The sequence below is a fragment of the Eublepharis macularius genome, chromosome 13 (assembly GCF_028583425.1).
Source record: "Eublepharis macularius isolate TG4126 chromosome 13, MPM_Emac_v1.0, whole genome shotgun sequence".
NCBI classification, from domain to species: domain Eukaryota; kingdom Metazoa; phylum Chordata; class Lepidosauria; order Squamata; family Eublepharidae; genus Eublepharis; species Eublepharis macularius.
The window spans coordinates 19025242-19097330 of record NC_072802.1 but is presented as its reverse complement, the minus strand read 5'-3'; the positions used below and the strand labels follow the sequence as shown (position 1 = coordinate 19097330).

General features: G+C 45.9%; 1 protein-coding gene across 1 annotated transcript; it reads right to left on the bottom strand.

The window, feature by feature from the left end:
* Positions 1 to 17334: 17334 nt before the first annotated feature.
* LOC129341360 (transmembrane protein 182-like) lies at positions 17335 to 40989 on the bottom strand. The gene is made up of 5 exons (XM_054996512.1): positions 40764 to 40989; positions 33850 to 33973; positions 27948 to 28046; positions 24772 to 24909; positions 17335 to 20144 (listed from the first exon to the last, which is right to left on the bottom strand). The coding sequence occupies exons 1-5, from the start codon at positions 40914 to 40916 to the stop codon at positions 19915 to 19917; spliced, it is 744 nt and encodes a 247-aa protein (XP_054852487.1). The 5' UTR covers positions 40917 to 40989; the 3' UTR covers positions 17335 to 19914.
* Between the last annotated feature and the right edge of the window lie 31100 nt (positions 40990 to 72089).

The window sequence follows — 72089 nt, the reverse complement described above, 5'->3', positions numbered from 1 at the left end:
GGAAGACCCACATTCAAATCCCCAGATAGCCATGATACCCACTGGGTGCCTTTGGAATCATCACATGTGCTCTCTGTTTCTCTCAGAATCTCTGCACAAGACATCTGACACATGAAGAACACGTCGGGAGATGCAATGTTAACCGAGAGGGGTAGTTTAAAAGGACAGAGCCGGCAGCAGGGCAAAGGCTTTGCTATACACTGGAGCTGTGTGAAGGGGCTGTGAAATGCCAGAAGGGAAACTTCAGCCCATTCTAACCTCCCCAGGTCCAAGCTCAGCTCTGGAAGGCAGCTCCGCCCGTTCCATTCCTCACTGCCTCCTGGTTGCAATCCCAGTTTTAGACTGGAGAGGTCAAATTGACAGAGCCCTTGGAGAAGTAAAGATGAAATTAACAAACCCTCTGAGGAGCGATCACCACCAGCTCTGTCTTTTAAAACTATACTTCCCGGCTAACATTGCATCTCCCTACACTTGTCAAACACGCGCCGAGGCATCTCATGTAGAGAGACTACATCTCTGTCCTGCCATGGGGATTTTCACTTTTACATCTATGCTACCATGATGCTGAACAAATCAGCCGTGGTATAGGGAAAGTAATACTTTAGGCTAGGATTCTTTCTTCTGTCCACTACAAGAAATGTTAGGAATTGAAATCTATCTCAATAAAACATAAAATCTGTCTTTTCTGCAATATTTGTCTAAGACTAGGCATGACTCCACACATCCAGGTGTTGCACTAAACTTTCGCTAAACTTCCAGAAGTATAGTATCTTTCTAGCACAATTTCTGACTTGTGGTGTGATGAGTCAGAAATCGCGCTAAAAAACCGCTATACTTCTGGAAGTTTAGCGCAATGCCGGGATGCGCTGGGACATGTGGATTCAGCCAAGGTAACTCTACTAGCTAACGAAATATAACTATCTCAATAAAAAGTAGGTGACATGATCCAGCCAGGGCCATGGATGCTTGAGTCAGGTAATTAAATGATGCAGGGAGGGAGCTGTATTTCCCCTAAGACTGTGCAAAACTGTGCATGTGCAAAACAACATTGATAATCTAGACTTAAACTGACAGTGAACTGTAAGACTTTTTTAATGTACAGTGTTTATAACTGGCTGAACATTTTACTCATTGTTTATTTATATGATTGGCTGCTTATTGGTGTGAAGCAACAACTTGACTTTTGGGAAGGAGGGCGATAGGACTCCCACTGGGCTATGTGAGATCATGAATGCGTGAAACACTGCTGATATGAATATGTGAACAGTAAACCAATAATCAAGCCCAAATTGTTCATGAAACACTAAACGTTCTGCGAAAAATTGGCTCCCTGTTTATGGCCAGCCAACACACAGCGATCCAGACCGGCAGATGTTTGGACATCCCTAATTTCTGTGGGATAATGAAGAGAGCAAGGGAATTTTGATTGGGAAGCTTGAGCAACTGCTTGTGCTTGCGCTGCTAGTCTTTGGATTATAGGGATTACCTGATATGGCCATTTTTGTTTCCGTCTTGATTTCCTATGTTACCCTTGGTTTGGGTTCATGTCATTTGCGTTGCTGTCAAAGTCATTGAATTTTCTTTGTTTATTGTGCACCAGTGACATGCAATTGGTGCAAAAATGAGATTGAAAAATATGTTAATTTGATGAGGGAAATTCAAGGGAAAGAGATCTAAAAACAGGAATGTAAGAGAACACAAGAAATACCCTGCTAGATCAGACTGGTCCATCATCTAGTCCAGAACCCTCTTTCATACAGCAGCCAATCAGATGGGCCCCGATGTTTAACAAACAGGGCATCAGAAACCCTGATGTTGCTTCCTAGCATCGGTATTCAAAGATCAACTGCCACTGGTTGTGGAAGTTCTCTTTTGTTGCTATGGCTAGTAGCCACCGATGGGCCTCTGCTGTCTGAACCTGGTCTCATCTTCTCTGGAAACTACCCATGCTTGTGGCCAGGGCTTTTTTCAGCTGGAACGCAGTGGAACGGCGTTCTGGAACCTCTTGAAAATGGTCACATGGCCGGTGGCCCCGTCCCCTGATCTCCAGACAGAGGGGAGTTTAGATTGCCCTCCATGCCGCTGAGTGGCGCGGAGGGCAATCTAAACTCCCCTCTGTCTGGAAGATCAGGGGGCGGGGCCACCGGCCATGTGACCATTTTCTCCGAGGGCAACCCACTGAGTTCCACCACCTCTTTTCCCAGAAAAAAAGCCCTGCTTGTGGCTATCACTATAACCCGCAGCAATAAATTCCACTACTGAATTACTCGTTGAGTGAAGAGGGACCTTCGAGACCAACAAAATTTTCAGAGTATACGTTTTTGAGCTCCCTTCCTCAGAAATGAGTAGGGCTCGTATCTGAAGAAGGGAGCTCTGACTCTTGAAAGCTTATGCCCTACAAATCTTGCTGGTCTCTAAGATGCCCCTGGACTCCAGTCCTGCTGTTCTACTGCAGACCAACATGTTTACCTCCCTGAAGCTATCATTGAGTGACGGAGCATTTCCTTTTTGTACCTAGCTGTGTGAGTTCATTTCTCACATAGGGGAAATAAAAACAAAATAGTGATATTAGAACTGAACCTGGCAGCTTTACAGATTTGGTCTCACTCCTCGCCTTGCTTTTCCAAGTATATTTCTGCTACATCGTTCCCTTTGATTCTTTGATTTTGCAGATTCTCTGTCATAACTAACAGGCATGTCAGCTGTCAGCTAGAATGGGCAGGGAGGGGGAACAGATAAGATTACAGTGCGAGTCTAAGGGGGGGGGGAAACCCTAAAACTCAGGAGGTGCAGTTTGAAACCCACAGGAGCCACCCTGGCCTTAGTCAAACATTCTGTCTGGCAGCGAGGGGTAGGCCGGCCTGTCTGTGTGGCCCATTGTTCAGCATATAATGGAAGTGCCACTGGCTTGCAGTGTTACTGAACTACCAAGGGTTTGCTCTTTTCTTTGAAAAAGAACTTTGAGATATTCCATGAATGAAAGTCATCTTGCAAAATCCAAGCCTATGGCATTCAGCACAATACAGAACAAGCCAGCTGGGCCCAAGCGAACTCGGCTGGTTTTCCTCTTTGCTCTGAGCATACAGCAAATCTGAAGGAATTCTGATCTGTGTGTTTGGAGCCTCTTAGAGAGAGAGTAAAAGAACTGAAAGCAGAGAAAAGCAGGGTATAAATATACAAGACTTGCTGGTGTTTTTTCCTGTAAGTTTTCATATGGGATGGAACCTTTTTAAATTCTTTGGCTTGAAAACTTCTATGGGAAATGCCTTCACCTTATATGAGATCCCTAGACATGTGAAATTATTCTTTCATTCATATCCTTCTACTCTTACTCCAAGAACCAAACAGAAGGTGCATAGGAGATTTTCTCTTCCCAACAACCCCATAAGGCAAATTAGGAGGTGAGATTAGGCCTCTGTATCAATGGCTAAAAATTTTATTTTTAATGAGCATTGATGTCCTTTGCATTGGTGACCCCTGTTAAGACACTGAATATTTTTCATCTTTTTTTAAAAAAAAAAAATTCTATTTAATCATGTTTTTAATCTCCAGTTGGCATTCCCAAGAAAAAAAGAACATCCAAAGGAAGAATCTTAAACTATTTCTCCTTCGATGTTTTCCCACTTTAATTAATTTAAAATGAATGAAAGGCACTTCATGCTCTAAGATCCTGAAACCACCAGCATCAGTCCACACCGACACTTTCAATCTCTTCTTTCGCCCTAGCTCTCGCCTTTGATGTCCTTTGAAGTGCTTGTAGCATTGGCTGAGGCGCTCCACATAGCAACGCCAATGGTTTTTAAATCTATCACGAATCCTCAGGACTGGAAAAGCCGCTAGCTTCCTGGCTGCAAGAAATGCACTGTCTGTCCCAGACTTCAAGGGAGGCCATGGAGCTTTCTAAGCCATGTTGGCGGTGGATTCGTGGATAAGGCAAGGCCCCCAAATGGGAGGATTCCAGATTTCTCACCCCTGCTGTTTCGTCCTGATTCCTCTTTCAATTTTGCTTCTCCCTTGTGCAAAATGAACTCATGGTTCTTTAGTTTTTTTGCCAGTTTTCTGTTTCCATACTCAGGATTTGCCATAAAAATGTATACTTTTCCCAAAAACATTTTATGTTTAATAAAACAACACTGTATTATATTCAATGGGAAAATAAGTCAGTATGGGCTGGAATGGAGGACTGGTCAGAAAAATGGCTAAAGGGGTACCTCTCATCTTGTGCTTCGAGCCTCCCCTCAAGTAATACAATATTGGTAAGATTTTTTTAAAAATTAGATTTCCAGTATATAACACAACACAAATATAACATTTCATACTCCCAGCTACAGAAAAAAAACAAAGAGACATTGAATAACTCATAAAACACTCTCTCTCTTATTATTCCAAAATATTACAAACAATGCTTAATGCTCAATACATTTATCTGAACATTGAAAATTATTTCTCTGGGCTCCTTGAAAATATGTTAATTTAGTTAATAAGGCAGTATTCCACGCATAATGGAACCCTTTGTAGAGGTGAGTTCTAACTTTGGGGGGGGGAATTAAGTCACTTTCACATCTGTGTATATTATATCTATACCCAGGGCTTTTTTTCAGCTGGAACGTGGTGGAACGGAGTTCTGGAACCTCTTGAAAATGGTCACATGGCTGGTGGCCCCGCCCCCTGATCTCCAGACAGAGGGGAGTTTAGATTGCCCTCCGCGCCGGAGCAGCGCGGAGGGCAATCTAAACTTCCTGCTGTCTGGAGATCAGGGGGCGGGGCCACCAGCCATGTGACCATTTTCTCCGAGGGCAACCCACTGAGTTCCACCACCTCTTTTCCCAGAAAAAAGCCCTGTTTATACCAATCAATAAATCGAATTGCTTTAAGAAACAAAAGCCCTTGGCAGCCCTTGTTAGGAAACCACAAGGGTAGAGCCAGGTCAAGCCTTGGTTTCTGACAGTAAAAGTCAGGAGGAGGGGACAGGGGCCTTTCCAGGGCTGTCTTGGCCTTTGAGGAGGGACTCATCAGGCCAGACCAGACAGCAACCAGGGCGACCTGATATCACATGAGTTCTACCACTCAACCAGGACTGGCTGTTCCCTACTGTTCAACAGCAGCCACCACATGAAACCTGGTGTTATGTAGTTTTTAGAGTTTCAGACTAGGATCTGGGAGAACCAGGTTTGAATCCCTACTCTGCCATGGTGCTTACTGCGTAGTTTTGGACCAATCACACATACTCAGCCTAACGTACCGTAACCTCACAGAGTTGTTGCGAGGATAAAATGGAGGAGTAGCGAATAGGGTTGCCAGATGGCCTTCCCACCAAAACCAGACAAGGGCCCCGTCACTCACCTTTTTTTTTCTAATTCACGCACGCACAAAGCATACGTGTGCTCCCAATTCCTGCGTGATGATGTCACTTCCGGGATGTCATGCTGCCCCAGTGGCTGGGCGTGTCTGCCAGTTGCTTCACTGGCCAGACGCTCCTCTGACACTTGGGGGCGAGAGGGTTTCCCACTTCCCAGTTGCGGAGGAGGCTGGCCAGCTCAGCACTTCCCCATGTGCAAAAATACCAGACATGTATATGTTCAACATATTTACCGCATTTCTCCCAGACAGCCAGACAAAAAATTGGACTGTCCAGGGGAAAACTGGACAGCCTAGTGGAGAATGATATAGGCTACTTTGGGTTCCCACTGGGGAGAAAGGAGGGGAATGAATGTAAATAAATATCAATATAATCAAAGATGGAGAGGGGCACATAAAAGGTGGATGGGTGAGAAGGAGAGAAAGAAGTAGGGGGAAAAGAGAAAACGGGGGTTGCCAGGAGGAGGGAAAGAAGGAACCTTGGGCAGGGGGTATGGCTGAAAGTGAGGTACCCCCACACTTGAGCCCAGGCTTCCAATGTCCAACTGGGCCATGGTTTTCCCGGGCAGAGCCTGTCAAGGGGAAGGAAGGAGGGGAAACTGAAGATGGGGCAAATAAAGGTAGGTTGGCTGGTGGGTGGGAAGGAGAGAAGGAAGCAGAAAAAAGGAAAACAATATTGAGGCTTTCAGAAAAGGAAAAGAGAGGGAGGGTGAATGAGATACCTCCCGTAAGTCCCAGTGGGTCCCCCACTTATAATGTAAATTGTGTCTTCATAAAATGCTGTATAAATTAAGTATAGAACCATAAATACAATAGAATTCAAACACTCAGTGTTGTGTATTGGTTAGAGTATTGGATTAGGGACTGAGAGACCTCCCGCTCCCACCTTTTGCCCCCCGCCACCACTTACCTGGCTGCAGGGGTTTTTTTTCTGGGAAAAGAGGTGGCGGAACTCTCAGGAGGGAAATGAGGAAGAAACACACGGATTCTTTGAAATAATATTATTTTCACGCACTATTGCCAGGTATTTTCAAGAGGTGCTGGAACTCCGTTCCCCCGCGTTCCCCCTGAAAAAAAGCCCTGGCTAGCTGGCAGGGGGAGGCAGGGAATGAGTCTCCCAGGTGTACTTCCAGGGCCATCATGACAACATCATCACACTGGTGCAGGACCGCATGCGCAAGGCATGCCAGGAGCATGCCAGGAACAACAACAAAGTCAGCCCCAGACCTGGCAGCCCTTGCTGCAGCTGAAGGCTTTTATAGCAATATTAAAAATAACAAGTCATTTATATACTGTCCTTCAGGACAACTTAACACCCACTCAGAGCGGTTTACAAAGTGTGTTATTATTATCCCCACAACAACAAACACCCTGTGAGGTGGGTGGGCTGAGAGAGCTCCGAGAAGCTGTGACTGACCCAAGGTCACCCAGCCGGCTTCAAGCAGAGGAGTGGGGAATAAAACCCGGTTCTCCAAATTAGAGTCCTGCCACTCTTAACCACTACACCAAACTGGCAAGTATAGCTCCCCTTCCTGGTGGATTCCTGAGCCTGGATGTCCTTCTCAGGGTATCTTCAGGAGCAGAGTTCAAAACCCACCGAGAGCTTCATTTTTTAAGGGAGGCCTACATCTGCATTCATGGGCTTTTAAAGCTGTTTTTATGATCTGCTTCTAGGTTCGTTTGAAAAACCACTTTAGGCCTCAATGTTTATGGCTTGATTTTACAACATGCTTTAATATTAATAATTCTGATGCTGTTGTTTTCAATAATTTTATTGTGTGGTGTGTTTTTGTTTACTTGCTTGCCTTTTTCAAGGCGTTTCAAGCAGCTCACGAGAGAGGCAGTATTGACATTCTGTAAATAAAATAATAAATATTTCACAAATCAATTGATCCTGGGATCTAGAAGGCAAGCATGGAGGGTGAGTGTTGGGGTGGCCTGTGAAGTGGAGACGCCCAGATCTAGGGTTACCACAGTGGCCAGCAAGGGGGAAAGGCATGGGAATGGGCTTCCTGGGCACACTTCCAGAGCGGTGCAATGACATCACTTCCTGGGAGTGACATCATCATGCCACCCAGAGAAAACTCCCACACTTGTCAGCAGGCCCATTTGGGCCCCAAATGGGTACCATTTGAGGCCCAAATTGTCCCGCTGCAAAGCATGTGCTCGCTCCTGTGCCTGCACGATGATGTTGCCCGGAAGTGACATCACTGTGCAGGTGCAGGAGTGTGTGCACACTTTGTGCGAGCACAAGGGACATGGAGAAGGTGAGTAACAGGTACCTGCCCTCCCACTGGAAGGTTAAGGAGACCTGGCAACCCTACCTTGATCAGGTCTACACTCAGGTCAGGATTGCTTCTGTTGTTTCAGTGCTGGAGAGACCACTAGGTGGTGCTAAGTTCTCCTGGCTTCAGCACAGTTTATTTTTTTCAGTGACTTCTCCCTTCCTTTTCTCTTTCCAGGAGGCTCTATCATGCTCAAGTGGCTGTTAAGTGCTGGTAAGGGAAGGGTCCCTCTTAAATCCCAGTGCTGCAAAGCTGCCAAAAAACACGTTGCTGGAAACTGCAGTGACACACCACGGAAAATCCCTTGAGCCAGGGAAGAATTTTGCAATCCTAATTGCTGGGCTCCAAGGGCAATGCCAGTACAGCAGGCAACTGGTCTCCCAGTCTTAAGGTTTTTTGCTGCACAGCTATCTGGGAAAGCAATGAGGCTCAATAGGTGTCCAGAACAAGCCTGGCAAATGCAAATCACAGGTGGTTGTTGGGGGTTTTCCGGGCTGCATTGCTGTGGTCTTGGCATTGTAGTTCCTGACGTTTCGCCAGCAGCTGTGGCTGGCATCTTCAGAGGTGTAGCACCAAAAGACAGAGATCTCTCAGGATACAGTGAAGCCTCCCTCCATTAGCATTCCACACCCTGGGAAACTCTTACAGGACGACTCAGCTCAACCCCACGCCACCTGAGTAGATACAAATGACCTGCCAACATCTTTTCCACACTGTGACACTGAGAGATCTCTGTCTTTTGGTGCTACACCTCTGAAGATGCCAGCCACAGCTGCTGGCGAAACGTCAGGAACTACAATGCCAAGACCACGGCAATACAGCCCGGAAAACCCACAACAACCATCGGTCTCCGGCCGTGAAAGCCTTCGACAATAGCAAATCACAGGCTTTCCCCTATTTCAACGACTACCTCCAAGTTGCATTATGAATCCCATGCACAATGTATTACATGTAAATGCCCAGATCTGTTTTTCAGATCTTAGACAGTAATCAGGTTCAAGGCACCTCATATTCTTCATGCCTGTATACTGCTTGGCGTATAAATTATGCAAATGAAAAAAATGCATAAGTGTGTTTCATTAGCATGATTAATTTTGATTGCCCTATTTAGGTTTTCATAAAAAGTCAAACAAACTTTGGCAAAGACTTTGCAGGTAATGCATATAGAAATGCGACGATAGCAGAAGTAGCAGAAAGGTGGGAAGAATACCATATTTTATTCAGCTTGCCATTCCAAACACATTCACAGGGAAGGTTGCGCCATATATTTCAATGCAAATTATTTTTCAATAATTGTGTCTTAAGGTTACAGTGGAAAACAAGAACAGCACAGAATTCTCATTGATTCAAGCAACATGAACGAGCAGAAGACTGCAGTGAATTTCTTAGGGATGCTTCCAAAATTCTCATCGGAATTTCTCCCTGAATTTTAGAAGTTCCACATTACCTAGTCTCGTTTTCCAAGTGGCACTGATAAAGCCAGATATTCTCCATTGCGCCATTTATTGTTTCCAAATTTTGTTGAGAGTGGTATAGTGTTCAATGCACAGGAGCACCTATGCACGTCAGTAAAATACTGCACAAAAAGAATCTTGTAGCCATCATATGTACAACCACATCAAGATGTTTGTGTTTCTTTCTCTTTTTTTTTGTAGAGCCTGTTTGCACAATGGTGAGATAAAGTGAAGGAAGATACAAATGAATAGAAGGAAGTGAAAGGTGCAGGAAACTGGGCATGATTCAACTACAGAATTAATATTAGAAATTCTTATAATAAAACAATGCTTGGAAGAGACTGCAGCCCAGAAATTCAGAAAGAATTTTTAGAAGTCAAGCCAGGAAACCTTTCCTCCACAGAATCTTTGGAATTTACATGACTGCTTTCTAGGAGAAATAATCATAATCAGGTCATATAACAGAGAAAAAATGTTTTTTTTTAATTTGAGCAACTAAAGCATCAGCATTTTTAAAAAGTTTTAATTATATGTGAAATTTATTGGCAGGCAAATTAGCATCTAATTGCTGATTTCCCATCTGATTTACAAACTGTTAATTCCAAGGACTTTGATTGAATCTAATTTATGTATTTATTTGTATTCGATTTATACCCCGTCTTTCTCCCCAACAGGGATCCAAAACAGCTTCACATCGTTCTCCCTTCCTCTGCTTTATCCTCACAACAACCCTGTGAGGTACGTTAGCCTGAGATGTGTGACAGGCCCAAGGTCACCCAGTGAGCTTCCTTGGAAGAGCAGGGATTTGAACCTGGTTCTCCCAGATCCTTGTCCAACACTTTAACCACTTGGAACCACTTGGTTCCAAAGGTATTCAGAGGATGTATCAGGCAGTATAGATTAACTGACTTGAGGATGATTCTTTTGGATGACATATTTGTTTCAGGCTGTTTTATATACTTAACAATATTTATCAAATATGTTATTAAATTTAAAAAGAACTGGTATAGCATAGCAGGATTTGGATCCAGTGGCACTTTAGTGAGCAAGGTATAAGCTTTCAAGGGTCGGAGTTCCCTTCTTCTGACATGAGTGGGAACGGAGCTCTATTCCTACTAGTGTCTGAAGAAGGGAGCTCTGACTCTCGAAAACTTACACTCTGAAAATCTTGTTGTTCTCTAAGGTGCCACTGGACTCAAATCCTGACATTCTACTGTCTCCAATATGGCTACCCACATAAAACTATCCTCATGGTGTAGCAGAGTAGCTAAGAAATTGAGCTATGAATCAGCCAAGTCCCAAATTTCAGTCTAACCTCTGAACTCAATAAACGGCCTTTCATCGCCTCAGTGTCTCTTTTACAATAGTGGGATAATGTGCATTGAACACAGTATTGTGTAGTGCCAGCCTGGGAACAAAGTGACCTGGGCTGAAATACTCGCTCAGAGAGACATAAAGCTCGCGGGATGAATTGGACCAAGGCTTGCCATCGTAGCCCTGGAAGTTGGGACAGACAATTTAGCACAGTATCATTTAAACGAAAACTGCTGGGGCCAATCAGTTTGCCATGTTGCTTATTATTTTTAATGAGTATTGCAAACATGCTCTGACCTGGATAGCCCAGGTGAGCCTGATTTCATCAGATCTAAGAAGCTAAGCAGGGTCAGTCTTGGTTACTAATTGGATGGGAGACCTCCCATGAAGACCAGGGTTGCAGAGGCAGGCAATGGCAAACCACCTCTGTTAGTCTCTTGCCATGAAAACTCCACCAGAGATTGCTGTAAGTCAGCTATGACTTGACGGCATTCTCCACCACCATATTGCAAACATAAATAGAATTTATATTAGTTTGTCATGGCTTCAGCCAAAGAACCCCGGGAGTTGCAGTTTTGCATAGTTTGTTTCTGCTTGGGAGAAGCAAAGTGTGGAAGCCTTGCCCTGACTGAAAATGTAGTTCAACTTTCCTTCTCTTGGCTCCTGAGAGTGGAGCCTGCATTGAGCCTCTTGTCACAGCCTTATGGACTAGAAACATGCACCTTTTTTCACAAAAATGAAAGCTGAGATTTGCCAGCTACACTTGGTATTTCTTCGTGTGCAAAGCAAAACACACACAGCCCTGCCTATGCATTTGTACACTGCTTTAAGTGTTCAAACCACATTATCTTATCTTTTCAACATCGGCACCTCTCTCAGGCTGAGCCCACAGTGCTCCCACCTCCCCAGTCCATGTCAAGTGGTGCGTCTCTAGGAGAGTGGGACTTGTCAAACCAGCTCCCCACTGCTGGTCCCTGGGTGCACAACCGTGCATTTGTGAGAATTGCACAGCCTGGCTTGATGATGTCGCTTCTAGAGGTGATGTCATTGCAGTAGGGCCGAGAGCAAGTGCGTGCAAAGCATGCACACAAGAAACTTAACTAGGGCCCCCCCTCTCCCCAGGGTCCAGTTTGGGGGGGACCACCTAGCAACCCTATGCCTAGCCCCTTCTGAAAGCCTAGTCCCAAGGTGGTTTTACTAAGGCCTAAATTAGTACTATTCAAATCTACACAACCACACCTCAAAGTTCATAGCCTCTCCTACACCCAGGCTCCCTCAAGAGCACAAGACTTCTACCTTCCACCCATGTAAAGTGCAAAAACCGCCATTTATCTCTTGCTCCTAATTTAGCTCCTCCTCTGAGCCTGCCCCCTTTTACCTTATTTAGTTTTTTCACTTGTCCAATCCTCTGTCTCTTCATTTGGCTCCTCCCCTTCCTTATTTCCTAGGTCCTCTTTCCCTGCTTGTTCTGGTTTTGTAGCTGCTTTTCCCATCCATCCTTTTTACCTTCAGACTGCTGTTCTGAGAAACATTGGTGGCAGTGTCCCCCAGAAATATGACATACCGCATCTCTGAACTTTAAGCTTTCATTTTTTAAAAAATAAATGCCTAGCTCTTCTGGTTATAGAGATATAAGAGAAAATGTGCGAGCTGTTTTTGTCCTAATTGCCAGGAAGAAATGGGGGAAGAGCAGCGGCAAAAGAGCTGGAATTGAGTCCTTCAACCCCATCCCAACCCCATTCATTCTCTGCTGCTCTGATTTTAGAGCTGTGGACTGAAAGGAAGTGGAAGTAGACCAATTTAGAGATGGGCACAAACAGAAAAAAAAATGAACATGATGTTTGTTGTTCATTGCCATCCACGAACAGGGACTCATGAACAACCACGAACATGACCCAGTTCACAAACATGTTCGTGGTTGGCTGTTCGTGGCGGCCAGCAGGCTCTCCTCCAGCCACCATCCAAGTTTGGTCAAGATCCCTACCGCACCACTCCTAGAAACCTTACCTGAGCAGGCAGCAGGAAAAGTACCAATAATAAATAGTAGCTTGGCCCCAGAGCCTGGCAGCAGCCCTGGGACCTGAAGGGGTAGATCCCTACTGCACCACTCCCAGAAACCCTATCCGAGCTGGCAGCAGGAAAGGTACCAATAATAAATAATAACTTGGCCCCAGAGCCTGACAGCAGCCCTGGAACTTGAAGGGGTAGATCCCTATCCCACCACACACTAAGAAAATTCAAGTTCCAATGCACTCATCCTGTGTCTCCATCAAAATGCCAACAGCACCTGTTTCTCCCTCTCCACTGTCTGCAAAGAAAGCCAGAGCTGGGAGCCCTCCTCCTCCCCCCTGGTCTTTGCTCCCTTGTAACAAATTTGGAGCTCCACACTTGAAAGGAAGACCTGCCTATCAAGCTAAATTGGGCTTAGATTGGGGGTTTCCAGGGCAACAGCAGGAGTTCAGACAGAGTTCAGACAATCCCTGCCTAAGTTGCCAAGGGAATTGATTGCCTGTGCCAGACTGTCTGGCTTGACGAACAGCAACGAATGAGGCTTGCAACGACCACCTGTTCGTTTAGAATGGGGCCTCACCAGTCCACTTCTAAAGTACCTTCTTTAGCTGGCTGGAGCCACGGCAGCTGTTTCTACTTCCTTGTAATCCCTTCCACCTTCCCTGCCGCTTGATGGAAGCAGCTGACATTTTTAGGCTTCTACCAGGGAGGCAGTTCTAGTGGAGGCAGCCAGCCGATAGCCAGGTTCAAGGCAGCCAGCTGCTACACAAACCATTTCTTCTTCTCACTCAGTGTTGTCTACTCTTTCTGACTGACTTCAGGCCAAGAAGAGTTTGCAAAGGAAATGCAACAAGTGCTTTGTAAATGATTACACCAGTTTTTCTCTGGATGGCTTTTGCTAACAAATAGTTCATTGTTAAGGACAGAGGCGTTTCAGATTGTTTCTGCTGTTCCCTAAAAAACAAATAGGGTTGGATAAGAGTCCGAACATATCAGTGATCTACGGTTCAGTATGCAGCCTGCTTTGTTAATACCAAAGCCTCTGGTTTAGCTTTTTTGTGATTTGCAAGTCTGAGTTCACTTCTTCACCCACATTATTCTTTCCCCAAAGCTTTTCAAGTTGCCTTTACACAAATGTTCTCATTGGAAAGTATTCACACTCTCAAGTTTTTACCTTGGTCCCAGACTATGATCAAGTGGGTGTGTATTTTTTTTAAAACACTCTTGGCTTATTAGCATTTCTCGCAGACTTTTGAGTGTGTAGCAAATAAAGCAAGAAGTGTCCCAGATGTTGGCTAGGAAAAATAGAATTATTCATTGCTTACTAATGTCAAATGCTAATGGAAGAAAGGTATCCTTGAAGAGAACCTTGACTAAAATTCATTAAAGGGAGATCAAATCACGATTTTAATTATGCATGTTTGAAAAGTGTATTTATTAGACCCAATCCCGGCTTGCTTTGCACCAGCTGTGCTGAGAATCCACTGGTATGTATAAAGGATTCTGGCATGAAGGAAGCAAACTGTGAATCCCGTGGAATCAATAATCCATCTTGTCACTTACCTGTTCCTTCCTTTCTTTAGGAGAATTCAGACCTTCAAGCTTCACTTTCCCACCACGTAACTTAACGATGTCTGGAGCTTGCCCCACAAATTGGTAACTCACATATGCAGCTGATTTGGGTCAGGTGGTTCCTCCAGATGTCAGTTGCAGAAATAAGACGATGGTCAGTTCAGCTGATGAGGGGTTAATATGTGCAGCCAAAGGAGAACAAGAAAAGCAGTCTGAAGCAGTTCTTGATAGTGAGAATCAAAGGACTGCTGGCTTTTAGTTTGCAGGTAGACGACTGAATGTCCAGAACCAGTTGTTTGCCCAAGGCAGTATGAAAATTCTTCTAGCCAATCAGGAAGCCAAGCCAGAAGCCAATTAGAACAAGAGTCATACCAAAAAAGATGTGCGAAAGTTAGGAAGGTTCTAGTGTTTTTCAGATTGCATAGAACAAGAGAGTGATGAAAAGCTTCTGCCCATGTCTGGCACCTGAGGCAAGCATCACTGTGCAGCCACTGGGGTCTCAAGGCCATGAGTGGACCTATCATTGACTAGAGTTGTGGCCAGCCCTATTGCATTGGCCTACCCAGCTCAACTGGCTGCAGATGCCCAAGATCTCAGGCAAGAAAGGTCTTTCCCAGGGCTCGCAACTTTCATTTTGTTAACTGGAGGTGCCAGCAGGTAAGCCTAAGACCTCCTGCATACCACACATTTGTCCAACAACTGAACTCCAGCCTCTTTCCAAGAGTGAGGATGCTGCTGATTGAACCCAGGACCTAGTACCTTTCATGTATGTACTTGATGTTGCAATAAATAGAGAAACAAGAAGTTTAATGAATGTAGAGATTGCTGGAATGGGGTGGATAACTACTCTCTAGTGCAGTTCCCACATTATGAGCCAGTGTGGCATAGCGGTTAGAGTGTCGGACTGGGATCTGGGAGGCCCAAGAGCAAATCCCCACTTTGTCATGGAAGTTCGCTGGGTGACCTTGGGCCAGCCACACCCTCTCAGCCTAATCTAACTCACAGGGTTGTTTTGAGGGTAAAATGGAGGACAGGAGAATGATGTGAGCTGCATTGGGTCTCCACTGGGGAGAAAGGCGGGATATAAATGAATAAATAAATGTTCTGGAGAATCTGGGACCCCTTACATAGTTACCAAGGGCGGGGCTCTTAATGAGAAAATTAAAACAGGATACTGAAAGCCAGCTTGCTCAGAACCACTGACACACTCCATGCAACGTATCAACAGTAGGTTGTATCCTGCCATGCCCCTCAGCTTAATACAGACGCTTCGATGCTCTTTTTCCAAAGGAAAGCACCTTCTGTTGGAGTAGGAAGTGGTAGGATATGAGCCAGCATGATCTAAACTTCTTTTTCCCTGTCAAGCTGATGTGCTGAATGGTAGCCGGAGGAGGATCAAAACTAGAGATGGGCACGAACCACAAAAAAAACGAACCATGAGGTTCGTGGTTCGTGGGGTTTAAATGCCCCTTTCCGGCCCGTTTAGCAGCAGCAGGGAAAGGGGCATTTGACAGTTTAAAGGGCCCTTTCCTGGCTTGCAAGGGGCAGGTCCCTTTAAACAGCCCAAACCCGCGGCATCCTTCTCCTCCTCCTGCGAGGGGCAGGAAGGCTGTTTTTGGCCTCTTCCGCTGCTGCGTGGGCCTGCAAGGCAGCGGAGGAGGCCAAAAACAGCCTTCCCGCCCCTTGTGGGAGGAGGAGGAGGACGCTGCAGGCCCGCAAGGCAAGGTAAGTGTGGGGCTGGGGCTGGGGCTGGGAGGGTGGGGGCTAGGTTTGGGCAGTTTAAAGGGCCCTGCCCTTTACACTAGATCCCCCCCCTCGCTGCCTGCCAGCTGATAGTTTAAAAGGACCTGCCGCTTGCAAGCAGCAGGAAAAGTTTATATGGCCATTTCCCTGGGGAAATGGCCATTTAAACTGTCCCTTTAATATGACCCAAACGAACCACTAGACCAGTTCATGGAAGTTTGTGGAAACGAGCTTCCATGAACCACTGATTCACGAACCACAAACCGGCCTGGTTCGTGCGGCTTTTTGGGTCATAATTCGATTCGTGCCCATCTCTAACCAAAACCATCACTTTTGTTTTAAGCCACTGCTAGCTAGTTCTACAACGGATCCCCTAAGTCTCCCAGGAACATCTTTTCCCCACGGGGAGAATGCATGATTAAACTAAATGTATTCCGTTAAATGACTTGATGACATGAAACTAATTTTTTTTAAGAACAGATGGAGAAAGTTAATAAATATTTCATTCTCTAATATAAAATTCCCTTCCATATTCACAACTTCGGGGATCCTTGGCTTTTGTAGGTATTAATAAGTCTGATGGATTCTTCGTTCTGTTCTCACACTTTTGCCTGAGTGACTCGTACGAGATCATCATTTGTACATGCTTGGGTTGTTTTATGGGATCGATGAAAGGCACAGGACTGTAAATCTTGCGCTGCTCCTGGATTATCATCTTTTATTCACCATGACCCATAAGTGTCCGTCTTGACATCAAACAGATTATTAAATGACAAAAGTTATCCAACGAGAGAATTTATAAAGCAAAATTATTACTCGGGGATCTGAGGAGGTACAAGTGTAACCCTAGGGGTTATAATTAAAAGATACTTCAAATGGGGAAAAAAGGAAAATATTGTTGCATTTTAAAATGTCAGATAACATTTATCTGTGCAGGCAGGGAAAAAGATATGTCATTTCTAAAAGCTCTTATTCAAGTTAATGTTTCATCAAACAGTACTGAAGATCCAACGCTTATTCATCTAAAAAACCACTGTGTAAAGTGTGTGCCCCATTCACTTCGATGGACAGGGTGCTACAAACACACACACATAGGCATTTGTGTACAGAGCAATCTATTCAGTTGGATTGAGCGTATGGATTTTTTTTTCATAATGATAACTTCCTTGTTGTGGAAAATCTTCTGTTTTGTTGTATGCCTACTGTAATGCATTGTCCTCTTGTTTCATTCTGATTTTAAGTAGGTAACTAGAAACATTTCTCAAATCATTTCCAGAATTGGAGCATGTGCAATTTACTAGAACATTCAACTTGGCAATGTTTTCCCCACCCTCTATATTAGATGCAAACATGTGCATTGATAAAAATATAAGGGAGATATGAAATGTTAAACTGTATACAATTTATGGGGAGAAATCAATGCCAGAATAACACCTTAAACTCACACAAGGGGTTTTGAATGAGGGAGAAGCAAAACTGAAAAGGGGGGGGTCAGGTCCAAACAGGGAGGAGACATTTCAAAATGTTCCTAGACATAAGCCACCTTCTGTACAGTGTTAAAATTAGTAGGTGTTGACAGAACCGAAGCTGCACTCCAACAGGAAAACCGGCAACTTTATTACACAGGATGAACTTTTTCTAAATTGGACTGTACCAGGTTTATTTGGTTTTATTTGAAATCAGAGGGGCTCCTTCAGTTTAGGATTCAGAGATGGCATTCATGTTTGCAAACCTCCAAGCGTCATTTTGCCAAAACATACAAGTACAAAGTGCATTTTAAAAAGCAAAAAATGTTGTCTTCTTCCCAGTATAACAGGATGCTTAAAATATTTAAAAGACATGTTAACAGCCATCAACAGCCATCCTTTCATGTTAGTTACAGTAATTTTTTTTTTAAAAAATGATCTTTAATTAGCATTTACAAATAAAGCTGATAAGTACACATCACCCCGGCCAGATCTGATTGCATTTAACAAGCTACAAGGTCAACTGGGACTTCATCTTTAATGCTGAATATTTATAACTCACGTTTAATATAAATACTGATGATAGAAGCAGTTTTGGGGCAGCCATTGGGTGCAAACTATTAAAGTTAATGACAACTTCCCCTCCCCCACCCTTCCCGATCTCAACTTAAATTGTTTCTTTATACATATTGCCACGCATGCTTATGACATGTACACTTCCATCCAAAATATTATATACCTTGACCTGTAACATTTTAACGTATCCTGTTCCATTCAGGAAAGATCACAGCCTAGGTAAGATGTTTCGCTGGGTTAAAGATCCTGTTCCCATATTGTAGAGGAAGCACAACTGCTCCCAGTTATGCTGATAATCTGTCTGTCGTATTTTCATCCTGCCCTCGCTCAAAGAAACTCGGGATAGCATACATGCTTCTCCCCCTCCTCCATTTTATGCTCCCAACAGTTCTGTGAGGTGGGTTAGATAAAGAGAGAGGCCCAAGGCCTCCCAACCAGCCGTGTGGCAGAGTGGAGGTTCGAGCCCAGATGTCCCTGCTGTGCTATTCCCTGCTACATGACACTGGCTGTCAAAAACGTAACGTGCATTTGTGTGTGCAGGACCAAACTCGATTATGTTTCCTCTCTGTATTTTGAGCATGGGCCTCTGCGCAAAGATGCATCCACATGTGGTATCCACATCACACATTATAGCATGCATGTAATGGAATTGGATGCGTATCTGTCTCTCCAACATGGTAACAGGAACTTCTGCCTAAATAAGAGTCTCTCTGCATGAGACGCCTCGGTGCATGTTCATCAAGTGTAAGGAGATGCAATGTTCGCCAGGAAGAGTAGTTTAAAAAGACAGAGCCCACAGAGATCCTCCCTCAGTTTGTTAATTTCATCTTTGCCTCCCTGCAGGCTCTGTCAGTTTCACCTCTCCAGCCTAAAACTGTGTGGGATCACAACCAGAGGGCACCGAGGAATGGAAATGGGCTGGAGCTGCCTTCCAGAGCCAGGCTTGGACCTGGAGAGGTTATAACGGGCTGAAGTTTCCCTTCTGGCATTTCACAGCCCCTTCCCACAGCTCCAGTGTATAGCAAAGCCTTTGCCTTGCCACCGGCTTTGTCTTTTAAACTGCCCTTCCTGGCTAACATTGTATCTCTCAGCACATGTTATTCATGTGTCAGATGTCTCATGTAGAGAGACTCCGTGGCTGGCTTCTGTCCCCTGATTCCAGAGTTCTCTGATGCTTATACTGAGATCTAGTACATGGGGGTCCCCTTTTATTTCAACAGATGGCACCCACCCCAAGGTGAAAAGCAACACACACACACACACACGGACTATCTCTGATCCCAGCAGCCATTATGGCAGCATTCTGTTCATGCCTTGTGGAGGCTTGTGCCCTCCCCCAATATGCATGACTGGTGGGCTCCTGTAACGTGTGAACAGAAGACCACCATACTGTCTGCTGAGGTTTCTCCATTGAAATGAATGGGGGTGCTTTTTTACATGGAGGAATTCCATGCTCTCAGTGACTGAGGTGTCAGTGCATGTGGACATGTACATGTACATGTACAGCAAGCGCAAGACTTAGCAGATGATACAGAATTATAATTTCCCCCTCCCCCATTTCATTTGATTTGAATGCAAGAGGATAAACCTTCGTAACTGAATACTGCCTCCTGAAACACCTGGAGCAGTTGACAAGGATTCTGTAAGAATCACTGGGAAATCTCTGGAATTTCTGTAGATGGAGAACAGGAAGTTACAGAATTTCAAGCCTATTTTAATGATGACTGCACTCCCAACCAACAAACTGTGAAGGAGCTTGGAATCTCTAACAAGTCCAAATGTCCTTCACAAATCAGTTGATCCCAGGTTCTTTGTGGAAGACAATGGCAATGTAACAGATTTCAAACCAGGCTGGAGCATGCAGCCTCCTCACCGCCCCGCCCCCAAGAAGTCAGGGCATACTCAAAGAACTACAATTCCCAGAGTTCCTTGGCTGAGACCCAGGATAAGGTTTTTTAAAAGTATGATGAACCTGGTTTTAACTCAGTACTTAATGCTATATTTCCCACAATGGTAATTCCCCCAACTTGATGTTACAGTACTTTTTGTCATGAATTTAATGTTAGCAGGATTTTCCCCACATTTCCGGATAATACTAGTGTTCCTTTCCTCGACTGCTGGGAGAGGTCTGCCTCATTACTCCTGCTCTTTGAGAAGACTATAACCAACCAGGTAAAAGAGAAGTCCAGAAAGTAACACTAAGGGGACCCCAGCAGCTGCAAAGATAAACGACCATCCATAATAAACCTTTACAGGAACCTCTTCGTCGCATCGATCACTTCTTTCAAGAAGTATGTATTTGGCGAGATCAGCAGCAAATTCTTTCCACATCACAAACAGAAATATCAACAGGGCAAATAAAATTCCTGTGAAGGTGAGAGAGAGAATTGTGTTACGATAACTGAACATAAAACCATTTAACATGCCAGCATGATGTAGTGGTATCAGACTAGAATCTGGGACACCCAGGCTACAGAAGCTCGCTGGATGACACTCACAGCCTGCCCTAACTCTAGAGTTGCCTTACTGTCCCGGCAGGAGGCTGGGGACCTGCCAGGTTACCTTTGTTGTGTCCCCAGCATGCCCACACAATGATGTCATATCTGGTAATGTCACTTCTGGGTGACATGGTGCAGGAGCACATGTGCACTTCGCAATGGGCCGATTTGGGCCTCAAACAGGCCCAATTCTGCCTGTTTGGGGCCCAATTGGCCTGCTGCAAACCACGTCCAGGAGGCACGTTCCCATGCCCTTCTCCCCCGTCAGCCAAGTGAGTGGTGGCCGGGGGGGGGTGGAGGGTGAAAGTGGGAGAGCCCCTGCCCCCACCAGGGGAATGGGATCCCTATCTACCTCACAGGATTGTTACGAGGGCAAAACAGAGGACAGGAAAACAATTTGAGCTACTTTGAGAGAAATAAATGTGGTAAATAAACAAATGATATTTAGAGGTATACTGCCTTGGAATAAGTCATGCCCACTTTTGGTGCCGTGGCTGATCGAAAGGGCTTCCATAAGCACAGCAGACAGGAGTATTTTGTGTGTGACTGGAATTCAGGGAAGGTATAACGGGACCCTGTAAACACCTCCATCTTTCCACCTAGTGTTGCCAATCTCCATGCGGGGCCTGGAGTTCTTCCAGAATTACAACTGATCTCCAGACTACGGAGATAATTTCCTCTGGAGAAAATGGCTGCTTTGGCAGGTCAACTATGGCATTATACTCCTCTGAGACCCCCGCCAAATTCTGCCTTCTGCCTTCCCCAGGTTCCATCCCCAAATCTCCAGGAATTTCCCAACACAAAGTTGGCAGCCTTATTTCCACAACTGGTGCCCAGACCAGATTCTGATTCTCAGAGCCACGGTTCCTAAATATGGAACAGACCCAAGTATTTAATTTGTAGCCCCGCTCTATAGCCATATATCTCATTAATCTGACTTTGCTCAGGGGGGTCAGCTGGTTGGATACATTGACAACACAATTCCATTTTTTAAAAGCATATTCTCTGCCTCCATTCATTAAGACCTGAGATTAACTATGAGCTTCAGTTTCAATGCTGATTTAGGTCAGCGGCATCTTCTGGGGAGGGGCTAATGGCAAGGAAATTGCACGGTGCCACGAAACCTTTTTCTCCTTCAGAGCCTAGTGACAATTAGAACAGGCAGGCTTTTGACTCCGTCTTCTCACTCCAAGGAATGCAACACCTTAATTTTGAGAAAATTGATCACTAATCTCCAGGTCTTCCTTTCTCACTTCCTAGCCTGGTGCAACTTTGTTGGCTAATTGTGGGGACAAGTGGATGAACTCTCAATTCTCTGTCGAGGTGATGTGGCTTCCCTGTAATTTGCTAATTACAGGAAAAGGGAACTCTCTGTCCCCTTTTTCTTCACCTTCTTGCCTAGCAGCAACTTCAAAATACTAATGAAAAATAATGAGAGGCTGCTGCCTCTCTTAGCATTCCCTACGTGCAAAGGTGCACGATGCACGAACAGGCGATAGCTGCCGCAACAGAGAAATCTCATTTTTGGAGAACAACTTTCAAGTACCTTATTTCTACATTTAGCAGAATTCCCTTCAAACACCAGGAAGGGTTCCCACAGCCCTGACTGCATGCCCCACTCACTCCATCACGTGAGAACTGTGCCTAATGGAAACACAGACAGCTTTCCCACCAACAGGCAGATGTCATCCATTTAAGGAGCTTTCTAAATACAAAAATCCCTCTCAAACAATAAGAGAGGCATGCTTCCTCCCCCAGGACTGGAGCTGGGCTGTGGCTTAACGACAGAGCGCTTGCTTTGCATGCTTAAGATTCATACAAGTTTTGTATAAATATATTGACTTCTGATATTTTATGTAATTTTATAGTGACCTGTTTGCTGTCTTAGATCTTTGTATGCCATTAAAGGTATTTGAATTGAATTGAATTGCTTTGCATGCAGAGGGCACCAGGCTCAACTTCAGCATCTCTAGTTAGAAATATATTGTAGGAAGTGATGAAAAAAGTGCAGAGGGGAGACATTTGCCCATTTTGGCGGCTCCACCTGGATATACTGTGCGCACAGGTGGCAGCAGAAAGGGGAAAACTCTCCCCCCCACACACACACACACACCATTTTTGCACAGGCAAAAAAACTTGGGAGAAAGGCAGGAGCTCTTCTCCGCTCAGCGGCAGCTTTCAAAGCCCATTTGCACTCTTGTTTTTTTTATAGAAGCCAATCCTCAGAGCTGACGTGTGTCTGTGTGGAGCGCAGGTTGGCTCCATGGAAAACTCGTAAAAGAAGCAAGGTGCAGAGTGACCCTAAGTGAGCTGAAGTCCATAAGGAAAGTTCACTATGAAAGGGTCCTTGGAAGTGCGAAGATTCAAACTAACTGTAACTTATCAAAGTTCAAAGCTCAAACACAGACACGTATCTTAAAGCCAGATAAAAGTGAGAGCTACGCACTGGCGAGTCTGCTCAGGAGGACATCTTCCTCTGCAGCAAAGGTCTTTTGCCTTGATAGCAAGACGTTTTCTACTTTCACACACATAGGATAATGCATTTTCAATGCACTTTAACAATGGTTTGCAAGTGGATTTACCAATTTCACACAAGAAAATGCAGTTGCAAACCATCACAAAGGTGCATTATCAATCAATCAATACTTTATTGCTTCAGCACAGCCATAGCAAATAACAAGGAAAGTACAATATTATTAATACAAACTACTACATCATAAAATTTAAACCGAAATTGACAAAACTCCATCAAGATCTTTAAATCCATAAAATCCATAACAGCATGTAGTATAGTATAATAAGATGCATTGAAAGTGCATTATCAAACCTATGCTGATTCTGTCTTGATGTCAAGTTCTGAAGCCAGATGTACATGGAGACCACAAGGGATGGCTCTAGAATTTGTATTCAGTATTAATTCTTCTTATTATAGCCCCCTTCCCCCATATGGATTTTGTCCATGCAGGCCCCATGAATGTAATCCCTTCCTCTCTTTTAAGCAAGGAGAATATCTGGTTGGATCCAACCCCAAGTAAGCGGATAATAGGAGGCAAGATTGCTAAATGGTAGAATGGACTCTACCACTTCAGACTATGGGTGAGGGATTCCATTCGTTCAAAATTTAATGCAAAAGCCGAAGGGAATCAGGAAAGATGTTTATACACTTTCAAAGGTGAGGAATGAGGGTAGTTTTCCCCCTCACTCTGCCATAATGGTACAACTATACAATAAAACTGATGGGTTAGGCTGTGGAACTCACTGCAACTAGTTGAGAGATCCTTAAATGAGAATCAGGGAAACTCAAGGAGATAGATAGATAAACGAACTCTCTTATCGGTTGGAAGCAACTTTCCTCTGGGAAAACTAATTGCCCTGCTTGTCAGCTTCCCAGAATCAACAGGCCGGGAGCAGTTTGAAATGGAACCATGGACCAGATTGGTATGATCTAGCACACTGTTATTCAAGAACAGCACAAAGCTGATAGTAGTTAATTTGTAAAAGCTTCTGGTTTTTTTCAATGACCCTAAAAATAGTTTTGCCTATGTAATTTCGCTCTGAAAAGGCTGATATACATTTCTGTGGCTGCTTTGCATACTACCTTGTCCAGGGGTTTCATGATCTAATGGAAAGATCGCTGCTTTATAGAAAAAAAAAGGATGTCCAGTTTGGTGTAGTGGTTAAGAGTGACGGGACTCTAATCTGGAGAACCGGGTTTGATTCCCCACTCCTCCACTTGAAGCCAGCTGGGTGACCTTGGGTCAGTCACAGGTCTCTCAGAGGTCTCTCATCCCCACCCACCTCACAGGGTGATTATCATGAGGATAATAATAACACACTTTGTAAACAACTCTGAGTAAGTGCTGTTGTCCTGAAGGGCAGTATATAAATCAAATATTATTATTATTATGTTACCTATCATCTATGGATCTATCCAGGGCTTTTTTTTCTGCTGGAACGTGGTGGAACGGAGTTCCGGAACCTTTTGAAAATGGTCACATGGCTGGTGGCCCCGCCCCCTGACCTCCAGACAGAGGGGAGTTTAGATTGCCCTCTGCTCCGCTCAGTGGCCATGTGACCATTTTCTCCAAGGGCAACCCACTGAGTTCCACCACCTCTTTTCCCAGAAAAAAAGCCCTGGATCTATCCATTACGTAAGGAAGAGTGACTACTTAGTGAACTGCATGGCTGAGCCCAGATTGAACCCAGTTATCTGTAGTCCAGTCTTTGATCCACTACACCCAAAATAAAGAAAAGGCTAGAGAAGAACCTTAACATTTGCTTAGACCTGCATATTTCTTTTTATGAAATACTGGTGGTTTATTAATGGGAATTCTTTTTTTTTCATACATTCATTCATGCAAATTCATCCCCTCTCTCTCTCTTTCTCACACACACACACACACACACACACTCAAGCACAAATACACAAAGAGGGACTTAGCCTCAGCGTTCCAGGCCCCCCCATACATCCAATTATCACGAATTGGCAGCTTACCAGCTGTGATGAGGAATCCGCCTCCTACTTTATAGAACCGTGCGTTGACAAAGGGCACACCACACACCAACAGAAATCCGCCAACAAGACTGGCCGTGACAGCCAGCACAATGAAAGCTGTCCAGAAGCCTCTGTATACTTCCCAAGTGGAAAAGAAGAAAGTTAAAGGAAAGACGGAGTAAATCCATCTCACCGAATCTGCTTTCCGGAGTTTACCAGAAACAGATTTCTGTGGCTCCAACTCCACCAACAATCATTTGAAAAGGCAACCCTCCACAGAATTACTCTAGTCTCAGCCCATTGATTTCAATGGACTTAGACTGGAGTCACTCCATATGATTGCACATATATATATATATTGGGTCTAATCAGTTTTATGAACTTGGCACAACAAAGCAGGCATTTACCAACATCTTTGGTTACACCAGCTACTACTGAACTGTTTGGGGCTCATGGTTGCCCTCTTGTGTGAATAACGGAAAAGGACTGGGCAGCCATCTAACAGCCCAGAACTAGCCACATTCGGTCAGAAATAAGTCCATATTTGCTCAGCGGCACACAGTCAAGCCAAGACAAGTGAGCATAGGATTGCAAGCTTAATGAGTGCGCCAAGAAAACACATCCCTCTAATGAAAATGAAATCTTGCCCTCAAGTCATAGCTGGCTTTTGAAGACCCCTGGTGGGGATTTCATGGCAAAAGACTAACAGAGGTGGTTTGCCATTGCCTGCCTCTCCACCTCTGGTCTTCATTGGAGGTCTCCCATTCAATTAGTATCCAAGGACGACCCTGCTTAGTTTCTGAGATCTGACGAGATTGGGCTCCCCTGGGCTATCCAGGTCAGGATTTCTCCATTTTTTAAAAAAAAAAATTAAACAGAATAATCCCTTTTTGGGGTCAAAAAGTTACAATAGATGGTTATCAAACTTGGCTGATTCTCAGGCTGGATGTTATTAGTAAATTAAAGTAGCAAAGGCAGGCATTTTTCATAAATACACAATAAGTAACAGTAATTTCAAAATTAACACAAACTTTTCTCATGGCCCATATAAGGTGGGCAGGTTCTCCTCTGGCAACTGGCAGAAGATTTACTTTGGGGGGTGGGTCTTGCCACTGATGTGCTGCCATCACCGGCAATGCACTGACATCACTTCCCATGCATCCAGAAGTTATATCAGCAAGTTGCTGAGGACACTCTAGCATTTGAGCAAAACTCTATGGTTAAACCTGGTGTCCCCTGGCAACATGCTGACATCACTTTTGGAGCACAGAGAGTGACATCGTCATGTCAGGACTCTGCCTACGCCCTCCAGTTTCCTGCCATTTCCCCTCCTGCTGGCTAGCTGAGCTGCAGAGGGAAATGCCCGCTGGTGGCAGGGAATCCCCTGCCACCTGGGGGAGCTTGGTAAGCTTAGGTCCCCAAGATTGTATGTATGGGACTGGGGGATTATGGAGTCTGGGAGAGCGTTTTATAAGTCTGTACAAGGTCTGAAAAAAATGATGCTTGGGCCCTAGTTTTGGGGGGGGGACAACATGATTGCCTGGTCCCACCACACTGCAGGCCCAAACAGGATCAGGCCCTCGTGGCATTTTTTTAATGGCTCAGTTCAGCTGCATCTCTGTTTGATTGGAAAGAGTGCATGAATGAGCCTGTGCCACACTCTCTACTGCACAGGAATTTTATTTAGCATACCAACTTAGACTAGCGTGGAAGATAGCCTCCTACCTCGGCACGGCTGATCTGGCCAACTGGATTCATGCCAAGGTAACACTGAGACTAGACTACTGTAATTCACTCTGTGTAGGTCTCCCTTCCAAGTTAACTCCAGCTGGTGCAAAACGCTGCACATCATTTACTTTCCGGAGCTAGACGGAGCATGCATACCACTCCCATTCTGCAGTCACTCCACTGGCTACCCATCAGTTACAGTTCAAGTTCATGATGACTGCTACGTTCAAAGCCCTTCATGGCCTAGGCCCCTCACATCTACAAAACCACCTCACTCCCTAGGCAGCAGCTTCGCTCATCTGAACAGGGCCTTCTGCTGATACCACCCTGCAGATGGGCTAAATCAACAGCTGCCTGTACACGAGCTTTCTCCATGGTAGTCCCCATCTTGGCTAGTCGGAAACGGTCAGGAAAGGCCCCTTTCTCCTGGGTTTCCACAAAGTATACAAAACAGAATTATTCAGGAGGGGTTTTTTTTTACTCAGATAATAGAGCTGTGGGAGGGAAGGAGGCACCGAAGAGTCAGATGTCGGAAGCTAAGCAGGGTCGGTACTTGGATGGGTGACTACAAAGGTCAATTTATATTCTATAAGGCAAAGCTGCAGGAGCCCCTTTTATGATTTTGGGTCGATTCTGTATTTTAATCCTTCTGAAAAAATGTCCAGAAGTTTTATTTTATTTTATTTCCCCATGGTAGTCCCCCACCTTATAGAATGGCCTGCCTGAGGAGATTAGGAAAACTCCCATTCTCCTGGCTTTCCACAAACTATGCAAGACTGAATTATTCACTAATAATTTCTTTCTACTCAGATTAAGGTAGGTAAAGGTAGTCCCCTGTGCAAGCACCAAGTCATAGCTTGGTGGGGGACATTGCATCCCGATGTTTTCTTGGCAGACTTTTGTTATGGGGTGGTTATAAGGCTATAATAGCTCAGGGAGATACCTTGGTATGCTATAGACTAGGCTATTGGGTACTGTCTAATGATGTAGATATGTTCCTATTGGGTAGTTTGATGTTACTAAAGATGTCATGTTAATTACTTACTTTTTAAATTCAGAAAGGTTTCATTTATGCATTCTGCTTTCTGCTAGTATTTTTAAATTTGTGGCTACCATATTCTATTGCATCTGTTTTCATTGAATGCCCTAACTGTAGATCATGGCCGTTTCCACACGGCTTACCTTGTTCTGGAAAACAGCGAAATTGCTCGAGAAGATGCTGTTATCACACCTTCTTGCGATCTCGTGCGAGATTTCGTTATTTTCCAGAACAAGGTAAGCCATATGGAAATGGCCCATGTTGCATTTCTACAGTGAACATCCTAACTATTGATATATTGTATTCACTTGCTGTATGTAATCTCAGTGAGAAAGGCAGATTATAAATAAAAAACAACACAATAACAATAAAGCAAAGGCTATCTGTTGCTCTATTGACATGCACTTACCTGCTGTCGCATCATAGGAAGGGTGTGGATAAGGTCCAAGTGCAATAGGCATAGGGAATAGATAACCATTCATGCAGTATTTTGGATACCCTTGGCTAGCTGGAAAAAAATTGGAAAAGAACCAGACTTTTTTCTCTGCAAGATGATAGTTGCAAGACTCTTGTAGGAGAACTCTAACCACCCACTCCCGTCAATGAGGCAATGTCCCCAAGTTCCAAGCTGCAGGTAGATCATTTTCTGATTCTCTCCACTGGAGGTGGAGAGTACCCTCAATTCACAGCTGACTTATGGTGACCTCTGGCAGGGTTTTTATGGCAAGAGACTAACAGAAGTGGTTTGCCATTGCCTGCCTCTGCAGCCCTGCTCTTCATTGGAGGTCTCCAATCCAATTATTAACTAAGGCTGATCCTGCTTACCTTCTGAGCTCTGACAAGATCAGACTCACCTGGGCTATCCAGATTAGGGTTTCTCTCTACTACACTAACTTAAGTATGCCTCCTCCAAATTCGCTCTTAGGTAGGAGCTGGTTTGCGCAAACAGCTGCCCACTGACTCTTCAATCTGTGCCTCTAAGACACTTCAAATGCCTGGTCATTTCCTCAAGGGTCGGGGAAGACTTCTCTATAGCCTCAGAGTCCATTCATACATGCAGCTGGCAGGTAGCTTCATCTCATGCTGTTCCAATCACATTATATTTTGCATGCAGAAATCCTGTGGGGTGGGGCTCACAGTGAATAGCCCCTGTGGTCCAGATAGAACTGGAAGAGGGAGAAAGCGCGTCATCAGCCCATCCTATAGGAGCCGGGAGGGGCCATGGCTCAGAGGTATGCAGAAGGTCGCAAGTTAAATCTCTGGCATTTCAAGTCCAAAGGGTCAGATAGTAAGCAATGTGGAAGTCCCCTGCCTGAGACCTTGGAGACCTGATATCAATCAGCATAGACCCTGCCAACCTTGACAGACCCAATGGCCTGACTCAGGAGAAGGCAACTTCATGGGATATTGTGCATGTAGAGCAATGTGGAATGGAGCAACACAGTAGAAACATCCAGGCTATTTTGGCGTGGGAGGTGGATCACTCAAAAAGATCCATCAGAAAGAGAACAAGCCATGAGCTCCTATGACCCAGGCAACTCTCCAACTTGAATGGGAAGTTTTTATACTTCGTCCTGTGTGGAACAGCCATCCCAGGATCAAAACCTACAGGCAGAGCTTGTTCCCGAGGAATAAAAATTAGGGCAAGTTTTGCTGAATAAGCAACAAGGTTGCTGGATATGCTGCATTTGTACGGATGACAATACATCTTCACTTGATCATGACGTTGGATTCTTTTTATGCTTTGGGCCAGGGCTTTTTTTCTGGGAAAAGAGGTGGTGGAACTCAGTGGTGGAACTCAGGACAGCACAATGACGTCACTTGGGGTCAGCTGGAAGAAGGGGAAGTGTTTTAAAGTCTATATCACCCTCGGCATAAATGGTCACATGGTCAGTGGCCCCGCCCCCTGATCTCCAGACAGAGGGGAGTTTAGATTGCCCTCTGTGCCAGCAGCACGGAGGGCAATCTAAATTCATCTCTGTCTGGAGATCAGGGGGCGGGGCCACTGACCATGTGACCATTTTCAAGAGGTGCCAGAACTCCGTTCCACTGCGTTCCAGCTGGAAAAAAGCCCTGCTTTGGGCCATTTAGCACAGAATGTCTAGGAAGTCATTTGTGCTAGAAGCCCCCACACCACATGGTGTCTCTCTACATCAGCCACCACCACTGCTGGTCACTGAGTTCACTCTGATTTGGGCTTACCAGAGAAGATTGTTGCTGGATCAGATCAAAGGTCCATCTAAGCTAATCTCCTGTTTCCCGCAGTGGCCAACCACGGATCCCTGCAAGATCGGCAAGCAGGGCAGAGAGATAAAAATTGCCTCTCCACCATCTGATATTCAAAGGTACACTGCCTCTGAAAATGGAAGTTCCATTGAGCCATCACGGATAATCACCATTGAAAGACCTATCCTCCATGAGAGATTGCTGCACTGTCTTTTGCAGCACAATCATCACCACATCTTGTGACAGAAAATGCCTTGAGGGTGCTGTTGGACCCAGATCGTGTTCTTCAACTGCAGACCAACATAACTAACCACCTGAAAGTGCCTTAAATAAGAGTCATACAGTGGTCCCCTAAGCAGAGTCACACCATTGTAAGTCAATTGAAGTCAAAGGGTTTATAAAGGCTTAAAACTGTTTAGGATGGCACTGGTAAAGTATTAAAGTTGGAAGGGGACTTCTAGAACTTCTAGTCCATCTCCTTGCACAATGCAAGAAATCCAAAGCTAGAGCATCCTTGACAAATGGCTATCCAGCGTCTAGCCATGGAGAGTCCACCGCCTCTCTAGGTCATTGGTTCGAATATCAAATAGATCTTATAATTAGGACGTGCCTCCTAAATGTTCAACTAAAATCTACTTTTCTGTCATTTAAACCTGTTCGATCTAGCCTTGCTATCTGGATCAGCATTAGAACGTTTTCCTTCCTCTTCCATGTGGCAGCTAAACAGGTGTTTGAAGAGTACAGTCATGTTTTCCTTTTCTCCAGGATAAACGTACCCATTTCCTTTCATCTCTCCTCATAGGACTTGCTTTCCAGACCTCTGACTGTCTTCACTGCCCTTTTCTGAACCTGTTCCCATTTGACTATGTGTTTCTTAAAAATGCTGCCCTCAAAATTTTGGTTCTATAGCTGAAGTCTTGATTAGACATGGGCACGGATGGGAAAAAACCCAAACACCCTGTTCGTCGTTCGGTGCCATCCACGAACAACGAACATGGACGAACATGAACTGTTCCCGGACATGTTCGTTGTTCGTGGGGGCCGGAACCCCACCCCACCCCAACCCCCACCCCACTTAGCCCCCCTCCCCTCAAACCCACTTACCTGGCCCTTTAAAGATCCCTTTAAACTATCAGCTGGCAGGCGGCAGGGGGGGATTCCCCCCTGCCCCCTCCAGCTGTTAGTTTAAAGGGCCCTTTCCTGCCATGTGCAAGGGGAAGGGCCCTTTAAACACCCCACAAACTGACTTTCCCAATGTCCAATACCAACCAAATTTGCAGGGGACATAGTCCTCACTGTCCTCTGAAGACCCCCCAAGTTTCAGAGAGATTGCACCCTGGGAAAGGCATGATTCACGGGTCTCCCCGTTGGCTGTCATTTTCTCTTCATAGCGGCAAAAATGGGACTCTCTGCTGGAAGTACTTTGAAGGGTTTAAGCCAGAAGGAAAGCCAGAAGGAGTTCAGACAGAGTTTAGTCCTTCCTTGCCTTCGGTTGCTAAGGAGATTGATTGCCGCAGGCTCCAGACTGACTGGCTTGCCAAAAGGCTGCCAAAGGCAACAAATGAGGCTTTTAACGACCACCTGTTCGTTTAGGAAGGGGCCGCACGAACAGCTTGTTCGAGAACAGCAGATAGGGCTGTTCGTAATGCTGTTTGTGCCCATGTCTAATCTTGACTAGCACAGATTAGGTGGAACTATTACTTCTTGTGGCTTAGATACTGTGCTTTTGTTAATGCAATATAAAATTGTGTTTGCCTTTTTTGCAGCTGCATCACACTGTAAGAACTTTCTTCTTAATCAAGGTTATGAGAGTGGGAGAAAAAATTCTCTCTGTCCACTTTCTCCACACGAGGCATAATTTGATAAACCTCCTGACACATCTCTTTTAATAATTTTCTTTCAAATCACCAGGAATAGTGGCAACTCTTGTGTATGGCAGCAACCAACAACATCCTCTCTGGGAAGGGTAGGGACCAGTACAGCAGAGGTTTCCCATCAATATTAATACTAGTCAGACTTATCATGATGAACGGTAATAGGATAAATGTTAAACAAATTAATTAATGATTATCCACTTTACTTAAAATGTTTCTTACAGAATGGGGGCACTTTATAATAAATGGACATTCGTTCACACTAAATGACTAATGAAATTTCTACTGCATTAATTATTACATCCACAAAAGCGGCAAAATGAATTTGCCGTGATCAGTCTCATTAATGCAGACACCAAAAGTAATAAAAGATCTGCCGGTTATCAAGAATATCTCATGTTATAGGAATGGTTTCAAGTGATGTTTAATTTGATCATTTGACTTAAGGTAATATCTGGGGTACTATAATAATTAGGCTTTGAAGACTTCAGTTACTGTATTACATTGGAAGATCAAGAATTATCTGTATTTTATCAACAAACATTTGAAGTGCAAGATAAGGAAGACCATCTTAAGGCCTGGGTTTCATATTCCATTCATCTTCTACAAGGGAGTCAGTCTATTAGTCAGTCTCAGGCTTTACTTCCAAGTAAATACATCTAGGATCAGGCTGTAAATGGAATCAGGGCTTTTAGAATGAGAAATTCAGCAGCGCCTATCTAAAAATCTCCAGCTCATTTTCATTTGGCTTGACAGTCTAGGAAGCACAAACCAAACTGGTATGATCGTGACCTATGGTGTCAATCACATATAAGGAGCCAATTCCTCTAGGCATATTTCCTCAGAAAGGCCTTTTTTGCATGGGCAATTTTTGCTGCATTTGGCTCCACACTTCTTCAGGTTTTCTCCTGAATTCCGGACGAGTAACTCCCCCAGATTTCAATGCAGTGTTTTAAGGGTACTTTTCCAAGTTTTCTCTCTGCGCAGAAAATGCACAGGTAGAAAACTTGGAAGAGAACCCTTGAAATGTTGCGTTGAAATTTGAAGGGAAAGTAAATTGTCCAGCATTCAGAAAACCTGAAAAGGCATGGGGCCAAATACAACAAAAATTGCTGTGCGAAAAAGGCCAAAGATACAAATATCCGTCTTGTTTAGGACATATAGTTGCCCTATGTAGTCCCTAGAAAATCATGCTCAGTAGCATATTTAGGATTATACAGTACAGTCCACCTGTGAGTTTTTAAACAGTTCCACTGAGAGCCAAGCTACAAGAGACGAATCACACAAGGAGGAGCACGTAAAGGGAGTCGCAATGTTAGCTGGGAAGCTGAGTTTTAAAAGAGATTGGAAGGCTTTGTCAATTTCCCCTCTCTACAGAGCCAGGGAAGAGAGCCCCTAAGAGGGTTTGTTATTTTCCTCTTTGCCTCCAAAGGCTCTGTCAGTTTCACCTCCCCTTCTAAGAGGCAAAGAGGAAATAAATAAACCTTCTGAGCAGCAACCTCCCTGGCTCTGTAGAGAGGGGGAATTGACAAAGCCTTCCCATCTCTTTTAAAACTCAGCTTCCCAGCCAACATTCTAACACCCTTCATGAGCTCCTCCTCGTGTAATTTGTCTCTTGTAGCTTAGCTCTGAAAGACTGTCAGATGAATACACATAATGGCTCCTGTCTGTCAGACCACTGGTCTGTCGACGTCAGTTTTGTCTGTTCTGATTTATAGTAGCAGTTCAGGATCTCACATTACTGACTTACTGATCCTTTATTAGTGGAGATCCTAGAGATTGAACTTGGGACCGTCTACATTCAAAGCAGATGCTCTGTCTCTGGACCATTGGCCCTTATTGGAGCTTCAGCCAAGGATCTTCTTCACTACACACTTGCACCTCCAGTGGTGAGTTTCTCTGTGTCATCATGATGAATGAATGAATGAATGAATGAATGAATGAATGAATGAATGAATGAATGAATGAATGAACAGTGTGTTAAAATTGGCTACCATGTTCCCCAGCTGGGACCCCTTCACATGCACGTGCTCTCCTGCAAAGCAGGATGGCACCCTCTCCCACGTGAAAGGAGTTGGCCGCATGTCAAACCAGTCTGGCTTGGTTTCTTTGTCTTGAGCCAATTGCTCCACCTCAAACACTGCCATCTTTCTCTGATCAAACCTGTAGCCGTTCAAGAGGCAAGCTGTTCAAGCGGTCCCTGAGACTCACTAAACCAGAAGGTCCATATGCTCTCTTTGTAAGCTTCACCAAAAAACCAGCACCTCCAGAAGAACCCTTCATGGTGAAATGTGAGAACTTCTTCACTATCATTCTTCCACTCTTCCTTTCCAACCTAGAATTTAAGAACAAAAATAGCCAGGAATGCAATGGAAATTACTGTATTTTGTTATCCTTCAGTGTAGCAAAAAACCCTGCTTTTTACATGCACATACATACAAGCCATCAAGTTGCAGCTGACTTATGGCAACTCCAGCAAGGGGCTATCAAGACAAATGAGAAGCAGCGGTGGTTTGCCAGTGCCTTCCTCTGCAGAGTCTTCCTTGGTGGTCGCCCATCCAAGTATCACAGGTATCACATTATCACAGGTAACAGATTTCCTTTACAGAGGCGGGGTCTGGGGGAGCCCAGTGGCACCTGGCGTGGGCTTCCGGGGACCACAGTTCTCTTTGTCAGATGCATCTGGCAGGGAGAGCTGTGGTTATCGAAGGCTTATACTACATTGGAATTGGATGGTATGGTTGTTTTGCTGCCACAAACCAACACGGCAAACTCCTTTGAAGCCTCACACAAGCCAATTAATCTCCATTCCACGAGGAGATGTTTACATTTACTAGCAAAGGAATGTTTTGGTTACATCCCTCTCTCCCCCCCCTAACTGCATCTTCTCTCTCCTCCCCTTCTCCCCCCTCCTCTTCTATATTTGACCAGTTTCTGTACCATGCATCTGATGAAGAGAACTGTGGTTCTCAAAAGCTTATGCTACAATAAAATTGGTTAGTCTTAAAGGTGCTACTGGACTCTTTTTGATTTTGCATCCAAGTAATGACCCTGCTTAGCTTCCAAGATCGACACGATCAGGCTATAACATGCTTTGCTCCCTCCCCTTTTTTTCATGTAAGCAGATAATATTAAAATTCAGTTTGAGGCCCCAATATTTCCATCTTGTGCAAAGAGCTGCAATTAACACAGAATTGCTTTACACTGAGTCAGACTACTGGTCCATCCACCTCAGCTTTTTCTCCTCTGATAACAGTGCCTCAGTATCTCAGGCAAGGAAAGATCTGCTATCTGAGGCCCTTTTAACTCAAGATGGCAGGGATTAAACCTGTGGCTGTTTGTATTCAGAGCATCTCTTCTGCTACTGAGTATGAGCTTCTCCTTGAAAAATCTCTGTGGCACAGCTCACCCTTCCCTCTTCTTAACCCAAGCTGGAGGACTTGTTTGCGGACACCCTAGTACCAGTTAGCCAAGAGCTGCTTCCAAACTTAAATGGGAATTCTCGAAAGCAGGCTTAGGAATTCTCAGTTTCCTTTTTTTTTAAGTAAGTCACTAGCCCTTTTCGTTGCAGAGATATAAGAGGTGAACCTTTCCCCTTATAACACTGTAATGAAAAGTGGTGAGACACACTTTTAAAAAAAAAGTTATGCACTGTTAGGAAGGAAAACAGTGGAACTACCAGCTGAATAGTGACCATCAAGCCAACGAACAAACAGTCCATCAAAAATTATCTCCTGTTTTGTGACTGGTAAACAGGACCTGAGTTGAACCAGTGGATGTTCAGGCATGTATTGTTGCTGTTGACATGGATGCACGCACCATCATAAGCACCACGGTATCAACAAAGGTATGTCTGGAGATCCAGCTCCTCAGTAGATGGAGATGAAATGTGTCTTGCTCAAGATCAATGCAACACATCAAGAATAGAATGAGGTTTTTAAAAAATTAATAAGTCTGCAACTTATTGGATTTGCATATTCTTTTTTTTTCCTAGACTGCAGTACACCACACCCTGTCGGAGGGGCAGCACAGGCATCGGTGAATCATATCAGAGGTCGCTCTGTTTGCATTAGGCAGATGAATGCATTTGCCACAGGGTTGTCACTTGATTAAAGAACTCTTCGTTGATGAATTGTATGAGTTTTAATTGATTGATCTATCATATCAGCCCATGTCCACACATGAATAAAACAACAGTTCTGGGGGAGGGGGAAGACCCTCATTCTTTCTCTCTCTGTAGATGATGTGACATGTGTTCCACTGTAGGCAGCATCTTAGGGCCAAACTAGACACAATGCTGGGAAGCCAGTTTAGAGCCAATTTGGTGTAATGGTTAAGACTTAAGAGCGGCAGGACTCTAATCTAGAGAACCGGGTTTGATTCCCTACTCCTCTGCTTGAAGTCAGCTGGGTGACCTGGGGTCAGTGACAGCTCTCTCAGAGCTCTCTCAGCCCCACAAGGTGATTGTTGTGAGGATGACAATAACACACTGTAAACCCCTCTGAGTGTGACATTAAGTTGTCCTAAAGGGCATGATGATGATGATGATGATGATGATGATGATGATGATGATGATAGTTCAGTGGTTAGAGTGCCAGGCTAGGATCTAAGAGACCTGAGTCCAAATCCCCACGTATGGAAGGAAGCTCACTGGATGACAGGGTCGCCAACTCCAGGTGGAGAAATTCCTGGAGATTTAGGGATAGAGCTCGGGGAAGGGATGCTTTGGAAAAGGAAGGGGTCTCAGTGGGGTATAATGCCATAGAGTCCACCCTCCAAAGCAGCCATTTCCTCCAGAGGGGTAGCTCTCTGTCACCTAGAGGTCGGTTGTAGTTCTGAGAAATCTCCAGGCCTCACCTGGAGGTTGGCAACTTGATTGGATAACCTGCACCCAATCACATTCCCTCGACCTAACCCACCTCACAGGGTGATCGTGAAGATAAAATGGAGAAAGGAGAACCTAAACTGCTTAAAGGTGAGGTAACAATGTGGTAGATAGACCTATGGTTGGGTCTACAGGTCCATGGATCTGAACGTCGATTCCACAGCATCGACGTAGTTTGGCCTTCAAAACCAACATTCACTCCTGTGTCAGAGAGAAGGCAGAATAACTCTAAGAAGACTTTTCTGCCTTCTGTGAAGCACCTACATTAAAAATAATTAACATTTTTTTAAAAAAAGTCTGCCACCAGGCTAATCAGTAGAGAGACATTTTCCTCAATCTGAAGATGTTCTAATCCAGCCACAGAATAGATTGATTGGCTGGAATGTTGCTCTGAATGCAGGAACAGTGAATGGGGAATCCGCAGCATGCATTTGGCAAGACTATATGTGTGTCTGTTGAGTGCAGAATACTGGCCGAAAGGAGGCCAGGCCAGGCAGCCCAGGTGAGCCAGAGCTTTTCCTTCTCAGATAAAGCACCACTACTTTGGTGAAATTGCTGTGCAGCCACAGTCCCTGGGTCAAGACAGGAAGGGGAAATGCAAAAAACCAAGCTGCAAAGCAGATCCTGCACGTCTCTGGATGAGGCTGGCCTTCTACAGAGAACCAAAACAGAGGATAAGAGCCTCTGAGGAGAAAAATCGTGTATGCTAACGTATCTAAATTTGCACAGAATTGCTCTAATTTAATCCATCTCACCCTAATAGCACCTGTGTATACTCTCCAGAAGCTATGTATAGCATCTGACCCTTCCTGATCTCCATTCTGATGGCTTATCCTCTTCAATTCCACCCCACCCCAAGCCTGGGGAGCATGGACAGCCCTTCCACACTTTGGGGTCACTCTGGATCGAGAATCGAGTCTCCATGATAGAGTTGGCAACTCTGGATTGAGAAATTCCTGGAGATTTGGAGATGGAGTCTGGGAAGGGAGGAGTTTGGGGAGGGAACTCAGCAAGTATGTGATAGTGTAAAGTCCAGGGGTCATTTTGTAGAAAAAGAGCAACAGGAACTCATTAGCATAACTCATTAGCACAACTCATTTGCATATGCCACACCCCTTGACATCACCAGAAGTGTGTCATTAGCATAATTTATTTGAATATGCCCCACCCTCTGACATCACCTATCCTGGCTGTTTTGGACTCAATCCTGGCCATTCAGGGCCGAAATTGGGCCCAAAATGGCAAAAAGGGGCTGAAAATGGCCAATTTGGGCCCAAAATGGTCAGGATTGGGCCGCTGCTGAGCGGGAGAGTGATCCACCACCCATCAGAAGCCTGATCCTGGCTGTTTCTGGACCAATCCTGGCTGTTTGGTTTCTGATCCTGGCCATTTTGGGCCCGAATTGGGCCATTTTGGCCCCGATCCAGACCAAAAGAGGCCCAAAATGGCCTAAAATCAAGTGGGCAGGGCCACCTGACATGTGACCTTTTTGGAGAACTACCAGAACTGCGTTCCTGCGCATTGCCCCTCAAAATGAGCCCTGGTAAAGTCTATCCTACAAACCTACCATTTTCTCCTGGGGAACTGGTCGCGGTAGCCTGGAGATCAGTTGCAATTCTGGGAGAATTCCAGGCTCCACTTGGGGTTTGGCAACCCCAGTCCATGTTTATTAGGTTTTGTGATTAACAACTCATAACAGCAACTTTATTGAAGGCTGGAAGCACACAGATGGATCCTGGCTCAACAGGAGCCAATTTATACATAAGAAAACCACACCCCTTTTTAGCAACAACCAATACAAAACAAGTAGTTAGAATCCTGCGTTTGCATAAACCATATACGTAGTATCTTATTTCCAGTATGGTGATTGGTTTTTATTATACAGATCTGATTGGCCGCTGCCAGCATGAAACAACCAACGGTAACGAAGGCTTCAGGAGCCTTAGCTCAGCCTGAAGCTATGCCAGTACATAAAAATGCTCCTTTCGGATGATTCAACAGGTCAGGAGCAGAGCCCAGACACTGCAGAGGAAAGAAGACTGCCCTCTAAAAAGAGGCCATTCAGCCCCCCTACTCTGGCCCGACAGGGGAGTGTTGTCTTCACAAAGAAAAAGCACCCTACGTAAGACTTCGCTCTGAGGTCTTTGAGTCCCACATTCAGATCTTGCTATGGACGACTGTCATTCAGCATAGGTAATGGTGAGTTAGAATCTAACTCTGCTGGACCAAAGGTCTGACTCCAGACAATAAAAGGTTAGTTAACTACACCCAGTTAACCAAAGCTCACCTAACTGGCAATCCCGAGACCCACCCAAGTCACTCACACACCACCTGTTGAAGACACTCACACACAGCCCACGCAGCACTGCAACCGTTCCGCCACTGCTGGGCTGTGGAGGCTACATGCACACCAGTCGCTCACATGCACACCACTTGAGCCATTCAGGCAGACACTGCAGGGTGGCTGTGAGAAAGCAGCAGTGCTAAGTGGGCAGCATTGGAGCAAGCTGCGGGTTCCCGGCATGTCCCCTTGACACTGCATTTCCCCATGAATGCTGGTTAACAGAGATTTTACTATATAAGGCGTCTTCCGATGTTCAGCTGTGTAAAGGCACAGAGGCATCCCATGCAAAGTAACATCTTCTTCAGAAACAAGAGATGCAGCTCCAGCTGCACTTATCCCTCTGAATCCAGTCCCTCTGTCCCACAACAGGGGATTGCTGTTCTCAAATCTGTTTGCAGTAGCCATTTTTAGGTGGGAAGGGGTTGAATGCAAGGACTGAGGTTGTAGACCGCTATGATTCACAATGTTCAGTGGATCACTGCCTGTATGTTTCTCCCTAGCATTAAAAAGTTTAAAAATGCTATTTCTTAAACCTGAAAATGCTATTCCCCAGAGCTACCTGACTACAGAAATGACCTACAAAAACAATCTTCGTATATAATGGATTTATGTATTTACTTAATTCTATTCTGGTTTTCTCTCCAGTGGGGAGAAAAAGCAGCTTTCAGCATCCCCTCCTTCATTTTGTCCTCCCAAATGAAACCCTGTGAGATATTTGTGGGGTTGCCAGCTCTGGGTTGAGATAGGGTTGCCAGCCTCCAAGTGGTGGCTGGAGATCTCCTGGAATTACAACTGATCTCCAGGTGACATAGATCAGTTCCCCTGGAGAAAAATAGCTGCTTTGAACAGTGGACACTGTGGGATTATAACCTGCTGAACTTCAGCCCCTCCCCAAATTCCACCTTTCCCAAGCTCCATCCCCAAAATCTCCAGGCATTTCCTAACCTGGAGGAGGCGAACCGAATTGAGAAATTCCAGGAGATTTGACAGTGAAAGCCTAGAGAAGATGGAGCTTGGAGAAGAGAGGGAACTCAAGAGTAGTATAATGCCGTAGAGTCAACCCTCCAAAGAAGCCACATTCTCATGGGGAACTGATCTCTGTAGGCTGGAGATCCATTGTAATTATGGGAAATCTCCAGGTCTAGAGTTCCAGGCCCCACCTGGAGGTTGGCATCCCTAAACTGAGAGTAACCAGCTCAAGATTACCCAGAAAAGTATCTTGGCAGGGCGCGGATTCAACCAGAGTCTCCAAACCCTATTTTCACCTGAGTAACAAGGCTTCAGGCCAGTTGCAGAGACGGTGGTTTCAGTCCTCTGGGCTGATGGGTCTTGCTCCCTTGCAAATGTGTGAATGACAGCAACCACGAATTAAAGAATTAATTGAATCTGTATACACAGGGCTTTTTTTCAGCAGGAGCATGGTGGAACAGAGTTCTGGCACCTCTTAAAAATGGTCACATGGCCGGTGGCCCCGCCCCCTGATCTCCAGACAGAGGGGAGTTTAGATTGCCCTCCGCGCCACTCCAGCGGCGCAGAGAGCAATCTAAACTCCCCTCTGTCTGGAGATCAGGGGGCGGGGCCACCGACCATGTGACCATTTTCACCGAGGGCGATTTAAACTTTAAAAAGCTCCCCCCTTGTTCTAGCTGACCCAAAGTGACGTCATTGTGCAGTCCTGAGTTCCACCACTGAGTTCCACCACCTCTTTTCCCAGGAAAAAAGCCCTGCGTATTCATCACAGCGCCAACTTAAAATGATTTCTCCTTTCAATTTAAAATTCCAGAGCTCCAAACGTTCATCTTAGCTGCCTGTTTCAAAGAACATTTCCCCCCAACAGTGGTATTTTTAAAGCTACAGCCTTGCAAATTATTTCTCGCTTGTTTTTGGTTTTTTTACCTCCTTGGTGTGAAGCGTGTTGTTCTCAGGTTCAAATCCTCCGCATGTCTCTGTTGCTAGGAGCCAATAATCTGTCCCAAAGGCTATCAGGAAGAAAAGAACGCCCAAAATCCCAAGGAACCCTGCGAGAAGGGCAACTATTTTGATCTTCATGGCAGAAAGATGAGGGAAGGGGGCTTAAAACTGAGAAAAGGAGGGGAGAGGGAGGAATGGCCTTGTTGTTAGGCAAAAGAGGGGGAGTTTGAGGAGAAGGAGGGGGTTCTATTTTAAGACGCAGCTCAGCACCCTTTCATGAGTGGTGTTCATTTCACAGGGCGGCGAGGAAAGTACTATGAAAAGCAGATGACCTGGACTGGCCAAACAGCTGAGGCATTAGAGCAAAGGCTACATACATATGTGCAGCATTTTTGAATACAATTTATGGGGAGGAGAGAAATCCTGCACTGAGATAACCTTAAACTCTTCGCCGAATGCAGCTCTCCACTTGTACATAATATGCAAATGAAACCAGCTTGTTTATATTTGCTTCTTTGGTATAATTTTACTTGCAGAAAGCCATTGTCTGCCTGGTTTCACCAAGTGCTGAAATTAAGAATTCTGTATCCTGGAGTGGAACTCAAACCTGATCTAGAGGTGGAGCCAGGAACGGTAGGGTTGCCATATGTCCGATATTCACCCAGACTGTCCAGTATTTGGGAGGACTGTCTGAGGAAAACGTCCCCCAAATACTGAACACCTGCCCCCCCCCCTTCTGCATTACCTGGCTGCCCAGCCCCCTGCAGCTGTGCGGCTCTGCCACCAGCCCAGAGAAGTGGCCAGCCAGCCCAGGCGCCCAGATGGTCTCCTGTGCCTGCATGGTGCCACCCAGGAGTAGCCAGCCAGCCTGGGCTCAGGGAAGTGGGGTCAGCGCAATGATGTCACTTCCATTCGTGATGTCATCCTCTGGATGGGAGTGTGCGCACGTGCTGCATATGCACACAAGTGTAAAAAAAAAAGAGGCTAGTGATCTCCTCCCCCCCCCCCCCCGGATCTTGTATTATTCCAGACTTCAACTTGCAACCCTAGGGTTTTTTAGCAGGCCTGAAAATGAAGACTAGCAAGTTGGGGTAGGACCACCAATGCTTTGAAACAGACACAAGAGTGGAGTCCAGTGCAAAAGCTATTCAGCCATGGAGTTCATGTTGAAAAGGGGAGGGGAATGGTGGCCTTTTCTAGCAAAGGCACCTAAAGCAAAACACACAGCCAGGTTGAAATTTTTTCCTAAATTGTCTGTGGGCCCCAGGAACAGCATGGGGGTAAAATGGGGGTTTGCAGTGGGATGGGGAAATTGCTAAATATTGCCCCCTTCTCCTGGACAGAAATGTCTTCCATAAGTGAAAAACATGATTAGGATCCAAGCCTGGTATTTACGCTGATTTTAATTCTTGTATTTTATTTTTTATTTGCTTCTGAGCCACCTTGGAGAATTTTTTGTTGTTTGGAAATCAAGCTATAGATATTTTATTAATTTTTCAAGGAATTGTCTGTCAGACGTAGTGGCATTTTCTTTCTTTTTCAACTTTATTTCACGCATGATAATAAATACCAAAATGCGGGCCAACTTTCATTACCAAATATAATTCAAAACAGACAAATACACACAACTAAACTTCTTTTTCACTCACAAATAATCCTTTTGATATATCATAATGTGGTGATAGAAAGCACCATCAAGTCATAGCTGACTTATGGCGACCCCTGCTGGGGTTTTCAAGGTGAGACTGACAGAGGCGGTTTTCCACGGTCTGCCTCTGCATAATAGCCCCAGTCTTCCTTGGTGGTCTTCCATCCAAGTACTAACCAAGACCGACCCTACTTAGCTTATGAGATCTGGTGAGATCAGGCTTGCCTGGGCTATCCAAGTAAGGGCCATAATACGATAGTGGAGACTAATATGCTTCTCAACCTTTAATATCTTCATAACCAAAGCCATAAAAGCCTAAGTAACTTCACTATTTCCCAAATTTTCCCAAATTTTTGTCATCCAAAATCTAGCCAAGACCAGTCTTGCAGCTATTAACAAGTATTTAACCACTTCTTGTACTGATGAATCTAACACTTTAACATAATTCAATTTTTAAAAAATCTCAAGGTCCCCGAGTAGTACTACTCTCAAGACCTTTAAAATTATATCATCCAATACATTCCAATATTTCTGTGGCATTTTCATATATTGCACAGGTTTGCTCCTGAGTAGTAGTAGTAATAATAACAACAACAACATTCGATTTATATACCGCCCTTCAGGACAACTTAATGTCCACTCAGAGAGGTTTACAAAGTATGTTATTATTATCCCCACAACAATAATCACCCTGTGAGGTGGGTGGGGCTGAGAGAGCTCTGGAAGAACTGTGACTAGCCCAAGGTCACCCAGCTGGCTTCAAGCGGAGGAGTGGGGAATCAAACCCGGCTCTCCAGATTAGAGTCCCAGCACTCTTAACTGCTACACCAAACTGGCTCTCCAGAAGGTGCTGCAGACAATTCCAGGTCTATGACAAGTGTTCCTGCATGATGCTGAACATGCGTTGAATTCACAGGTTACCTTTTAGAGCTATATTAAAACTGCTGTCGGTGTACACCTAAAAAGATGTGATTGATAGTTTGGCGAAGGAGAGCAAATTTCCGAACTGCCAAAGAATCAAATGCTCATAATTTATCTCCACATAGCCATGAAGTATTCAATGACACAGTGAATTTGAACACTTGTTATAAGCCTAAAATGCTGCAAGGAATTAATTTGCCATGCATTGAGATCCTGATGTCGGACTATTTTCTACTTAACTGTAAGAGTTTCAGACCAGGGCTAGAAATGAAAGGAGATGACTAGATTGCTGGACAGCAAAATTACGAGCGGACGGAATTGGTGTGGTTTGCATGATGAGAGGCACAGTCCAAAAGAACTCCGTGAAACTTTTGAAGGGCCTTTGTCTCTTTTATTTTTGGAATCAAAACTTGCCCTTCTTGCCTCTTCCTCTGTGCTCCCGCCCCCGCTGCTGCTCCATGTCTGGGATTCCCTGGCTGTCAACCCCACTTCCCTCCCTTGCCCCTCCCCATGTCCAGAAAGCAATGCTTGCTCAAAGGCTGAGCCTCTGCCTTGACACAATAGAGACACAGACAAGGTACTGCACTAAATTTATATGCAATATTCTCACCTTTTCAAATATAGTATTGTTAGAGGGTGGCCTAAGTGTTTACAACTCACCAAAGATATGACCCAACCTAAATTAAATGTATAGCAGGCTCTTGCCTTCAAAGTCAGCTATAGAACTTTTAGAATTTTTTTCTTTTAAAGTGTCCTAGAAAGTGGCATTCCCAAAGTGAAGTCACAATGTCCTTTCCTTTCGTTAACCTCACCATGCTTGATACGAGGAGCAGGGCATTCAAGGGGCTTAAGGAGGCGAATTCAGCCGGCTTCAACTATACTCATCCCAGCATCGCCCAATGAAATCACCCTCCCAGTTTGGCAAGCATTGTTATTATGCCCTTGGCCTGCTCTCAGTTTAACTAGAGCCTGCTTTCATACTTCCCATCTCTTTGCCACACTTAAGAAACAAGAGGGAAGAGTCAATATTTATATATTTATTTAGAGTATTTATATACCCTCCACCTTTCTCAAGATACAGTCAAGACTCAACAATAAATACAAAACACAGAACATCTATTAAAAGCATTAGATCACATCATTAAAACAAGTAACCCAAACAAATAAAAATAAGCAAATATCCAGCCTCATAAAGTCTTTTAAATAACTGCTTTGCATCCCTGCCTTGGCCCTCCTGCAATGGGGAAACAACAGAAAACGCCCAGACAGTAACAGATCATACCCTCAAGAGGGGGGGGGGATACTAAGAGCCAAACTACAAGTGACGCCTTACACAGGTTGGACACTAGTCGGCTTCCCTCAAGTTTTGATGGGAAATGTAGGCATCCTGGTCTTGCAGCTGTAATGGAGAGCCAAGCTGTAAAACCAGGGCGCCTACATTTCCCATCAAAACTTGAGGGAAGCTGACAAGTGTCCAACCTGTGTAAGGCGTCACTTGTAGCTTGGCTCTAAGAGGACTTGTTCTAAGGAGGGCAATTGCTGTACAAATTCACATTGACAGAGACAGTCCTTCAAGTGTGCAGATCCCAGATCTTTATTGTTGGCACCAGGACCTTAATTTGGACCCAGAAACAAATATACAGCCAGTGAAAAGACTTCAGGACTGGTGTGCTGGGGTTTCAGACAAGCAGGCCTTGATAACAAAGAGACCACACTGCATTTTGCCCCAGCCCAGATTACCAAAACATCGTCAAGGGCACAGTACAGTAATTTAGCTGCTATCAAGAACGAAGAGTACTTTTCTTAGCGGAGTACTAAGAATCGCATTACTTGCCTTTTCAATGCATGTTTGTTTGTTTTGTTTTACTTTAGGTATGCCCCACTTTTCTTCCCAACAGGAATCCAGAGTGGCTTATAACATTCGCCCTTCCCCATTTATCCTCACAACAACCCAGTGAGGTAGGTCAGGGAAAGACTATACGACTGGTCATAGGTCACCCAGCAAGTTTCCATGGCAGAGTGGGAATCTGAACCCAGGTCTCCCAGATCATAGTCCGACATAGCCACTACACAATTTTGCCTTAATTTTTCTCCCAGCAGATTATGGAAAAGAAACCAAAGATTTCAGCAAGATTTGGTTTTGTGGGCTTTGTAAGCAATGAATCCATGCATATTTATGGGCATACTGAGTTGGATCCTATCAGCTTTTTCACAGAAGAAAGAAGGCTAGGCCAGGCTTCGTGGAACTCAAGAAGGATCCAACCTGCAGTGAGGAGGAGAGTCCAGTGAGATTGAGCAGAAAAACTGGTGTTAGTTCTCCTTATATGGGTTCTATGGGGCTTAGGAAGCGAACTTCCACACAAATTTAATTTAAGAAGAAAAATTTTAAAAACCTTTTAACAATGAATACTATAGACTATTTTTTTTTCTTTAAACTCATAACTGCAACCATAGAGAAACTTTAAGCCAACAATGGCCATTTTCACACAGCTTACCTTGTTCCCGAAAACACCGAAATCTCGTGCGAAATCGCATGAGAAGACACTGTTATCGCGTCTTCTCACGCGATAACAGTGTCTTCTCGTGAGATTTCGCTGTTTTCTGGATCAAGGTAAGCCGTGTGGAAATGGCCAGTGTCTTGAAAAGGGTAAACAGTTCAACTTGTCTGATTCCACCAAGTGGTACGAGTCCTTTTTCACTATTCTTTCAAGTCGAAGCAACTGTAGCCCAGGCATCTTTCCTCTTCTTGGGGAATTACAGCCCCATAAAAATAATAGTCCCAGTAACAACAACCAACCAAAAACAACCAAGTACAATACACATGCACCATTTAAAGTCATATTGTTTACATACAACATTTGATCACCTTATTCAAGGTGATAAGAGCACATTAATTATTACTTAGCTCCCCGGCAACCAGCTTCTTCCTCAGCTGCTGGCTCCTCCCTGTTGGGCTAAACCAATTACTTTGTAGGGGTTGCACTGGCAGGATCCAACTCACAGTGTATAATTTGCATTCATTTCAAACAAACAGTGCCCTCAAACTGTGCACATCTATGTGACACCAAAGGGATTTGGATCAGTAATGTAATCAGAAGAAATAACAGGGATGACCGTCGTGCTAGTCACGTAATTATAATTAAAAACTTATTGTACTCTCCATATTGACGCATGTGTGCGCACATTCTCACTATTCTGTAACTAATACATACACAGAAGATACAAAAACAATGCACATTCTCATTTAAGGAAAAATGTCTGCTGAAGTTCTTCGCTTTAGAGAGGCTTGTGAGAGCCAATCCCAATGTTCAAAGAAATCACATGGTGCAACCCATGTAGGGAGATCAGCACTTCAGAAAGCAAGTAGGGGGAATCCCATGAGTCAATGCTCCCTCTCACAGAAAACACCCTGCTGACAGAAATCTAGCATGTCAGGAAAGGGGCTTAGAGTAGAATCTTCTTTCTGATGTCAGCTAACCAGAGATTTGTTTTGAAACAAGGAAGAATTCAATCAGAAGCTCCCCCATCTACATCCAGAAAGTGTGCAGTCCTAGGAGGGCTGTACCACATGGTCTCTCTCAATATGTCTCAAGAGATCAAGATCTTACTGTTGATGAATTACACATTCATGACGAAACATAGTGTGCTTAAATGCTTTGGTGACTTCTGTGTGAAACTAGAAAGACTTGAACAAAGATTCACAGGAAAAAAATTCAATTCAGTTAGACCCACAACTGAATGGGGTTTTTTTTGTTTTTACAGAAAACAAGAAATGTCCAGATGTATCAATTGTTTTCAAGAATGAAATGCAGACTCAAAGGACCACAGAAGATGATCCAACTATGGCCTCACTATTCCATGGAGCTTGGCCTTTTGGTAGGTTTTTCTTCAGAAATCCACTGGATGTTTCCTGGTTGTATGGGAATAAGAAGGCCAACTGATTTGGATCGGATGGATTTCTCACCCAATGTTTTTCGGGAATCTCCGACTGTAGAAAAAAACAAAACAAAAAACAAAACTTTTCTATCTACTAGTCAAAGATAAACATATATCTCAGACTTAATCCCTGATTAAAAGATATCTTTGCTGATAGTCATACCAGCTTTAGTCAACTGATTAAATCTGCATACATTTGTATGTGAACAAATAATTTTAATAAAAAGCATACTTTGTTTTTATAGGTTGCACTCATCTGTGCAGAAGACATCATCTTAGAAGAGGTGTTCCCTGCTTGGGGAGAGGTAGAAAACCTCTTCCAAGGCAGTAATTGCCATTTGATGCTTTTAGAAGTATTTCTGTTTTTAAAAATTTTCTTCTGGATTAATTGGGGGCCAGTCCCAGCCATACACCCCCCACCCCACACTGCTACATTGTGGGAATAATAAGAATGGTATACCTTACATGGTCAGTGGAAAGATTATTGAGCTAAGGGGTATAATGTAATTTGCATTCTTAGGAGAAGCAGTACATAAGGAAATCAATGTCACAGTAAAGGGCAGAACTAAGCACTCCTAAATCAGATGAAATGAACGGGTTAGACCTGCTTAACTCTGTGCAGGACAACAGCCTAGGTGCTTTTTAATACTAACATGTCTTCATCGTCCTGCCTTAATATAAATGGAAGAGATGCAGAAAAGCAAAATGCGCAGTCAACATTCAAAAAGCTTACTTTAAATTCTGAAAGGGGGAGGATTCCACCTGAATCTCAAAAAATGCAGATATTCATTTCAACTCTACGGAGCTGAGCCCTGGGGAATTAGACTGATTTTATTATTTTTTAAATCCATTTATTTACAAATGTATTTTCTGAAAACCAGTAAGAGGCTTGCAAGACTGAACCTAGGCAATGTGGTTCCATGCATTGATGAGAAATGCTGTTTTCATTGCCAGACTCCAGGTGGGGGCTAATAGTGTTCTCCCAGAATCACAACGGATCTTTAGACTACAGAGATCAGTTCACCTATGGAAAATGGTAGTTTTGGAGGGTAGACTCTATGGCATCACATTACTGCTGCATTCCCTCCCCTCCCCAAACTTTGCCCTCCTCAGGCTCCACCCCCAAATCTCCAGGAATTTCCCAACCCAGATTTGGTAACCCTATTTCCTTACTAAGGTTGCCTATCTCCAGGTATGGGCTGGCCTGGCATTCTCCCAGAATTACAACTGATTTCCAGACTACAGAGATCAGTTCCCTTGGAGGAGCTCAAGAACCAGTGTGGTTTAGTGGTTAGAGTGTCGGACTAGGATCTGGGAGAACTAGGTTCAAATCCCCACTCTGCCCTGAGTGACCTTGGGCCACAAACTCTCAGCCTAGCCTAACTCACAAGGTCGTAGTGGAGATAAAACGGAGGAGAGGAGAATTATATAAGCTTCTTTGGGTCTCCAGTAGGGAGAAAAGCAGGATATAAATAAAGTAAATCAATTGCACTGTATCATTATCAGTGGTACAGTTCAGGAAACCCAAAGCACTCCCCGCCCCCCCAACACTAGATACATGCACAGTGACGCCATAATACCAACCACCCATTCACCAACTACAGGCTGGCATCTATTGGCGTCCATCCATGGTATCCATTTCAGGACTTGGGATGGAAAGGTGAGTTGTAAGGGGTTCTTGCTGCCAACCAAACAATCTGAATGGTTCTTCTCATTCACCATTAGCCACTATCCTGCTTCACCCCTTTCATCCAATCACTGTAGCCTATTCTAATGATACCAAAGCAGCTGAGGAAGGTTATCACAGTGCAGAGATTTCATTGGTCCCTTAGGAACACTGATAGTCAACCCTCCTCCCCCTGCCTTCAATGATTTTAGTTTAGGTTTTATTACGACTGGGCCCGAATCAAGTAGCTTAAGCAAAGGATTAACTGGGACTTGTCCCAGGGGAGATCCCCATTGTTATGCCATGTTTTCTTACCAAGGTTGCCAATCTTCAGGTGTTCTCCCAGAATTACAGCTATTCTCTAGACTACAGAGGTCAGTTCCAATTTAAAAAACAGCTGCTTTGGAGAGTGAACAACACCGGGGCTTTTTTCAGCTGGAACTGAAATGACCCAAAGTGACTGAAATAACCCACAATGACCCCAAGTGACATCATTGGCCCTGGAACATGCGTGCCCTTTACATGCACACATGTGGTACCAGGGGTACCACCTCCTGCCAAGAGTTGCCCCCTGTGCTGGCAACCCACTGAATTCCACCACCTCTTTTCCCAGAAAAAAAAAAACTCTGGTGAACACTATGGCTCTGAGGTCTCTCCCCTCCCCAAACCGCACCCTCCCATGCTCCACCTTCAAAATCTCCAGGAATTTCCCAACCCGGAGTTGGCAAGCCTGTTTCTCACTATGCTATCCTCCCTGCTCTCTTCATATTCTAGTATGAGGAAGGAAGTGGTGGAGGGGAGGCCGGGCTGCAGCAGAAGCCTCAGGATCTGGATATGCTTGGAAACAAGGGAAATGCAGTCCATAATGCTTTCTTAGAGCCAAGCTACAAGTGATGCCTGACACAGGTTGGACACTTGTCAGCTTCCCTCAAGTTTTGATGGGAAATGTAGGCATCCTGGTCTTGCAGCTGTAACGGAGAGCCAAGCTGTAAAATCAGGACACCTACATTTCCCATCAAAACTTGAGGGAAGCTGACAAGCGTCCAACCTGTGTAAGGCGTCACTTGTAGCTTGGCTCTGATTGTCAATAGGAGCACACTTTTCAGGCTTCCTGATATCAACGGATGCTCGAGGGAGCATCTGTCCTCAGGTTTCCCCTGCCGCAAGGCTTCTCGTCATCACCATCCTCTCTCATACACATGATTGGGAGCTGTCGAGGGGATCAGCAGCAGGGAAAGCTGGTGGGGCAGGTTGGATGGTGGAGAACCGAGTCCCTTCTTAATCAGCCCTGGACTTTGGAAATGCCTGTGCTTGATTCTAAATAGGCTGTGGGGGTTGGACAGAACACAGAGCTCCCCTTTCCAAAGAGAAAGGGTATTCGGCACTGTCATCGCTTATGGTGTAACAGATGCAATCAGGGCCAAATACACGACTCACTATGGACAGCAGCTTCCGAAGAGGGCAACATTGTCCTGCTTCTAATCTCTGTCTTTGGATAGCATTTAAAGGGAAAAAATAATCTGTATTTTGGGGTGTCATTTTAAAAAACAAGGTGTGATTCAGAGCAAGCATTACTGTGACGTCTCACCTTAGAGCTGAGTGAAAAAATCTAGACCCACCATGGGGAGCAACCAACCAAGTTCCATTTGTGTGTAAGCGCCATTGGGAAAAAACACACAGAATCCCAATAGGGGTGGTGTTTGGCCAACTCCGCCTAACATCCTCCAGCTTACCAGTAAGGGACCGGAACAACTTTGGGTTATGGTCAGTTCCACCTTCTGACGAAGAGGAGTCATCCTTCTGCAATGAAGAAAGGACATTAGTCATTTGGAAATAATGGGATCCGGATGTAAAGGGAGGGACTTGCTATATTTCCGTACTGCTTTTCCTTGTTGATCAACACAGTTTAAAATAAAACAAGGAAAGTATATCTCCTCTCTCTTTCTCCCACTTCCTAATCTTAGCCCCACCTGCTGAGTGACTGTATTAGACCATCCTTCAGGTCTAATGTTCTACCACTGAGACTTGGCCTTTCCCCATTGGTCACTGGGAAGAACTTTCAAATAATAAAAGGGGTTAAACATCAGGACTGGTCATCTAGAAGTGGAGGGGAATTACCTTTATGGAATGAGTTCTTTAAGAGCTGGTTTGGGAAAGTGCTGGCCTGGTTTGATTCCAAAAATCTCAATCTTCAAAGCAAGAACAGTGGCAGAGTTTTCTGTTGCTAATAGGAAGGTGCTGGAGATGACCTACAACCATCTAAGATATCTTAGAGACCATCTTTGCACCGGATCTCAACTACAGTCTCAAAGATCAACTAGGAATACTGTTTTATGTATTCCATCGATGTATCAAGTCAGGATCGCAAGGGTACACACAGAGGCATTTTGGTGAGTGTCTTTCAAGCAATCCCTAGAGACACTGCAAAACCAAAATCTAGATGCCTTCCAGATGTAGCATATGGTCTTCCCCCCCCCCCCACCCCCAACCCACCAATTGGCATTTGGTGGTCAAAGAAGAAAGAAGATAAGAGGCTTCAATCTAGATCACGGGGGATTTTGCGGTTAAAATATTGTTACTGTCCTGAGAGGAGATAGGTTATCAAATCAAACAAATACAAATTAATAAATCTACTTAAAAGTAGTCATTACTGGAAATCAAGGGACTTTGTCAAAGAGAGCCTCAGTTGGGGTTCCTGCTTCTGGCCAGAACCTGAATCGGATTCTAAGAGTTAGATTTAAAGCTTTCTGCATGCAAAGCATGTCTTCCGCTGACACTAGAAGCAGTCTACACATTTTTGAAGTTTCCTGTAAAGTTCCTTGTATAAATAGTCATTTGTAATTCTCCCATCTGTCTTGTTTCCATTTATTATCAGTTTTGCCAAATACTAGAATTAGGTGTCTAAAAACGCACACGTGTCAGATTGGGTGGGGAGGGGACGTTCAATGGTTTTAGGAATGAGTTATAATTTATTTTATTCCCTGTGTTTTAGGCTGCAAAACAGAAGATCCAATCTACCTGGGAACCAGTCGGCCAACCTAATCTGGAAAGAGCAGGTCCTACTAGACAGGTAGCAGAACAGAAACTTGGCGAGCCCATGCAGCCGTATTCTTTGGCTCGATGACAAGAAGCCAACAGAGGGCTTGCTAGGGAAAGGCGCATGCTAATGAGCGCTCTGTCCTTTTCCTAATGCACTAATCTTCATTCCTCAAGAACGCCTGTTAGCACATTGAATGCCTGGACATGCCTGTTCTGTTTCTAAGCGCAGAGTAGGTCTCTGATGGATGCGTGATCTGGCAACTGGGCCTGAACATCCAGGCTGCCAAAAAAGCTCTGGACACCTCCCAACTCCCATTTCCATTTCGCTTTGTTTCTTTTCTGCTTTAACAAGAGACCCTGTGCTCTTTGTCCATTGTTTCCCAACGTCTCTGCCATTGTAATGACAACAGGGTTCACAAGTGTACAGACATTGCGTACCTACTGAGAAGGTCATCCAAAAGCGGCCCTTAAAAGGATTCTCTAAGAATGGCTTACAGAGAATACAAATTCTAAACTCGCTGAACCACACAGGGGTATAATCTTTCCAAATCAGATGATTATGGCTTCTCAGCAGCAAACAGCTAAGTACTGTCCAGGTAGTAACATCTCCCCCCCCACAACCTTTCCTGGACAAGAAAGATGATAAAGGTTATCAAGGGCATTTCAGAGCTGTGTTCCATTGGCAAAGGCCGCTAGGTCCCAAATGGAAAAATAATCAACTCTGAAGTTTACAGGGAAATTTATTTTACTCACCGGACAGTTTAAAACTGGTTTGCAATTTCTGGGATCTTTTCCAGAATTGAAACTAACGTCTGAAAGCAAACTGCAGATCAACCATTTGCCTGACTGGGTATTTTCCAATAAAATGGGCACTGTATTCTTTCAAGATCCTGACAACTATCAAATAGAGGAGCCGTTATCTCGGGAAACTTACATCCAAAGGCATGAGCTGGCCAAAGGTCAGTATTTTAAGGGGTCTTTAACATTTCATAATGTGCTTCTCTTTTGAAAAATAAATGGCAAAATTTCCCCCATGATTCTGCCCAGCAGTACCAGCTTAACAAGGTATACCACCTGAGGCTGCCCTCTTATACCATTACCCCGCTGCTTACTGCTCCCCATCCAGGGCTTTTTTTTCAGGGAAAAGAGGTGGTGGAACTCAGTGAGTTGCACTCAGAGAAAATGGTCACATGGCTGGTGGCCCCACCCCCTGATCTCCACACAGAGGGGAGTTTAGATTGCCCTCCGTGCAGCTCAGTGGCGCAGAGGGCCATCTAAACTCCCCTCTGTCTGGAGATCATGGGCGGGGGCACCAGCCATGTGACCGTTTTCAAGAGGTTCCGGAATGCCGTTCCACCACGTTCCAGCTGAAAAAAAGCCCTGGCCATTGGGGTCACCTCTCCCCCTGTTTCATCAATATGGATGGATGAGAACCACATATGAGTAAATGAGCCTTTATCGAGATGTAGAACACTGGGCAAAAAACAGTAAACAACTATCCCATTGTCTTTATCCCAGAAGGAGACTGGAGGAGAAAGGCCTTCACTTTCCATGGTCCTATGGGGGGGATCATGACCAATCTAGAGCTGTGGTGGAAACCATTCAGTGGTCATTCTGCTAGCTGGCCGATAATACCAGAACTGCCAGACTCCATGATATGTTGAGCTTTCTGTGATGTCAAATCCATCTCGCCATTTAGACTTTCTGTCAGCTGGCAGCACTTGTGGGATTTGGTAACATGGACAAAGGGTTTAATCAGACACAGAGGAAAGGGTATTTTAGAAAGGGATGGAGTGCTTGGTCACCACAGGAATTTATTAAGTGTTTCTGAATTAGAAGATCATTAACAGGAGGTAAACTTCCCTGAATGATCTTCTGAAAGCCACAGCAAGCTGGATGTGTCTTTTGATAAAGGAGCGACAGGGAGGACCACCAGATCTAACCCAGTCTTCTGTGTGATCTGAAGGTATTCTCACGGGGATGCTGAGACTAGAACTTCACTCACTCACCCATCCACCCAATGGGGGCCGAAAGCAGCTCACATCATTGTCCTCCCCTCCAATTTATCCTCACAACAACCCTGTGAGGTAGATAGACTTAGCTAGTACGTGATTAGCTCAAGGTCACCTAGCAAACTTCCGTGGCAGAGTGCAAATTGAACCTTGTTCTTCCAGATCGTAGTGGTTAACATTTGGAATTTGCTGCTGGGGGATTCACTACAAGCATAAGTGGCTTTAAAAGGGGATTAGATAAATTCATGGAAGGTAAATGCATCAGTGACTCCTAACCACGGTGACTAAGAGGCATTGGCAGTGACCCTCTCAATCCCTGTGGCAGGAGGCAACATCAGGGCAAGACCTCAGCCTTTCTGTCCTGTTGTTGGCCCTCCAGAGTACCTGGCTGGCCACCATATGGGACAGGCGCTGGATTAGCTGGAGCACCCCACTCTAAGCTTTTTTTGCGTGCTTATCTTAGGCCTCAATACATGTAATTTTTCTCAGTGGAAAGAAACAGTGATTCTCAGGGATAGTTTCAGGTCAGGAAATCCATGCAAAGGAGAGACACACCACGGCTGCATTCTGAATCGGGCCCTTGCACATCTGGGAACTGATGTCTGAGCACAGAACACAGAAAGCGCATCTGATCAGAAGTCCTCATGGCGGGCCCGGAGAGCATGCGAAGACAATGTCACCGGCAGTGGGCACTTAAGGATAGGTGTGATAACGACAGGAAAATGTCCTGGAACCAGAAATATTTAGGAAGCTCCCAATTTCTCCTTTAGTAAAAACTGTGCCTCAAGGGGCTGGTTTGCCTCTGTGGGTGTGTTGTGGGGTGTGGAATCAGAATGAATGACCAGCTGCAGTTGCTTCCCATGGCGATAAAAGAATGTTGTGGGGGGTGACAGTTGGTGACTGAGAAGAGAGTTACAGAGAGAAGAATTAAAAGACACAGAGGAGGATGAAGCAGAAGAGGAGAAAGAACCTTTCACTGGTGTAGAAAGGAAGGTAGTCAACTCTGCACTGGGAAACGCCTGGAGACTTGGGGGGTGGGGGGCAGCCTGAGGAAAGCAGGGTTTGGGAAGGCGAGGGACTTAGCAGGGTATAATACCCTAGGAACCACCTCCCAAAGCAGCCATTTTCTGCAGGGGAACTGATCCCTGTCATCTGGAGAGCAGGTCTAATTCTGGAAGATCTCCAGGGCCTGCCTAGAGATCTGCAACCCTAGTAGAAAAAGAAATATGGGAACCTAGAAACTCGATTGTGAAGAGAGTGACAATCTCTTGGCTGAAAGGACACCAGGGTTCAAGATCAACAGAGAGAGGTGGCTATCTAGTGGCCAAACTCGATGTGACGCTGCTGTTGTAGGAGGCAGTGTGTTCTTATCTGAAACTGGGCCACAGTGTTGAGGAGGGGGGTTAACGCTTCTCTCCTGTGCCATTTTCCTAACAGATATCCTAACCCCCTCAGGCCGCTCCTTATCCTTCTCATATGTGGCCAGAGTTTGACACCCTTATCATTACCTTATCATTAGCCTGACTGTGACACACAGCCTGCATCATCGCCCCTGTGAGATCATAAAGTGCCCTCTGCCTACAGAGTATAAGGTTGCCCATAAAACCCCCCGAACTCTTTGGGACTAAGCCAGTGTTTCTGGAGACTTGAACTCATCTACAGCTGCCGTACCTGGCAGGTATAAAAATCCCTGGAGAAGTTCATGATGGATGAGGCCGCTAGTCGTGGCCTCTGTAATCTCTTAAACCAGCTACTTTGTACAAAAGGGTTTTTTAAAAGTTGCTTTTGAGAGCGAGCCCTTTAATATAGTTCTGCTCTTGCTGTTTTCATAGGTTTGAATCTAATCTTTACTATTTAGGGCTTCTAATCCTTTTTAGATTTTATGACTGAAGTTATGGAATTAAGAGGAAAAAACGAACAGGTAAAAATGAAAAGAAAATGGAAATTGGATGAATGAAACAGAATAGCTGGCTAAAAGTAAACATGATATTCCAGATGTGTAATAATTTTAAAAATATAATAAAGGAGTTAATAGATGAAATATGCTTACAAGCTGCAAGGAAAGGACAAAGGTGAATCTGAAAGTGAACATCTAGGCATAACTTTCACAATGGTAATTTGATTTATTCTGCAATTCTCTGACCATCTGGCAGCTCCCTTTTACCAGCCTTTGGGGGAGCGGACCCACTGGCAGCTCAGAAGAAATCTCCAACCTGTTTAATAACCTTTGGGGGAGCTGACCCACTGGCAGCTCAGAAGAACTCACCAAACTTTAAAAACCTTGAAGGAGCTGACCATCTGGCAGCACCCTTTAACCAGCATTTGGCGGCTGACCCACTGGCAGCTCAGTCCAACTGGCCAAACTTAACCAACCTTGAGGGAGCTGACCATCTGGCAGCTCCCTTTAACCAGCATTTGGCGGCTGACCCACTGGCAGCTCAGTCCAACTGGCCAAACTTAACCAACCTTGAGGGAGCTGACCATCTGGCAGCTCCCTTTTTCCAGCGTTTGGAGGGGGCTGACCCACTGGCAGCTCAATCCAACAAAAAAAAATTTACCAAACTTTGGAGGAGCTGACCATCTGGCAGCTCCCTTTTACCAGTGTTTGGGGGGCTGACCCAATGGCAGCTCAATCCAACAAAACAACGTTCACAATGCTAATTTGATTTATTCTGCAATTCTACTTTCAGGAATCAAAAGCCCCCCTCAGGGTAAGTAAACTTCAAGAGGAATTGTAAAAGCAGGGGGAAAGGACAAGAGTGGAGAGATGTCAACTATGACTGTATCCTTAAAAAGAAATATTAAGCCCAATGAAACTTTCATTGAGGAAGAGCCCTATCTAAGACCACCAAGGGGAGGACACATGTTGGCAGCTCAGATTTCTGAACAACCTGATGAACATTCTTTGGGGAGCTGAACCGATGGCAGCTCAGACCAACGGGCCGAACGTTCATCAAACTTTGGGGAGCTGACCAATGGGCATTTAGGGGGATGACCAAACTTTGAACCATCTCTGGAGAACTGACTGTCTGGCAGCTCCCTTTTTCCAGCTTTTAGGGAGCTGACCCACTGACAGCTCAGTCTAACGCACCAAAGTTTACCAACCCTGAGGGAGCTGACCAACAGGTAGCACACGTTTACCAGCATTTGGGGAGGCTGACCCACTGGCAGCTCAGTCCAACTGACCAAATTTTACCAACCTTAAGGGAGCTGACCATCTGGCAGCTCCCTTTTACCAGCCTTTGGGTGGCTGACCCACTGGCAGCTCATTCCAACAAAACAAACTTTACCAACCTTTGGGCGAGCTGACCATCTGGCAGCTCCCTTTTAGCAGCATTTGGATGGCTTACCCACTGGCAGCTCAGTCCAACAAAACAAACTTTACCAACCTTGAAGGAGCTGACCATCTGGCAGCTCCCTTTTACCAGCCTTTGGGGGAGCGGACCCACTGGCAGCTCAGAAGAAATCTCCAACCTGTTTAATAACCTTTGGGGGAGCTGACCCACTGGCAGCTCAGAAGAACTCACCAAACTTTAAAAACCTTGAAGGAGCTGACCATCTGGCAGCACCCTTTAACCAGCATTTGGCGGCTGACCCACTGGCAGCTCAGTCCAACAAAACAACGTTCACAATGCTAATTTGATTTATTCTGCAATTCTACTTTCAGGAATCAAAAGCCCCCCTCAGGGTAAGTAAACTTCAAGAGGAATTGTAAAAGCAGGGGGAAAGGACAAGAGTGGAGAGATGTCAACTATGACTGTATCCTTAAAAAGAAATATTAAGCCCAATGAAACTTTCATTGAGGAAGAGCCCTATCTAAGACCACCAAGGGGAGGACACATGTTGGCAGCTCAGATTTCTGAACAACCTGATGAACATTCTTTGGGGAGCTGAACCGATGGCAGCTCAGACCAACGGGCCGAACGTTCATCAAACTTTGGGGAGCTGACCAATGGGCATTTAGGGGGATGACCAAACTTTGAACCATCTCTGGAGAACTGACTGTCTGGCAGCTCCCTTTTTCCAGCTTTTAGGGAGCTGACCCACTGACAGCTCAGTCTAACGCACCAAAGTTTACCAACCCTGAGGGAGCTGACCAACAGGTAGCACACGTTTACCAGCATTTGGGGAGGCTGACCCACTGGCAGCTCAGTCCAACTGACCAAATTTTACCAACCTTAAGGGAGCTGACCATCTGGCAGCTCCCTTTTACCAGCCTTTGGGTGGCTGACCCACTGGCAGCTCATTCCAACAAAACAAACTTTACCAACCTTTGGGCGAGCTGACCATCTGGCAGCTCCCTTTTAGCAGCATTTGGATGGCTTACCCACTGGCAGCTCAGTCCAACAAAACAAACTTTACCAACCTTGAAGGAGCTGACCATCTGGCAGCTCCCTTTTACCAGCCTTTGGGGGAGCGGACCCACTGGCAGCTCAGAAGAAATCTCCAACCTGTTTAATAACCTTTGGGGGAGCTGACCCACTGACAGCTCAGAAGAACTCACCAAACTTTAAAAACCTTGAAGGAGCTGACCATCTGGCAGCACCCTTTAACCAGCATTTGGCGGCTGACCCACTGGCAGCTCAGTCCAACTGGCCAAACTTAACCAACCTTGAGGGAGCTGACCATCTGGCAGCTCCCTTTAACCAGCATTTGGCGGCTGACCCACTGGCAGCTCAGTCCAACTGGCCAAACTTAAACAACCTTGAGGGAGCTGACCATCTGGCAGCTCCCTTTTTCCAGTGTTTGGGGGGCTGACCCACTGGCAGCTCAATCCAACAAAAAAAAAATTTACCAAACTTTGGAGGAGCTGACCATCTGGCAGCTCCCTTTAACCAGTGTTTGGGGGGCTGACCCAATGGCAGCTCAATCCAACAAAACAACGTTCACAATGCTAATTTGATTTATTCTGCAATTCTACATTCAGGAATCAAAAGCCCCCCTCAGGGTAACTAAACTACAAGAGGAATTGTAAAAGCAGGGGGAAAGGACAAGAGTGGAGAGATGTCAACTATGACTGTATCCTTTTGGCAGCTCCCTTTTACCAGAGTTTGGGGGCTGACCCACTGGCAGCTCAGTCCAACTGACCAAACTTTAACAACCTTGAGGGAGCTGACCATCTGGCAGCTCCCTTTAGCCAGCGTTTGGGGGCTGACCCACTGGCACTTCAGTCCAACTGACCAAACTTAACCAACCTTGAGGGAGCTGACCATCTGGTAGCTCCGTTTTTCCAGCGTTGGGGGGGTTGACCCACTGGCACCTCAATCCAACAAAACAACTTTCACAATGCTAATTTGATTTATTCTGCAATTCTACTTTCAAGAATCAAAAGCCCCCCTCAGGGTAAGTAAACTTCAAGAGGAATTGTAAAAGCAGGGGGAAAGGACAAGAGTGGAGAGATGTCAACTATGACTGTAACCTTTTGGCAGCTCCCTTTTACCATAGTTTGTGGAGCTGACCCACTGGCAGCTCAGTCCAATTAACCAAAATTTACCAACCTTCAGGGAGCTGATCATCCGGCAGCTCCTTTTTTCAAGCTTTTGTGGGACTGACCCACTGGCAGCTCAGTCCAACTCACCAAAGTTTACCAACCTTAAGGGAGCTGACCAACTGGCAGCTCCCTTTTACCAGCGTTTGGGGGGGCTGACCCACTGGCAGCTCAGTACAACTGACCAAATTTTAGCAACCTTGAGGGAGCTGACCATCTGGCAGCTCCCTTTTCCCAGCGTTTGGGGGGCTGACCCACTGGCAGCTCAATCCAACAAAACAAACTTTACCAACCTTGCGGGGAGCTGACCATCAGGCAGCTCCCCTTTCCCAGCGTTTGGGGGGCTGACCCACTGGCAGCTCTGAAGAACTCGCCAACCTGTTTACCAACCTTTGGGGGAGCTGACCCACTGGCAGCTCAGAAGAACTCTCCAACCTGTTTAATAACCTTTGGTGCAGCTGACCAACTGGCAGCTCAGAAGAAATCTCCAACCTGTTTAATAACCTTTGGGGGAGCTGACCCACTGCCAGCTCAGAAGAACTCACCAACCTGTTTACCAACCTTTGGGAGAGCTGACCCACTGGCAGCTCAGAAGAAATCTCCAACCTGTTTAATAACCTTTGGGGGAGCTGACCCACTAGCAGCTCAGAAGAAATCTCCAACCTGTTTACCGACCTTTGGGGGACCTGACCGACTGGCAGCTCAGAAGAAATCGCCAACCTGTTTAACAACCTTTGGGGGAGCTGACCCACTGGCAGCTCAGAAGAAATCTCCAACCAGTTTACCAACCTTTGGGGGAGCTGACCCACTGGCAGCTCAGAAGAACTCTCAAACCTGTTTAATAACCTTTGGGGGAGCTGACCCAATGGCACCTCAGTCCAACTAACCAAACTTTAACAACCTTGAGGGAGCTGACCATCTGGCAGCTCAGTCCAACTGGTCAAACTTAACCAACCGTGAGGGAGCTGACCATCTGGCACCTCCCTTTTTCCAGCGTTTGGGGGGGGGGATAACCCACTGGCAGCTCAATCCAACAAAACAACTTTCACAATGGTAATTTGATTTATTCTGCAATTCTACTTTCAGAAATCAAAAGCCCCCCTCAGGGTAAGTAAACTTCAAGAGGAATTGTAAAAGCAGGGGGAAAGGACAAGAGTGGAGAGATGTCAACTATGACTGTATCCTTTTGGCAGCTCGCTTTTACCAGAGTTTGGGGGGCTGACCCACTGGCAGCTCAGTCCAACTAACCAAAATTTACCAACCTTCAGGGAGCTGACCATCTGGCAGCTCCCCTTTTCCGGCTTTTGGGGGGCTGACCCACTGGCAGCTCAGTCCAACTCACCAAAGTTTACCAACCTTGAGGGAGCTGACGAACTGGCAGCTCCCTTTTACCAGCATTTGGGGGGGCTGACCCACTGGCAGCTCAATACAACTGACCAAATTTTAGCAACCTTGAGGGAGCTGACCATCTGGCAGCTCCCTTTAACCAGCATTTGGGGGGGGCTGACCCACTGGCAGCTCAATCCAACAAAACAAAATTTAACAAACTTTGGAGGAGCTGACCATCTGGCAGCTCCCTTTTACCAGTATTTGCGGGGCTGACCCCCTGGCAGCTCAATCCAATAAAACAATGTTCACAATACTAATTTGATTTATTCTGCAATTCTACTTTCAGGAATCAAAAGCCCCCCTCAGGGTAAGTAAACTTCAAGAGAAATTGTAAAAGCAGGGGGAAAGGACAAGAGTGGAGAGATGTCAACTATGACTGTATCCTTTTGGCAGCTCCCTTTTACCAGAGTTTGGGGGGCTGACCCACTGGCAGCTCAGTCCAACTGACCAAACTTTAACAACCTTGAGGGAGCTGACCATCTGGCAGCTCCCTTTAACCAGCGTTTGGGGGCTGACCCACTGGCACTTCAGTCCAACTGACCAAACTTAACGAACCTTGAGGGAGCTGACCATCTGGTAGCTCCCTTTTTCCAGCGTTTGGGGAGCTGACCCACTGGCAGCTCAATCCAACAAAACAACTTTCACAATGCTAATTTGATTTATTCTGCAATTCTACTTTCAGGAATCAAAAGCCCCCCTCAGGGTAATTAAACCTCAAGAGGAATTGTAAAAGCAGGGGGAAAGGACATGAGTGGAGAGATGTCAACTATGACTGTATCCTTTTGGCAGCTCCCTTTTACCAGAGTTTGTGGGGCTGACCCACTGGCAGCTCAGTCCAACTCACCAAAGTTTACCAACCTTGAGGGAGCTGACCATCTGGCAGCTCCCTTTTCCCAGCGTTTGGGGGGCTGACCCACTGGCAGCTCAATCCAACAAAACAAACTTTACCAACCTTTCGGGGAGCTGACCATCTGGCAGCTCCCCTTTCCCAGCGTTTGGGGGGCTGACCCACTGGCAGCTCTGAAGAACACTCCAACCTGTTTACCAACCTTTGGGGGAGCTGACCCACTGGCAGCACAGAAGAACTCTCCAACCTGTTTAATAACCTTTGGTGCAGCTGACCCAGTGGCAGCTCAGAAGAACTCACCAACCTGTTTACCAACCTTGGGAGAGCTGACCCACTGGCAGCTCAGAAGAAATCTCCAACCTGCTAAATAATCATTGGGGGAGTTGACCCACTGGCAGCTCAGAAGAAATCTCCAACCTGTTTAATAACCTATGGGGGAGCTGACCCACTGGCAGCTCAGAACTCACCAACCTGTTTACCAACCTTTGGGAGAGCTGACCCACTGGCAGCTCAGAAGAAATCTCCAACCTTTTTAATAACCTTTGGGGGAGCTGACCCACTAGCAGCTCAGAAGAAATCTCCAACCTGTTTACCAACCTTTGGGGGAGCTGACCGACTGGCAGCTCAGAAGAAATCTCAAACCTGTTTACCAACCTTTGCGGGAGCTGACCCACTGGCAGCTCAGAAGAACTCTCAAACCTGTTTAATAACCTTTGGGGGAGCTGACCCACTGGCAGCTCAGTCCAATTGACCAAACTTTAAAAACCTTGAGGGAGCTGACCATCTGGCAGCTCCCTTTAACCAGCGTTTGGGGGCTGACCCACTGGCAGCTCAGTCCAACTGGCCAAACTTACCCAACCTTGAGGGAGCTGACCATCTGGCAGCTCCCTTTTTCCAGCGTTTGGGGGGCTGACCCACTGGCAGCTCAATCCAACAAAACAACTTTCACAATGCTAATTTGATTTATTCTGCAATTCAACTTTCAGGAATCAAAAGCCCCCCTCAGGGTAAATAAACTTCAAGAGGAATTGTAAAAGCAGGGGGAAAGGACAAGAGTGGAGAGATGTCAACTATGACTGTATCCTTTTGGCAGCTCCCTTTTACCAGAGTTTGCGGGGCTGACCCACTGGCAGCTCAGTCCAATTAACCAAAATTTACCAACCTTCAGGGAGCTGACCATCTGGCAGCTCCCCTTTTCCGGCTTTAGGCGTCTGACCCACTGGCATCTCAGTCCAACTCACCAAAGTTTACCAACCTTGAGGGAGCTGACCAACTGGCAGCTCCCTTTTACCAGCGTTTGGGGGGGCTGACCCACTGGCAGCTCAGTACAACTGACCAAATTTTAGCAACCTAGAGGGAGCTGACCATCTGGCAGCTCCCTTTTTCCAGCATTTGGGGGGGCTGACCCACTGGCAGCTCAATCCAACAAAACAAAATTTACCAAACATTGGAGGAGCTGACCATCTGGCAGCTCCCTTTTACCAGTGTTTGCGGGGCTGACCCCCTGGCAGCTCAATCCAATAAAACAATGTTCACAATACTAATTTGATTTATTCTGCAATTCTACTTTCAGGAATCAAAAGCCCCCCTCAGGGTAAGTAAACTTCAAGAGAAATTGTAAAAGCAGGGGGAAAGGACAAGAGTGGAGAGATGTCAACTATGACTGTATCCTTTTGGCAGCTCCCTTTTACCAGAGTTTGGGGGGCTGACCCACTGGCAGCTCAGTCCAACTGACCAAACTTTAGCAACCTTGAGGGAGCTGACCATCTGGCAGCTCCCTTTAACCAGCGTTTGCGGGCTGACCCACTGGCACTTCAGTCCAACTGACCAAACTTAACCAACCTTGAGGGAGCTGACCATCTGGTAGCTCCCTTTTTCCAGCGTTTGGGGAGCTGACCCACTGGCAGCTAAATTCAACAAAACAACTTTCACAATGCTAATTTGATTTATTCTGCAATTCTACTTTCAGGAATCAAAAGCCCCCCTCAGGGTAATTAAACCTCAAGAGGAATTGTAAAAGCAGGGGGAAAGGACATGAGTGGAGAGATGTCAACTATGACTGTATCCTTTTGGCAGCTCCCTTTTACCAGAGTTTGTGGGGCTGACCCACTGGCAGCTCAGTCCAACTCACCAAAGTTTACCAACCTTGAGGGAGCTGACCATCTGGCAGCTCCCTTTTCCCAGCGTTTGGGGGGCTGACCCACTGGCAGCTCAATCCAACAAAACAAACTTTACCAACCTTTCGGGGAGCTGACCATCTGGCAGCTCCCCTTTCCCAGCGTTTGGGGGGCTGACCCACTGGCAGCTCTGAAGAACACTCCAACCTGTTTACCAACCTTTGGGGGAGCTGACCCACTGGCAGCTCAGAAGAACTCTCCAACCTCTTTAATAACCTTTGGTGCAGCTGACCCAGTGGCAGCTCAGAAGAACTCACCAACCTGTTTACCAACCTTGGGAGAGCTGACCCACTGGCAGCTCAGAAGAAATCTCCAACCTGCTAAATAATCATTGGGGGAGTTGACCCACTGGCAGCTCAGAAGAAATCTCCAACCTGTTTAATAACCTATGGGGGAGCTGACCCACTGGCAGCTCAGAACTCACCAACCTGTTTACCAACCTTTGGGAGAGCTGACCCACTGGCAGCTCAGAAGAAATCTCCAACCTTTTTAATAACCTTTGGGGGAGCTGACCCACTAGCAGCTCAGAAGAAATCTCCAACCTGTTTACCAACCTTTGGGGGAGCTGACCGACTGGCAGCTCAGAAGAAATCGCAAACCTGTTTACCAACCTTTGGGGGAGCTGACCCACTGGCAGCTCAGAAGAAACCTCAAACCTGTTTACCAACCTTTGCGGGAGCTGACCCACTGGCAGCTCAGAAGAACTCTCAAACCTGTTTAATAACCTTTGGGGGAGCTGACCCACTGGCAGCTCAGTCCAACTGACCAAACTTTAAAAACCTTGAGGGAGCTGACCATCTGGCAGCTCCCTTTAACCAGCGTTTGGGGGCTGACCCACTGGCAGCTCAGTCCAACTGGCCAAACTTAACCAACCTTGAGGGAGCTGACCATCTGGCAGCTCCCTTTTTCCAGCGTTTGGGGGGCTGACCCACTGGCAGCTCAATCCAACAAAACAACTTTCACAATGCTAATTTGATTTATTCTGCAATTCAACTTTCAGGAATCAAAAGCCCCCCTCAGGGTAAATAAACTTCAAGAGGAATTGTAAAAGCAGGGGGAAAGGACAAGAGTGGAGAGATGTCAACTATGACTGTATCCTTTTGGCAGCTCCCTTTTACCAGAGTTTGCGGGGCTGACCCACTGGCAGCTCAGTACAATTAACCAAAATTTACCAACCTTCAGGGAGCTGACCATCTGGCAGCTCCCCTTTTCCGGCTTTAGGCGTCTGACCCACTGGCATCTCAGTCCAACTCACCAAAGTTTACCAACCTTGAGGGAGCTGACCAACTGGCAGCTCCCTTTTACCAGCGTTTGGGGTGGCTGACCCACTGGCAGCTCAGTACAACTGACCAAATTTTAGCAACCTTGAGGGAGCTGACCATCTGGCAGCTCCCTTTTCCCAGCGTTTGGGGGGCTGACCCACTGGCAGCTCAATCCAACAAAACAAACTTTACCAACCTTGCGGGGAGCTGACCATCAGGCAGCTCCCCTTTCCCAGCGTTTGGGGGGCTGACCCACTGGCAGCTCTGAAGAACACGCCAACCTGTTTACCAACCTTTGGGGGAGCTGACCCACTGGCAGCTCAGAAGAACTCTCCAACCTGTTTAATAACCTTTGGTGCAGCTGACCAACTGGCAGCTCAGAAGAAATCTCCAACCTGTTTAATAACCTTTGGGGGAGCTGACCCACTGCCAGCTCAGAAGAACTCACCAACCTGTTTACCAACCTTTGGGAGAGCTGACCCACTGGCAGCTCAGAAGAAATCTCCAACCTGTTTAATAACCTTTGGGGGAGCTGACCCACTAGCAGCTCAGAAGAAATCTCCAACCTGTTTACCGACCTTTGGGGGACCTGACCGACTGGCAGCTCAGAAGAAATCGCCAACCTGTTTAACAACCTTTGGGGGAGCTGACCCACTGGCAGCTCAGAAGAAATCTCCAACCAGTTTACCAACCTTTGGGGGAGCTGACCCACTGGCAGCTCAGAAGAACTCTCAAACCTGTTTAATAACCTTTGGGGGAGCTGACCCAATGGCACCTCAGTCCAACTAACCAAACTTTAACAACCTTGAGGGAGCTGACCATCTGGCAGCTCAGTCCAACTGGTCAAACTTAACCAACCGTGAGGGAGCTGACCATCTGGCACCTCCCTTTTTCCAGCGTTTGGGGGGGGGATAACCCACTGGCAGCTCAATCCAACAAAACAACTTTCACAATGGTAATTTGATTTATTCTGCAATTCTACTTTCAGAAATCAAAATCCCCCCTCAGGGTAAGTAAACTTCAAGAGGAATTGTAAAAGCAGGGGGAAAGGACAAGAGTGGAGAGATGTCAACTATGACTGTATCCTTTTGGCAGCTCGCTTTTACCAGAGTTTGGGGGGCTGACCCACTGGCAGCTCAGTCCAACTAACCAAAATTTACCAACCTTCAGGGAGCTGACCATCTGGCAGCTCCCCTTTTCCGGCTTTTGGGGGGCTGACCCACTGGCAGCTCAGTCCAACTCACCAAAGTTTACCAACCTTGAGGGAGCTGACGAACTGGCAGCTCCCTTTTACCAGCATTTGGGGGGGCTGACCCACTGGCAGCTCAATACAACTGACCAAATTTTAGCAACCTTGAGGGAGCTGACCATCTGGCAGCTCCCTTTAACCAGCATTTTGGGGGGGCTGACCCACTGGCAGCTCAATCCAACAAAACAAAATTTAACAAACTTTGGAGGAGCTGACCATCTGGCAGCTCCCTTTTACCAGTGTTTGCGGGGCTGACCCCCTGGCAGCTCAATCCAATAAAACAATGTTCACAATACTAATTTGATTTATTCTGCAATTCTACTTTCAGGAATCAAAAGCCCCCCTCAGGGTAACTAAACTACAAGAGAAATTGTAAAAGCAGGGGGAAAGGACAAGAGTGGAGAGATGTCAACTATGACTGTATCCTTTTGGCAGCTCCCTTTTACCAGAGTTTGGGGGGCTGACCCACTGGCAGCTCAGTCCAACTGACCAAACTTTAGCAACCTTGAGGGAGCTGACCATCTGGCAGCTCCCTTTAACCAGCGTTTGCGAGCTGACCCACTGGCACTTCAGTCCAACTGACCAAACTTAACCAACCTTGAGGGAGCTGACCATCTGGTAGCTCCCTTTTTCCAGCGTTTGGGGAGCTGACCCACTGGCAGCTAAATTCAACAAAACAACTTTCACAATGCTAATTTGATTTATTCTGCAATTCTACTTTCAGGAATCAAAAGCCCCCCTCAGGGTAATTAAACCTCAAGAGGAATTGTAAAAGCAGGGGGAAAGGACATGAGTGGAGAGATGTCAACTATGACTGTATCCTTTTGGCAGCTCCCTTTTACCAGAGTTTGTGGGGCTGACCCACTGGCAGCTCAGTCCAACTCACCAAAGTTTACCAACCTTGAGGGAGCTGACCATCTGGCAGCTCCCTTTTCCCTGCTTTTGGTTGGCTGACCCACTGGCAGCTCAATCCAACAAAACAAACTTTACCAACCTTTCGGGGAGCTGACCATCTGGCAGCTCCCCTTTCCCAGCGTTTGGGGGGCTGACCCACTGGCAGCTCTGAAGAACACTCCAACCTGTTTACCAACCTTTGGGGGAGCTGACCCACTGGCAGCTCAGAAGAACTCTCCAACCTGTTTAATAACCTTTGGTGCAGCTGACCCAGTGGCAGCTCAGAAGAACTCACCAACCTGTTTACCAACCTTGGGAGAGCTGACCCACTGGCAGCTCAGAAGAAATCTCCAACCTGCTAAATAATCATTGGGGGAGTTGACCCACTGGCAGCTCAGAAGAAATCTCCAACCTGTTTAATAACCTATGGGGGAGCTGACCCACTGGCAGCTCAGAACTCACCAACCTGTTTACCAACCTTTGGGAGAGCTGACCCACTGGCAGCTCAGAAGAAATCTCCAACCTTTTTAATAACCTTTGGGGGAGCTGACCCACTAGCAGCTAAATTCAACAAAACAACTTTCACAATGCTAATTTGATTTATTCTGCAATTCTACTTTCAGGAATCAAAAGCCCCCCTCAGGGTAATTAAACCTCAAGAGGAATTGTAAAAGCAGGGGGAAAGGACATGAGTGGAGAGATGTCAACTATGACTGTATCCTTTTGGCAGCTCCCTTTTACCAGAGTTTGTGGGGCTGACCCACTGGCAGCTCAGTCCAACTCACCAAAGTTTACCAACCTTGAGGGAGCTGACCATCTGGCAGCTCCCTTTTCCCTGCTTTTGGTTGGCTGACCCACTGGCAGCTCAATCCAACAAAACAAACTTTACCAACCTTTCGGGGAGCTGACCATCTGGCAGCTCCCCTTTCCCAGCGTTTGGGGGGCTGACCCACTGGCAGCTCTGAAGAACACTCCAACCTGTTTACCAACCTTTGGGGGAGCTGACCCACTGGCAGCTTAGAAGAACTCTCCAACCTGTTTAATAACCTTTGGTGCAGCTGACCCAGTGGCAGCTCAGAAGAACTCACCAACCTGTTTACCAACCTTGGGAGAGCTGACCCACTGGCAGCTCAGAAGAAATCTCCAACCTGCTAAATAATCATTGGGGGAGTTGACCCACTGGCAGCTCAGAAGAAATCTCCAACCTGTTTAATAACCTATGGGGGAGCTGACCCACTGGCAGCTCAGAACTCACCAACCTGTTTACCAACCTTTGGGAGAGCTGACCCACTGGCAGCTCAGAAGAAATCTCCAACCTTTTTAATAACCTTTGGGGGAGCTGACCCACTAGCAGCTCAGAAGAAATCTCCAACCTGTTTACCAACCTTTGGGGGAGCTGACCGACTGGCAGCTCAGAAGAAATCGCAAACCTGTTTACCAACCTTTGGGGGAGCTGACCCACTGGCAGCTCAGAAGAAATCTCAAACCTGTTTACCAACCTTTGCGGGAGCTGACCCACTGGCAGCTCAGTAGAACTCTCAAACCTGTTTAATAACCTTTGGGGGAGCTGACCCACTGGCAGCTCAGTCCAACTGACCAAACTTTAAAAACCTTGAGGGAGCTGACCATCTGGCAGCTCCCTTTAACCAGCGTTTGGGGGCTGACCCACTGGCAGCTCAGTCCAACTGGCCAAACTTAACCACCTTGAGGGAGCTGACCATCTGGCAGCTCCCTTTTTCCAGCGTTTGGGGGGCTGACCCACTGGCAGCTCAATCCAACAAAACAACTTTCACAATGCTAATTTGATTTATTCTGCAATTCAACTTTCAGGAATCAAAAGCCCCCCTCAGGGTAAATAAACTTCAAGAGGAATTGTAAAAGCAGGGGGAAAGGACAAGAGTGGAGAGATGTCAACTATGACTGTATCCTTTTGGCAGCTCCCTTTTACCAGAGTTTGCGGGGCTGACCCACTGGCAGCTCAGTACAATTAACCAAAATTTACCAACCTTCAGGGAGCTGACCATCTGGCAGCTCCCCTTTTCCGGCTTTAGGCGTCTGACCCACTGGCATCTCAGTCCAACTCACCAAAGTTTACCAACCTTGAGGGAGCTGACCAACTGGCAGCACCCTTTTACCAGCATTTGGGGGGGGGCTGACCCACTGGCAGCTCAGTACAACTGACCAAATTTTAGCAACCTAGAGGGAGCTGACCATCTGGCAGCTCCCTTTTTCCAGCATTTGGGGGGGCTGACCCACTGGCAGCTCAATCCAACAAAACAAAATTTACCAAACATTGGAGGAGCTGACCATCTGGCAGCTCCCTTTTACCAGTGTTTGGGGGGCTGACCCCCTGGCAGCTCAATCCAACAAAACAACATTCACAATGCTAATTTGATTTATTCTGCAATTCTACTTTCAGGAATCAAAAGCCCCCGTCAGGGTAAGTAAACTTCAAGAGGAATTGTAAAAGCAGGGGGTAAGGACAAGAGTGGAGAGATGTCAACTATGACTATATCCTTTGGCAGCTCCCTTTTACCAGAGTTTGGGGGGCTGACCCACTGGCAGCTCAGGCCAACTGACCAAACTTTAACAACCTTGAGGGAGCTGACCATCTGGCAGCTCCCTTTAACCAGCGTTTGGGGGCTGACCCACTGGCACTTCAGTCTATCTCACCAAAGTTTACCAACCTTGAGGGAGCTGACCATCTGGCAGCTCCCTTTTTCCAGCGTTTGGGGGGCTGACCCACTGGCAGCTCAATTCAACAAAACAACTTTCACAATGCTAATTTGATTTATTCTGCAATTCTACTTTCAGGAATCAAAAGCCCCCCTCAGGGTAATTAAACTTCAAGAGGAATTGTAAAAGCAGGGGGAAAGGACAAGAGTGGAGAGATGTCAACTATGACTATATCCTTTTGGCAGCTCCCTTTTACCAGAGTTTGTGGGGCTGACCCACTGGAAGCTCAGTCCAACTCACCAAAGTTTACCAACCTTGAGGGAGCTGACCAACTGGCAGCTCCCTTTTACCAGCGTTTGGGGGGGCTGACCCACTGGCAGCTCAGTACAACTGACCAAATTTTAGCAACCTTCAGGGAGCTGAATATCTGGCAGTTCCTTTTCCCAGCGTTTGGGGGGCTGACCCACTGGCAGCTCAATCCAACAAAACAAACTTTACCAACCTTTCGGGGAGCTGACTATCTGGCAGCTCCCCTTTCCCAGCGTTTGGGGGGCTGACCCACTGGCAGCTCTGAAGAACTCGCCAACTTGTTTACAAACCTTTGGGGGAGCTGACCCACTGGCAGCTCAGAAGAACTCTCAAACCTGTTTAATAACCTTTGGGGAAGCTGACACACTGGCAGCTCAGAAGAACTCACCAACCTGTTTACCAACCTTGGGAGAGCTGACCCACTGGCAGCTCAGAAGAACTCACCAACCTGTTTACCAACCTTTGGGAGAGCTGACCCACTGGCAGCTCAGAAGAAATCTCAAACCTGTTTACCAACCTTTGGGGGAGCTGACCAACTGGCAGCTCAGAAGAAATCTCCAACCTGTTTACCAACCTTTGGGGGAGCTGACCCCACTGGCAGCTCAGAAGAAATCTCCAACCTGTTTACCAACCTTTGAGGGAGCTGACCCACTGGCAGCTCAAAAGAACTCTCTAACCTGTTTACTAACCTTTGGGGGAGCTGACCCACTGGCGGCTCAGAAGAACTCTCCAACCTGTTTACCAACCTTTGCGGGAGCTGACACACTGGCAGCTCAGAAGAACTCTCAAACCTGTTTAATAACCTTTGGGGGAGCTGACCCACGGGCAGCTCAGTCCAACTGACCAAACTTTAACAACCTTGAGGGAGCTGACCATCTGGCAGCTCCCTTTAACCAGCGTTTGGGGGCTGACCCACTGGCAGCTCAGTCCAACTGGCCAAACTTAACCAACCTTGAGGGAGCTGACCATCTGGCAGCTCCCTTTTTCCAGCGTTTGGGGGGCTGACCCACTGGCAGCTCAATCCAACAAAACAACTTTCACAATGCTAATTTGATTTATTCTGCAATTCTACTTTCAGGAATCAAAAGCCCCCCTCAGGGTAAGTAAACTTCAAGAGGAATTGTAAAAGCAGGGGGAAAGGACAAGAGTGGAGAGATGTCAACTATGACTGTATCCTTTTGGCAGCTCAGTTTTACCAGAGTTTGGGGGGCTGACCCACCGGCAGCTCAGTCCAAATAACCAAAATTTACCAACCTTCAGGGAGCTGACCATCTGGCAGCTCCCCTTTTCCGGCTTTTGGAGTCTGACCCACTGGCAGCTCAGTCCAACTCACCAAAGTTTACCAACCTTGAGGGAGCTGACCAACTGGCAGCACCCTTTTACCAGCATTTGGGGGGGGCTGACCCACTGGCAGCTCAGTACAACTGACTAAATTTTAGCAACCTTGAGGGAGCTGACCATCTGGCAGCTCCCTTTTTCCAGCATTTGGGGGGCTGACCCACTGGCACTTCAGTCCAACTGACCGAACTTAACCAACCTTGAGGGAGCTGACCATCTGGCAGCTCCCTTTTTCCAGCATTTGGGGGGGCTGACCCACTGGCAGCTCAATCCAACAAAACAAAATTTACCAAACTTTGGACGAGCTGACCATCTGGCAGCTCCCTTTTACCAGAGTTTGGGGGGTGACCCACTGGCAGCTCAGGCCAACTGACCAAACTTTAACAACCTTGAGTGAGCTGACCATCTGGCAGCTCCCTTTAACCAGCGTTTGGGGGCTGACCCACTGGCACTTCAGTCT

Excerpts from the sequence above, each read along its gene's own strand:
- LOC129341360 (XM_054996512.1), bottom strand. The coding sequence starts at position 40,916 with ATGAAGATCAAAATAGTTGCCCTTCTCGCAGGGTTCCTTGGGATTTTG. Across the intron at positions 33,974-40,763 it reads ACACGCTTCACACCAAGGAG|GTTGGAAAGGAAGAGTGGAA; the intron begins GTAAAAAAACCA and ends CTTAAATTCTAG. Across the intron at positions 24,910-27,947 it reads TTCCTATGATGCGACAGCAG|TATACAGAGGCTTCTGGACA; the intron begins GTAAGTGCATGT and ends CCACTTGGGAAG.